The 68,751-nt window shown below is 39.7% G+C and overlaps 1 protein-coding gene across 3 annotated transcripts; it reads left to right on the plus strand.

Annotated features, from left to right (window-relative positions):
* Positions 1-37,097: 37,097 nt before the first annotated feature.
* MTDH (metadherin) lies at positions 37,098-57,125 on the plus strand. Of its 3 annotated transcripts, XM_081325840.1 has the most exons (13): positions 37,099-37,809; positions 44,846-44,947; positions 46,137-46,221; positions 46,980-47,156; positions 48,749-48,817; positions 49,907-50,143; positions 50,542-50,628; positions 51,896-51,994; positions 52,730-52,857; positions 53,348-53,467; positions 54,216-54,332; positions 54,828-54,981; positions 55,357-57,125. In XM_081325840.1, exons 1-13 carry the CDS (start codon positions 37,336-37,338, stop codon positions 55,425-55,427), a joined length of 1,920 nt encoding a protein of 639 aa, XP_081181966.1. In that variant the 5' UTR covers positions 37,099-37,335; the 3' UTR covers positions 55,428-57,125. The 3 variants fall into 3 exon arrangements, with proteins under 3 accessions (XP_081181967.1, XP_081181968.1, XP_081181966.1); XM_081325841.1 differs by lacking the exon at positions 54,828-54,981 and having other exon boundaries at positions 37,098-37,809; XM_081325842.1 differs by lacking the exon at positions 55,357-57,125 and having other exon boundaries at positions 37,098-37,809; positions 54,782-54,981.
* The last annotated feature ends 11,626 nt before the right edge of the window (positions 57,126-68,751 follow it).

The raw sequence follows: 68,751 nt of genomic DNA on the forward strand, positions 1-68,751 counted from the left end.
TCCAGGTGCCACAGCAATCCCGAATTGCAGGCGGTTCACCTTGAACGCTCCGCGGTGGGTAACTATGGTCTGGGCATCGGCTGTTTGTTGAGAGACTGGCAGTTGCAGAAATGCGTGGGCCAAGTCGAGTTTTGCAAAAATAGTTCCTGCCTGAATGGAGGAGAGCACGTCCCTGACAGCTGGGACTGGGTAGGCATGGGGATTCAAAGCACGGTTTAGGGTGGCTTTATAGTCCGCGCAGAGGCGGACTTCCCCATTTGGCTTGACAGGGGTGACAATGGGGGTCTCCCAAGTACCCCCTTCAGTGGGTTCTATGACTCCTAATCCTACTAGCCTGTCAAGCTCGGCTTCTATTTTTGACTTGAGGGCGAATGGGACCCTCCTTGCCTTGATTCTAATAGGCAGGACTTCTGGGTTCAGTTTTAAGTCTATGGGGGGGCCATTGTATTTCCCTAGAGTCCCGTCAAACACGTCCGCGTACTGGTGGCAGACGGCTTCTAATTGACGGGACTGAGCATGGTTAATGCCAATGATTTTTATTCCCAAAGGTTCGAACCAGTCGAGGCCAATGAGGCTGGCTCGTCTGCCTGTTGCAATTTGGGCTGTGAGTTCGCCTTGAAATTGCTGGTAGTTAATTGAGAGTTTGGTTTCTCCTTTTAATTTGATCGGGGCGCCCTGGAAATCGGCTAAAAGAATTTTTGAGGGGGTAAGAGAAAACCGGCGTCCGCATTGATGCGCGATTCCTTGCAGAGTGTCCCAGGATAAGATGGAGACTGAGGACCCTGAGTCCACCTCCATCTCACAAGGGATTCCCTGTATACGGATCTGAATTTTAACCTTTGGGCGGATGTAGCTGGTGGTTAAGGGCCCCTGGTCCGTGCTAGTGGTCATGACAGATGACCGGGGGGTTTCCCTGGGCAATTTGAGGGGGGAAATATTACCTTCCGGGGCGACTTCCAGATCGTGGAGGGTCTCGCGGTTCGTGCTGCGGCAGGCGGAGCGGATGTGGCCGGTTTTGCCGCAGCCGTGGCACTTGGCATTGCGGAATTTGCAAGATGCCCTGGCGTGGTTGCCCCCGCAGCTGGCGCACTTGGGGCGGGTGGCAGGGTCTTTTGAGCCTCCGGCCGGCCGGTCTGGTCTTCTGTCGCCTTCACGGCGAGCTTGGGGATTGGCAGGCTTCGGACGGATGGCGTCCACTTCGTTCCTTTGTTCGGTTGCTCCCGGGTCAGGATTTCTAGGGTAGTCTTGATGGACTGACCCGCTGAAGGGGTTCCCCGGCGGCAGCGCGTCTCCCCTACAGTATGGCTGTCCTCATAAGCCATAATTTCGATTGTCAGCTCGGCAAGGTCCATCGTCGGCTTGGTGATGAGCTTCTTCTGAAGTTTCTGATTCTGTAGACCGACGATGACCTGGTCCCTGATGCGGTCTTCGAGGTCTGGAAAACGGCAACGTCTGGCCACCTGGCGGACCGTCGCGATGAAGGATTTGGCTGACTCGCCTGGTCGTTGGAACTGGCGGGCGAAATTCAATCGCCAATACAGTTCGGACCGTCTTGGCAAGAAGTGTCGGTTGAGGCGGTCGACTAGCTCGGCATAGGGCATGGCTGCCACCAGATCCGGACTGCAGAGTCCTACGGCGACATCGTAGACCGCGGGCCCGCTGAGGCAGAGTAGCGCCGCGGCTTTGGGGCGATCCTCGACGATGTTATTGACGAGGAGGTACCCCTCAACTTGCCCGAGATGCGATTCCCAGCCCTCTGGCTGGGAAACGTCAAACTCTCTGATGTGCCCAAGATTGGCCATACTGTCCGGTACGCGGGTCTGCTTGTGGGTAGCGTAGGTGGAGGGCTTTCCCTATCCAGCAAGTGACTTCAGCAGTGTCAGCTGGCGGGACGGCTTCCCTCCTTCTCTCGTGGCTTCAGCTAGTGACTTCAGCTTAACAAGCAGACCCGAATCCCACCTTCGTCGCCAGGTGGATTATACCGAAGGACGACCAGGAGGCAGTAGGCACAGTTAACTTGTTTATTTTGGGCAGAGGTCCCGGGCGAGGCACCGCCGGGAATCCCCCCTATTTATAGGGAACAGTAACACCAACAACTTTTAACAGAACCAATAAACTGGCGGGGTTCTCCCGCCACACGACGTCGTCCAATCAGAAGAGACCGGCTGAGGCAGGCACGGCTGTCAGCGGGTTGTTGCTGGGGCCAGCTGGCGGCTTTTGACAGCTCCGGCTGGACTGCGCATGCGCGGTCCGACTGGTTTGACAGCTGTCAGTGTACTGCGCCTGCGCGTCAGTTTGACAGCTGTCAGAATCGGCCGGTTTGACAGCTGTTAGTGTACTGCGCTTGCGCGGCAGTTTGACAGCTGTCAGAATCAGCCGCTTGCCGCGTCAGTGGGGGGGAAAAGCCACGGCAGCCTTTTGACGGTTGTCAACGGCTGCCGGGATTCCCTTATGAATGTGAGGGGAATATAATTGTTAACGTTAAATACATAACATGACATATCATGGGTTTGTTTTGCTTTGTTTTCTATTCTTTTTTTTTCATGAAAGCCATACAAGCACGGCTGGGATGTGAGGAATGAGATAATGCTGGGTAATATAGAAATTACAATGAATCGTGGGTGAATCATGGGTGATTCAATCATTCAATATGATCCTTCCAAAAATTATTCATGGTTCATTTTATGCTGGATTTGAGGAGCAAAGTGGCCAACTCTGTTTGCAAGACAATGCGATGCAACTATTGATAGAAATTTTTTTTTAATGCCACTACACTAGCATTGCAAAACATAGCCATTTGGTGCAAATTATACTTGGTGTTGTATTAGACAGGTGCTGCCCATGTAGTCAGCAACAGAACATCTTGACATTGGAGCTGTTGGAAAAGATGTTTTCCCTAAATGAAACTGATTAGCATACAACACAGCTTGACGAACAAGAATTTGTACAGATTACTCTGAGACTTTTCTTGGCTTGCTAAACATACAGATGAAAAAGGGAAATATGCACTAAAGACAGAATATGAATAATAGTCATTTGTGATAACAATAACTAGTAAATTACACGATGAATGGAATTCTATGCCCTAGAACCGTCTCTCATGGCATCAGTAGCTAAATTCTAATTCAGAGCCCACAGCTTTTATGAAATAAATGAATGGCATTCCCATTAACCTCAACAGAATGCTAACATTCTTAAGGGCATGGCTTACATCGACATTTCTTAAAAATGCATGTTGTACAATATACCATATCCACAAACAAGCACTTTGTAGCTAAACATAAAAGTATTACAAAGAATTAATGTAAATATATGACTATTATATTACATAAAATACACTACCATAACAAGGGATACATCCTTAATTATTTTTTAGTATTTGCCTTAATTATGAGTTTCACTGCAATTACCATAAAGTAGCACAGTTAACTTATATAAGCCTTTGTTTTAAAATGTTTATTAGCAAATTTTTTATTGCAAATATATGCAATAAAAACAGAGTTTTCCTCTTCAGTGGCCTAATGTCTTCTTTCAAGGACAATGTATTATGCTAATAAATTTAAAACACAGAAATAAGTAAGAAAATCAATAAGAAACCTGCATTTTCAGTTAACTGTTTTTCAGTCAGAAACATTTAAAATAAGCTTTCTGTTGACCTTCTATAACTTTGGAAAAAAATTATTAGAACTAGAGGCAGGGGTTTATATGACTCTCTCAGATTGTGTAATCCTCACTGACTGCTGAATTTATCTATGATGTCAACAAGAAATCATAAAGATGAAGTGCATTTTTTAAAAGGGGGGATAATTATTAATAAATGAATAATTACCATAGAAAAGATGGCCCTACGGAAGGGATGTCAAACTCGCAACATCACGTGATGTGTTGTGACATATCACAACTTTTTTTCCTCATTGCCGACAGTGGGGTGGGCGCGGTTTCGCTATGATGCATCTGGTTCACCGGCCAGCAGTTTGACACCCCTGCCCTAGGGCCTTTAAATCATGAAATAGAAGACCCTCTGATGTGGGATAGGACAATAGGGCTGATAATACAGGTAGTTCTCGACTTACGACCACAATTGAGCCCAACATTTCTGTTGCTAAGTGAAACATTTGTTAAATGAATTTTGCCCCACTTTATGACCTTTCTTGCCATAGCAGTTAAGTGAATCATTTCAATTATTAAGTTAGTAGCAGGGCTGTTAAGTGAATCTGACTTCCCCACTGACTTTGCTTGTAAGAAGTCGTAAAAGATAATCGTGTCACTCCGGGACACAGCAATGATCGTAAATGTGAGTCAATTGCAGAGCGTCCAAATTTTGATCACATGACCATGGGGATGCTGCAATGGTTGTAAGTGTGAAAAACGATCTTAAGTCACTTTTTCAGTGCCATTGTAACTTTGAATGGTCACTAAATGAACTATTGTAAGTCAAGGACTACCTGTAGAGCCAGCATTTGAAAAAAGCATTTACTTGTCTGAAAGGACAAGAAAAAAAAAGTTCAAGCCTTGGTGGAGCAGTGGGCTAATGACTCCTTAAGTAACACCAGCTGCCTGCAATTAGTGCAGGTTCGAGTCCCACCAGGCTCAAGGTTGACTCAGCCTTCCATCCTTCCAAGGTAGGTAAAATGAGGACCCAGATTGTTGGGGGCAATAAGCTGACTTTGTAAAAATGCCGCTGGGGGGGGGAACGAAAGCCCTAATAATAAGCAGGCATATACATAGAATGAAGGCTATTGCTAAGCACATTGATTTGTGCTTCTTAGATTGTAAGCCGCCCTGAGTCTTCGGAGAAGGGTGGGATATAAACGGGATTAAAAATAAATAAAAAAATAAAAAAATAAATTCATCAATGTCTCTACATTACTTTTTTCTGGAGTCTCTGATGCCTGTAGCGATAGCTCTACGTTTGTGTGCCACAGAGGCCAATCAAGTCTATAAGCAGGGCATGAGTACAGTATCATCTTCCTACAAATGTACTCCACCAACTGATTTCTACTGCTTCCACATTAAGCCATGTTAGCATATGAAACTTGACAGCAGATTCTCCTCATGCTTGCTTGCTTAGAGAGCCATCCACATTGACAGGAATCACTGCATCTTCTGCCAGCAAGATTCCTTCTGTTTTGTCTCTCCTGAATCTCGTATAATTCAGTTTTATAGATTTACCTGACATTCCAGTGTTATGAAAGAGGGACACATTTCACTTCTCTACACTGTAAGTAATGTTATATGCCACTAAAATGTCAAAAGCAAGGAAGTGTATGGTGATGGAAAGAAGGTACATCCAATAAAAAAAGCCTCAAGGGCCAGACTGAGGAATCTTGTGGGCCACATTAGGTCTACCGGACGGACAAACTCCATTTTTGATTTAAGTCAGATTCTGAAAGGCCATCTTATTTAAGGGCTCTGCAGGTGTTACTAATAACTGTTTTATATAGCATTATTCTTTTTATGCAGCATTTGAACCCATTAAAAGAGACACAGCAGCTAAATGATTGTTACAGATGAACTTAATGTGTTTTTCCAATTTACCCTTAGTCGAGACATCAATGAATTTAGTTATTCATTCAGTCATTCTATTTATATCCTGCCACAATCAAATGACTCTCAATGGTTAAAATAATATACATATACTCCTCGACTTACAACAGTTCATTTAGTGAATGTCCAAAGATACAACAGCACTGAAAAAAGTGATGTATGACCATTTTTCACACTTATGACCATTTCAGCATCCCCATGGTCATGTGAGCATAATTTGGACCCTTGGCAACTGACTCACATTTATGATGGTTGCAGTATCCTGGGGTCATTTGATCCCCTTTTGTGATCTTCTTTTAAGCAAAGTCAATGGGGAAGCCAGCTTCACTTAACAACCGTGATACTAACAACTACAGTGATTCACTTAACAACTTTGGCAAAAAAAGGTCGTAAAATGGGGCAAAAATCACTTTACAAATATTTTGCTTACCAACAGAAATTTTGCACTCAGTTGTGATCATAAGTCGAGGACTACCTATAGTTAAAATAATATAGCAAACAGTTGAAAACATTCATAATAGAAGGAAAATCAACATAACATCAAAGCAACATAACACTAAAATAAGAACTCAAGAATAAAACCAATTCAAAAAAATTAAATTGACTAATTGAATTAGAGTGCTCTGCAGAATAGTTTTGTTTTCAGCATTTTTCGGGATTTAATCAAGGAGAAAGAAATTCTGATTTCGATAAGGGGGCAGTCCCAGAAAATCACTACTATCACAGAGAAATAGCACTCTGGCCTCGGCATCTTTTACCTCCTGAAAGTAGGGCTCAAGGGGTAGCTTCTTCCTGAGTGACCTAATAGATCAGGCTGACTTTGGAGGGAGCAAGCAGTCCCAGAGATAATGCCAAGCCACAAAGGGCTTTATGAGCCAAAATCAGCACTTCAAATTATACCCCAAAGCCTAATTTTTAGCCAGTATGGGGTCCATAGCTTGCAGTGGTAGGTGCATACGGACCACTGCATTCTGAACTTACTTCAGCTCCTAAATTGTCTTTAAAGGAAACTACACATAAAGTCTAACCAGGGCATGAATTACTATAGTGAGATGTCAAATAGTGCACCAACCAAAGCTAGGCAAAGGCCCTTCTAGCTCCAGCTTCTGCCTGCTGCCCTAGCAGGAGCTTTGGTTCTAACAGGACCCCCAACTCACAACCTTCTTCTTCAGGATAGTGTCTGCCTGTCTAGAGATAACACTGGTGATGGTTAATGGACAACCTTCATGGATAATTGGTATACACAGTATACACAAGGTGACCGAACTAGATATTACATCCCTCGTGGTCAGAAACTACAGAGGCAGCCATTAGACTACAACAGTTCTTTTAAGAACTCATTGACAAAAGATATTGGACCTCAAACCCATATTTTGCAACTAAACATACAAGGCTTAAGTAGAAATAAATGTGAGTACCAGTCTGGCCTTAGGTAATAGAATAGATGTTACAACACTACAAGAGACTCATTTGGCTGATAAGGAACAGATTATAGTGCAAGGGAAAATGCTGGAGTACAAAATTGTAACTGACATAATGTCTAATGTTCATGGTTCCATAATGTACCTCCATCATGCAGCAGTGAAAATGAATGTTTTGCCAAAATTTTTATTTTTATTTCAAATGATACCTATACTTAAAAAGGATTTAAATTTGGAGGAATGGCAAAAAGGAATTAATAAATTTGTTTGGGCAGGGAAAAAGCCACGAGTTAAATTTAAGATAATGCAAGATACGCGTGAAAGAGGCGGTCTTAAAATGCCTAATTTTAAATTATATTATGAGGCTGCTGCTCTGTCATCGATAAGTGACTGGTTTAACTTAACACAAGGGAGATTATTAAATCTTGAGGGTCATGATTTGTTATTTGGTTGGCATGCATATTTACTGTATGATAAGAAGGTGGATAATGTGTTTAAGATACATATTTTAAGGTATGCTCTGTTGCGAGTTTGGAAAAAGTATAGACATAAGTTAAATTACAAGATACCAATTTGGGCAATACCTAAACATGCAATAGAAAATATAAATGTGGGATTTAAACATGATAAGACTACATATAAGGAAATCTTAAGTTTAGAAAGGAATGTATGGCAATTAAAGCCATATAATATCTTAAAAGAAGAAAAGATTGTACAAACTTGGTTTCAGTATGGGCAATTACAGGCAAGATGGAAAGAGGATCAGAAAGTTGGTTTCTCGATGATTGATGAAAATTTGGTAAAACAAATTAGATAGAGATCAAGGTCAAGCACATCTAAAAAGGATATATAATGCATTGATAGAAATTGATTCAGAAATGGAACTTGTTAAAGATTGTATAATAAAGTGGGCCCAGAATTTTCAAGAAGTTATAACAATGGACACTTGGGAAAAGATTTGGGTTAGAAATGTAAAATTTACACAGGCCCAAAACTTAAGAGAGAATTTTTATAAAATGTTTTATAGGTGGCATTTAGATCCTAAAAAATTAGCAAGTATGTATCCAAACTGCCAGCCCAAATGTTGGAGGTGTGGCTGTGAGGATGCAATGTATTTTCATATATGGTGGACTTGCAAAAAGGTTAAAGCTTTTTGGATTAAAATTTGGTGGAATATGCAAAAGATATTTAAGAAAAGGATAAAGTTCTCTCCACAATTGTTTTTATTGGGTATTATTACAGATACTACTGTTATAGATATAAAGTTGATGTTGCATTTAATTACGGCAGCGAGACTTTTAGTAGCACAATATTGGAAGAAGGAAGAACTGCCGACTATAGAAGAGTGGACTTTGAAAGTTTCTAATTTGGCGGAAATGGCAAAGATTTCAGCATATTTGAAAGATCAATCGCAACAGAGATACATTGTGGAATGGAGAAGATGGATTGAATTTATTCAGAATAAATATGGGACTAAAAAGTATCATTTAGCATTTGAATAAGTAGCGGATTTTTTATGACGTATAATTAGTTAATAGTTATTTTATTAATATTTTGATTATGGAGAGTTAAAGTGTGATAGAATTTAATGTTTTATTATTGTTAGCATATTTTAGATTATGCTTGTTTGTATTATTATACCCTGTATTCAGCTCTGGGAAGTCGGGGAGGGGGGGAGGGGAGGGGGGTTGGGGAGGGGGGAGGCGGAGGAGGGGGTTTTTTGTATTTAAAATTGTATTGTAAAACTTTTCAATAAAAAAAATGTACCTCCATCATGACATTAAAGAATACAAGATCATTAATTGTACACAACAATACAACATTGAATAATTGAAGTATCAGGAATAATGATAATGGCGATTTACAAATCTCCCAGTATATATAGGTGATTTTAATAATCACCATACTGACTAGGGGCATAATAACAAACTGGATAGAACAGAATGAGCTTCACTTAACGCAGGGGTGTCAATCTGCCGGCCCGCGGGCTGGACGCATCACGAGGAAACCGCGCCCACCCCATTGCCGGCAATGGGAAAAAAGTTCTGATACATCATGTGACATCACATGACGTCACGAGTTTGACATGTCTGACCTAACGTATGATGCCAAAGATTTGTAAACCTTCCATTCTGCAAGATGGCAAAATGAAACAAACCCAGATCTTTTCCTAATAATCACAGACAACTTAAAAAAAACCCCTCCACTATACACGGAAAGTCCTACCAGAATTTCTGAATAAGTCAAGAACTACAATTGCCTCTCATAATATCAACTCAGATATCAAGGTGGAACTTCAGGAAAGCAAACTTGAAACAATATGTTCTGAACCAGCCCTCGTCTCGCAACCCCTAATTAAGAGAAGAGTCTGGAAAGCGTCCAAGGCTAAAAGGCTTCTGCCAAGATTTAATTACGCAGTTAACAAAAACACAAGAGCTTGTCTTCTCAAGCGGAAAAGTTGCTTTCAGCAACCAGCCCCTCCCCAAACACTTCTTTTATAGAGAGCTCAGGGCGTGGTCTCCCTGTGCCTCCTCCCGAGGAGTCCCATAGTCTTTCTTTGTTTGTCCCTGCTCGTCTGCCTCCTGCGTCGGGCGTCCTTGAACAGGGCCAGCTGTGGGTCATCATCCTCCGCACTCTCGGGCTCACACAGCTGAGAAGAGGTCCCCGGCTGAGGACTCTGCAAAGCCTCCAAATCATCATCAGCCGGTTCGTTTCCCTCCTCCCCCACATCTGAGTCCTCCGATACATCGGACCCGGGTGTCGGACCCACAGGCTGGCCCTGAGTCACAACACAATACTCTAAAGAAGTAGACTCCAATACGGTGGGTTCCTCCTTCAGTAAAAAATTATTCCCAATTCGTGGGAGTCATAATCATGGCAGCAAAACCTAAAATACCTCATGGGTACAGAAAAGAATACATTCCTTGTTGAAACCAAACCACAGAAAAATTGTATAAAGAATACCAAAAACAGGCGATCCCAATCTGGGAGAAGAAATACATTTCCATTAACAAATATCGTAAAGAAAGATGGATACAAATTACTGAAAACTTAGACGTCACCCATAGTAGCCAGAATGTGTGGTCCTACTACTGGGAAACCCAAATATCATCATCTCAGATAGCTTTACATATAAAAAAACTAGGCAGAAAATGTTCCTTTAGATCCACCCTTTGGAAAAGAGGTAAAGCAACAAACAAGTAGATTAAATGAACAAATTATAGAAAACTCACTTCTTTCTTTGCCATTCTCAGAAGATGAGTTGGAAAGAGCTATAAAAAGCCTCAAAGTAAGGAAGTCCACTGGGCCTGAATTCTCCTAGTTTATTAAACATTTAGGACCACATGCTAGAAGATGGCTATAACAATTTTATACAGATGCTTTAAACACTGGAAAGATCCCCAGTCAGTTCAAGATATCCCAAATCCTTGCCATCCTAAAACCTGGAAAACCATACAATGATCCAGCTAGCTGTTACCCTATAGCTCTGCCAAGCATTTGCTATAAACCTCTGGAACAATTACTTTATAACCAAATATATCAACATTTTGACAGGATTGTCTCGTCTTTCCAGGCTCGTTTCTGCACCAAGAGACGTTTCTGTGAGCAAGTTCTGGCTGAGGCTGATAAATGGACGAAAAAACTTATGTGACTTTTATTGATTTGACTGCAGCTTATGTCATGCTGTGGCTTGATGGTTTGATGCTCAGGCTGAAGAAAACTATTCCATGTCTAAAAGTAACAAGCTTTCTGGAGAACATATTTTAAAAAACAATAGCTCAAGGTCTCTAGAAAATCCTTGCCACAGGGATCAGTTCTAGCCCCATTCCTATTTAATCTATATAATAGTGATTTATCAGAAACCAACACTGAAAAATTTTGCTGTGCCAATGATATGGCAATAGCTATTCAAACCAAGGATTTTGAGAAAGCAAAATACATTCTTACTAAGGATCTGAGGTCACTAAACCAATATTGTGAGAAGTGGAGGCTATGCCCAAATCCAAATAAAAGCTTCTACTGAAGTTTCCATATTTTAACTTATTACCATCAAACATTGCAAGTAGAATGGACAAGGTCATACCTGTCAACATATTGGAACAGAAACAGAGATGTGATTTGCTCAGAGGTGGACCCATAAGCCCTTAATGCAAAATTATTTTTAGTCATAGCACAAAAAGTGATCTGACACAGAAGGGGAATTATGTCTCTGAGCAACTGCAAGATAGAGGCTCATACTGCAGATTCCATGATGACAAATTTGTAGGTTATATTTATATTTTTCACCTCATAATTACTGACAATTTATCTGGAAGGTGACAATTGTTCACTTGAGGAGGATTTCAAATTATGAAAGATGCTTCCTTTTTTTCAGATGCTTAATGACTAGAAATGTTTCACTATTTTTGCCTCTATTTGCAGTGACTGAAAAGCTATTCAGTGTGGGACCTACCTTCAGGGATTTATACATGCCGTTAAAAATTTCAAAATAAATCCCCCAACTAGGTCTTTTATGACTTTTATAATAGAAAGCAACTCAGTTTTCAAAAGACTTCATCGGCATGAATGTGGACACAAGTTTTTAAAGCTGCCCACATCCTGGCACTGTGGTCATTCACTGTTTAATAACAAACAAATGCTGTAGCATATTTGCTATGCCAGGAATCAAAATGTTTTCAGTGTGAAACCAGCTGAGGAATTTCTCTGAAGTCTATTAAGTCTCCTCTTAAATTATCCAATTCTTTACATTTCAGTCAATCCAAAACCACACTGGAAAGTTAAATGCAACTCATCCTTAATAAAAGTTCAGAAGAAAAAGATTGATGAAGTGAAAAAGAAAATCAGGACAAATAATATCAAACATAACTAAATTAAAATATATAAGACAGAAATAATATTTTAATAAAATAAATTTTGGCTCATAATACGTTGGGTTTTCATGATTGCTTCAGGGCATGTAGCATCCTGTATAGAAATCTTTATATATATTTTTCTCCTTTTTTATATGCAGATTCTTTTCTCAGGAATTATGACCAGATTTCTGTAGCCTTATGGCAATGAAAGCTGTTGGGCAGCAAATAGTCCTTTTTTCTGCATTTTTCTAATTGGGTAGGAGGTATAAGAATGAATGATGATTTAGATGGTTAAACAAAACTTTTGAGAAGCTAGCCACAATTGTGGGACAAGCTGCTAAGCCTGCTTTCCATTTCAAAAGGATTAGTTTTAGAAGATTAGTCACTCTCTACTATTTACTAGTGTGCCCCCCCTCTCTGGGGGTGGGTGAGTGGGTGGGTGACTGTGGGTATGTTTATGTTTGTGTTTGTGGTGCCATTTTTAGGAAGACTCCACTCACAAAGAAAAATAACTTTAAATATACGTAGACACAAACTATATTTACCACAATTCCAGAGACAATCAAAAAACTAAGAAGGAAACAAAAGGACTAGAACACATTCTCTCCAATAACCAGCATCCAGATAAGCAGGAATTAACACCAGACATAAAATCTAGCAGAAAAAAATACCCTAAATAAAGAACTATCAGCAAGAAACCATACCTCTGTGGGACGTCAGCCCCCCCTCCCCCCAGAGAAAGAAATATTTTGGGGAATCTTAAAAAAGCAGAATACATTTCCCCAAAGGAATAATAGAAAATCTTGGGCAGAAACCATTCCCCCACCCACCCTCAAGTCTCTCTGCCCCAAGCAGAAACCAGGTCTGTAGAAATGCAGATCTGATAATCCTATTCAGAAAGATTGGAGCCAGGAAGTTTGGAGCTGATGAGATTAGAAAGATAAAGACCCCTAAAATCTACATCCCCCACCCAAACTCTAAGGACATGATCTTTAGGAGATAATAGGATTAACCCACCAATATCAAAAAGTACATGCTCAAAAGAACCTCAGGTCAAAGTTCATGCCACAGGAACAGGAACTCCAAACGCAAAAAAGACGGTATAAAAACCCACCACTCCCAGCTACATGTGGTCAGCTTTCCCAGAGCCACATTTCTGTCTGGCTCTGCTCCTTAATAAACTACAACCTTCTTTCTTTTAATAATATTTTATTAGTTTTCTAATTTTACATTTAAGTATTTAAAAAGCAACGTGGTGGCTGGGTTAGTCAATAATTCAATAACATATAAAAATCTTTAGTACAAATCTCGTTGCGACATCAAATATTTCCTCTATTTTTTCCTTAATATCTACTATCTCGTATTTAAGCTAGTACAGTTCTTATTATATCAACTAAGCAAAAACATCATTATTACATTTATTGATAAATTTTTAGCTTATACATATCTTACTTTTACATTCAATCTTTATAGGCAATCAATGTCCTGTTATTGGTTTTTCCCCCAATTTTTAGTTTCACATTAATATTCAAATTTAACATTTGATATTTATAATTTCCAGGCTTTAGGTCAGGGCTTTTCAATCAGTGGTATGGATACCACCTGTGGTACACTGGCACCTGGCAGGTGGTATGTGACCATCCTAGAAAAGTGGAATGAGCTGAACCGGTGGCAGCACCGCACAAGCCTGAACGAGAGATGGCTGGAGCTGCAGGGCTGTCAGGGCTCAGCAGAAGCTCAGCACTGATCCTGGCGCTTCTGCTGAGCCCAGAAGAAGCGTGATCAGCTGGAATGTTGCAGCATCTCCAGGGTTTTGTGATTTACATTCAGATGCTTGGCAACTGATTCATATTTATGTCAGTCACAGTGTCCCAGGGTCATGTGAAGTGACCAAAACCTGCTGCAACCATTCAGCAGAGGGGGGGAATAAAAATCAAACACCCTCCCACACCCCACTCCCACTGCCAATCCTCAACAGAAATGCTCACAACAATGAAAACCTCGGACAGGAGGAAGAGCCCTGCCGGGCGGGCAGGCAGGTGTCTTGCTCGGCTGTGGCTTGGGGGGCACTTTTTTCAGCCATTGTCTAACCCACAGAACAATAGAGTTCATTTCAATATCACCTTTCCATTTCCTCAGAATCAACAGGTTGAATTGTGAAATAATCCCACAAAATACTATTCTATCTTCTTTGAGCTTACATTTTGGAGTCTAGAAATGAGCAAATCTGACCAGTTTTATTAGCAAAGTGTTACACAAATGACTCACTGACTCACCCACTGATATAGTGAAGATTATAAGTAAGCACGCTTCACAACCTTTATTACCACAATGTAGTCTTGAACATGAACTCTTCTCTATGTTCAGTTAACTTCTAGTTTCTCCACTGATTTAGATTATCAGCTCCACTGATCATCTAAAGCAGTGCTTAGGAGATACTAGTTCATCTCCTAGACTACCTGAGTAAACCAAGGGACTCCATGGGATCAGCAGACAAGAAAGAAAGAAAGTGCCTAAGGGACAAGCGGTATAGTTATTTTTTCTTTTTCAGAGTTCAACCAAACATGATTTGCCAGGCCACTGAGTTCTCCAAGCACCTACAGGAATCTGAGTGGAGCTATATGATGTGTAAAACAAGCCATCCTAATTACTCTTCCCACCATGCAGATATTCTAGTGATTCAGATTGGTAGGTGAACTGATTATGGTAAAGGATTAATTCTCAAGTGATCCACTTAGTCTGAGGTCAAGACTAGATCTAACATACGACTCCTGCATGGGCTGCATCAAATATTATTGGAACAAGCCTATTGTTACCAGGGTGGCCATGAAATCCCAAGTCTTCCCTGACCCTCTCCCATGGTACAGAGACTGAGGTCCTTTAATACCCCAATACAAACCAACAATCAATTTAGAAGCTTAGAAACATATCTTGTAATGCAGCAAGAAAATAGTACAAAAGTACACCTCATTCTCACATATAGACACTCACCTCAGAAGAGTGGATCCTGGCTGCTTACAATTTTTTTTCCAGATCTTTGCTATCCCTTCTTTTCTACTATTGGATTATTGCTCTTTCCAACAGATGTCTCTTTGGCCAGAGAATTTATGAGAATCATCCCAGCTTGATCCATTATTTCCTTTATTTCTACTGTCCCACACCTCCTTCTTCCTTCAAAATTAGTTCTTCCACAACTAGTCCCATAATTTATTTCTGTTCACTTTTCCCATCACTAATACATCTGTCCCAATATTTGAAAGCATGTCACAAGGAAGAGGGGTCAATTTATTCTCCAAAGAATCTGAAGGCAGGACCAGAAGCAATAGATGGAAATCTAGAACTAAAGAAAAATTTCCTGACAGTGAGAACAATTAATTAGCTTGCCTCCAGAATTTGTGGGTGCTCCATCACTGGAGATTTTAAAGAAGAGATTGGACAGCCATTTGCCTGAAAAGATATAAAGTCTTCTGCTTGAGCAAGGGGGGATTGTCTAGAAGACCTCCAAGGTCCCTTCCAACCCTGTTATTCTGTTATTACCATTCCAACCATGCTTTCTAAATATGCTTTTCACCTTTTCTTCTTCCTCCTTTTCACCTTTTCTTCCTCCTCCTCCTCTTTTACCCTTTTTCCAGAAGATCCAGTTATTTAATTTAATTTTAATTTTAATTAACGCCCACCATTACCATCCAATTTCTTAGTTGAGCTCTTTTAGACTGTTCAAACTGACAGGTGACTTTATGGTCCTAGTCACACTCCAACAAACTGAAGGATTAATCCATTCATTTGACATAGTTTTTACTGCTGGATGCCCGTTGCTTGTCATTATATTGTTAAAAATGTATGTGCATATCAGCAGCTACAGGTGAAACTCGAAAAATTAGAATATTGTGCAAAAGTTCATTTATTTCAGTAATGCAACTTAAAAGGGGAAACTAATATATGAGATAGACTCATTACATGCAAAGCAAGATAGTTCAAGCCGTGATTTGTCATAATTGTGATGATTATGGCATACAGCTCATGAAAACCCCAAATCCACAATCTCAGAAAATTAGAATATTGTTGTTGTTGTTAGCTGCGAAGTCGTGTCCGACCCATCGCGACCCTATGGACAACATTCCTCCAGGCCTTCCTGTCCTCTACCATCTTCTGGAGTCCATTTAAGCTCACGCCTACTGCTTCAGTGACTCCATCCAGCCACCTCATTCTCTGTCGTCCCCTTCTTCTATTGCCCTCGATCTTTCCCAGCATTAGGCTCTTCTCCAGTGAGTCCTTCCTTCTCATTAGGTGCCCAAAGTATTTGAGTTTTAGCTTCAGGATCTGGCCTTCTAAAGAGCAGTCAGGATTGATCTCCTCTAGGACTGACCGGTTTGATCGCCTTGCAGTCCAAGGGACTCGCAGGAGTCTTCTCCAGCACCATAGTTCAAAGGCCTCAATTCTTTGGCGCTCAGCCTTTCTTATGGTCCAACTTTCACTGCCATACATTGCAACTGGGAAGACCATGGTGTATTATATATGTAAACAGTTAAACGTATATCAGTTAACAAGTTATTCCGGCTATTCAACGAGGGGAAACATTCTGACAGGAGAACACGCGGGAACTTTGACAGCTGTCAAAGTTCCCCGCACGGCGCAGGCGCAACCACTGACAGCTCGCGGCTGTCAAAATACCGGACCATGCGGAAGCCTGAGCTGTCAAGAGCAGACGACGCGGATTGGTCCGAATAGACGCGGCGCCAAAATGAACGCTCCGGATTGGCCCTCTCTGACAGCTGCCGGCTATAAAAGCCGGGCAAGTTATTCTGTGTTTGTCTTGCTCTTAATAAACCTTTAGTTAAGTAGCCTGTCGTCCCGAGTGGTCCTTCGGCTACTTCACTGGCGACGAAGGTGGGATCGCTCCTGAGCTGAAGTCACAGCCGAGGAAGAGAGTTCCCGAGCTGAAGTCACGGCCGAGGAAGAGAGTTCCCGGCAAGAGCTGTCACTGGAAGTTTTAACTTCCAAGGGAGCGACCCAGGACCCGGACGACATGGCAAACTTCGGGCGTGTGAGGGAATTCGATACCCGCCATCCCGAGAGATGGCAATCACACCTGGGGCAAGTCGAGGGATTCCTCCTCGTCAGTAAAATCACTGACGACAGAGCAAAGGCCGCCGCTCTACTATACATCAGCGGACCCCCAGTGTACGACGCTGCCGTTGGGCTGTTTAGCCCGGTGCCCATCACTGAGGTCTCCTACGCGGACCTGGTAGACCAGCTGAATAAGTACTATATGCCGGCCCGCTCAGAACTGTACTGGCGGGTACAATTCGCCCAGAAGAAACAGCGACCAGACGAACCCGCCAACGAGTTCATCGCTGGGGTCAGACACGCCGCGCGGAATTGCTGCTTTCCCGACCTTGAAGACCGCATCAGAGACCAGGTGGTGATCGGGTTGAGGGACGAGAGGCTGCAGAAGAAGCTGACATCCAAACCCGACATGAGCCTGGCAGAATTGACCCGAGAAATCATGGCATACGAGTATAGCCACAAGAAGAAACCGACCACCACGACCCCTGAGAGCCCAGCAACGGTATACCAAGAGAGCGCCACGCTCAGCGACAGCGACGAGTCGGTGGACTTCACTGACGGGGAAGCCCTCCAGCGGAAAATGGAACGCAGACAACAGAGGAGAAGCGACACATCGGACCACCGCAGAACCAAGAACCCCCCTCCGCCACCGCCGCGTTACGAGCAATGGGCCGCCTGCGCCAGCTGTGGGGGCAATCATGCCCGAGGAAGCTGCCGGTTCAGAAACGCTAAGTGCCACAATTGTGGAAAGACCGGCCACATCAAACCGGTGTGCCGCAGCCGGGGCCGCGACAACATCAATGATCTGGAGACCAATTCCCCAGGTAGGCCAGCAACCCGGGCCAACAGAGGAAAAACGCCAGGGACCCTAGTAGAAACAATTGACAGGGTACACAGCCTAAGCTCAAAGGTGAGGATCAGGGTAAAAATTCAGGGGGTGCCCTGCCTCATGGAGGTAGATTCAGGGTCAGCAGTCTCCTTAATTTCATTTGGAACGTATCAGGAGATCTGCCGACAAAGCAAGGAAAAAATTCCTCTGAGGCAAACCCAGGTCCACCTAGCAGATTTCCAGAAAACCCCCATTCCTCTGGAGGGGAGGGCTAAGGTTGCCGTGGAGTACAAAAGGTTCAAGGGTCCCTTAGAAGTTCTAGTTACGCCAGGGAACCGCACCAACCTGATAGGGCTGAACTGGTTCGGCCCTCTAGGGATCGCCATAACGGGGGTAAATACAGTCCAATCACCCAGCCTAGAAGCCGTTTGCAACAAGTATGCAGACGTCTTCGATGGCACGTTAGGAAAATACACCGGTCCCCCCATCTCCTTACAATTAAACCCAGCAATCCAACCCATAAAGATAAGAGCTAGGAGAGTACCCTTTGCCCTTAAAGAAAAAATAGAAAATGAACTTGATCGCCTCGTAGGTCTCAGGGTGCTCGAACCTACAGAGGGGGGAAGCTGGGAGACCCCTATAGTCACCCCTATTAAACCTAACGGGGAAGTAAGATTATGCGCGGACTATAAGGCGACCCTTAACCTAGCCCTCAGCCCCCACGCTTACCCGGTGCCAGCTGTAAGGGACGTATTTGCTTCCATCCGCTCCGGCGCCATTTTTGCCAAACTTGATCTCACGCAGGCGTATTTGCAACTGCCTGTCACAAATGACACCGCGGAAGCCCAGACAATTGTCACCCACCACGGTGCCTTTAAAGTGAAAAGGCTCCAATTCGGCATATCGGCAGCCCCGGGTATCTTCCAGGGTATCATGGAGAAAACCCTGAAAGGAATACCCGGGGTCTGCCCCTATTTCGACGATGTTCTCATCGCCGGAGAAAATGAAGCAAACTTAGCTGACAGGCTGTCAGCTGTGCTGAGCCGGCTCAGAGAAGCAGGCCTCAAACTTAAACGGGAAAAGTGCTCCATTGGAGTCACATCCACAGAATTCCTAGGGTACAAAATAGACTGCCAAGGCATCCACCCCACCACAGAAAAACTAAGGGCTATTCAAACAGCGCCAAGCCCAAGGAATAAACAAGAGCTCCAAGCCTTTTTAGGATTATTAAACTTTTATCATGCCTTCCTTCCCCATAAAGCCACTATCGCAGAGCCTCTGCATAGGCTCCTGGACAAGGGAACTGCCTGGTCCTGGACCAAAATACATGAAAATAGCTTCCAATCATTAAAAAAGATTATTTGTAACAGCTCAACGATCACCCTTTTCAGAGAAGACACCCCAATATGCATCGCTTGAGATGCCTCTCCCTACGGAATCGGGGCAGTGTTAAGTCATTTATACCAGGACGGCACACAAAGACCCATAGCCTTTTATTCACGCACTCTGTCAAAAGCAGAAAGGAATTATGCACAAATAGACAGAGAAGCCCTAGCAATAGTCGCAGGGGTTAAAAAATTTCATGACTACCTCTATGGGAGACCCTTTACCATATTTACAGATCACAAACCCCTACTGGGAATATTCACGTGGAATAAAACTACACCACAGATTCTCTCACCGAGAATACTACGGTGGTCCACATTCTTATCTGCCTATTCCTATCAGTTAATACATAAACCGGGGAAGGAATTAGGACACGCAGACTGCCTCAGCAGACTGCCCATTCAAGGCAAGGATTCAGACCCAGCCCCAGCTGGACTGATTCTAGCAATCTCTCAACTTCCAGACTGTCCCCTGTCTGCAAACATTATAGCTAACAATTCAGCTAAGGACAAAATACTTAGCAGAATTCTCAAATGGGCCACAACAGGGTGGCCAGCACAAAACCCACACTCCCAATTCCAGCCATATTTTAGCAGGAAAAATGAAATATCTACTCATAGGGGATGCCTGCTTTGGGGAAATCGGGTCATAATACCTGAGAAGAACATAAACCAAACGTTACACATTTTACACGAAGGACATCCAGGCATTGTCAAGATGAAAGCTATGGCCAGAAGTTATGTCTGGTGGCCTGGCATAGATAAAGAGATAGAAAGATATGTGGGAGGGTGCTACACCTGTCAAGCAACCCGGAACGAGCCACCCCAAGCACCAATTCACAAATGGGAAACTACAAGAAACCCATGGTCACGCATACATTTAGATTTCGCAGGACCTATCCAGGGACAGAGTTTCCTAATTGTAGTGGACAGCTATTCTAAATGGTTAGAAGTCACTCCCCTTAGAAAAACAACGTCAGGAGCCACTATACAAGCCCTAAGGAAAATATTCGCCACACACGGCCTTCCAGACACCATAGTTTCAGACAATGGACCTCAATTCACCTCTCGTGAATTTCAGATGTTCGCTATGAAGAATTGTATTAGGCTGGTCACGTCCGCGCCGTTCCACCCATCGACGAACGGGATGGCTGAAATTATGGTGCGTTCCACAAAAGAAGCTTTGAAAAAATTTGCAAAGGGGAACTGGCAGCGGCGACTCAGCCAGTTCCTCATGTCACAACACGCAACTCCATGCACAACAACGGGCAAATCCCCGGCGGAACTAAGATGGGGGAGGAGGCTGATAACGCGGCTCGACAGACTACATCCTGACACATACCCGGAAGAAAAAGAGCACCCCCACCCAAACCGCACACTCAAACCAGGGCAAATGATATGGGCACGATCATACACCGATAAAAACAAATGGGTCCAAGGGACAGTACTAAAACAAACGGGACCCATTTCCTACCTAATATCCACACAAACTCACGGCAATCTACGCCGCCATATCGACCAACTCAGACCCAGACAACCACCACACCACCCAGAACCCCAACCAGAGGAATTCGATCTACAACCTCCCCCAGAAATACTACCGATACCAAACCAAGAGGAAGAGGAGCAAAGAAACGAACTACCAGAACCAGACATCCCCCCACTTCCTCGTCGTTCCAACAGGAACCGTAGAGCCCCCGCCTACCTAAAGGACTACCAGTGGGCAGGTTCCGACAACCAAGGGGGAGGGAACGCTCCAGGGGAGGGGTAAGGGGTGTATTATATATGTAAACAGTTAAACGTATATCAGTTAACAAGTTATTCCGGCTATTCAACGAGGGGAAACATTCTGACAGGAGAACACGCGGGAACTTTGACAGCTGTCAAAGTTCCCCGCACGGCGCAGGCGCAACCACTGACAGCTCGCGGCTGTCAAAATACCGGACCATGCGGAAGCCTGAGCTGTCAAGAGCAGACGACGCGGATTGGTCCGAATAGACGCGGCGCCAAAATGAACGCTCCGGATTGGCCCTCTCTGACAGCTGCCGGCTATAAAAGCCGGGCAAGTTATTCTGTGTTTGTCTTGCTCTTAATAAACCTTTAGTTAAGTAGCCTGTCGTCCCGAGTGGTCCTTCGGCTACTTCACATAGCCTTGACTATACGCACTTTTGTTGACAGGGTGATGTCTCTGCTTTTTACTGTGCTGTCTAGATTTGCCATGGCTTTCCTCCCCAGAAGCAAGCGTCTTTTAATTTCTTGGCTACAGTCCCCATCTGCAGTGATCTTGGAGCCCAGGAAAATAAAATCTGTCACTACTTCCATTTCTTCCCCATCTATTTGCCAGGAATTGAGAGGGCCAGATGCCATGATCTTGGTTTTCTTAATGTTAAGTTTCAACCCAAGTTTTGCACTCTCCTTCTTCACCCGCAACAAGAGGCTCTTTAGTTCTTCTTCACTTTCTGCCATTAGAGTGGTATCATCTGCGTATCTTAGGTTGTTGATATTTCTTCCGGCAATCTTAATTCCAACTTTTGATTCATCTAGCCCTGCCTTTCTCATGATGTGCTCTGCATATAAGTTAAATAGGCAGGGCGACAGTATACAGCCTTGCCGGACTCCTTTCCCAATTTTGAACCAATCAGTGGTTCCGTGTCCAGTTCTCACTGTTGCTTCTTGACCCGCATATAGGTTTCTCAAGAGACAAATAAGATGGTCTGGTACTCCCATCTCTTTAAGAACTTGCCACAGTTTGTTATGATCCACACAATCAAAGGCTTTAGCATAGTCAATGAAGCAGAAGTAGATGTTTTTCTGGAACTCCCTAGCTTTCTCCATGATCCAGCGTATGTTGGCAATTTGATCTCTAGTTCCTCTGCCTCTTCGAAATCCTGCCTGTACTTCTGGTAGTTCTCGATCCACATACTGCTGAAGTCTAGCTTGTAGGATTTTAAGCATGACTTTACTAGCATGAGAAATGAGTGCAATGGTGCGATAGTTTGAACATTCTTTGGCACTGCCTTTCTTTGGAATTGGAATGTAAACTGATCTTTTCCAATCCTGTGGCCACTGTTGAGTTTTCCAAATTTGCTGGCAAATTGAGTGTAGCACTTTTACTGCACTGTCTTTTAAGACTTTGAATAGCTCACCTGGAATACTGTCACCTCCACTAGCTTTGTTGTTGCTCAGCTTTTCTAAGGCCCACTTCACTTCACATTCTAGGATGTCTGACTCGAGGTCAGTGACCACCTCATTGTGATTATCAGGGACGTTAAGCTCATTCTTGTATAGTTCTTCTGTGTAATTTTGCCACCTCTTCTTAATCTCTTCTGCCTCTGTTAGGTCCCTGCCATTTTGGTCCTTTATCATGCCCATTTTTGCATTAAACGTTCCCTTCATCTCTCCAATTTTCTTGAAAAGATCTCTGGTCCTCCCTATTCTATTGTTTTCTTCTATTTCTTTGCACTGTTCATTTAAGAAGGCATTCTTATCTCTTCTAGCTATTCTCTGGAATTCTGCATTCAATTGGGCATATCTATGTTTTTCTCCCTTGCCTTTCGCTTCCCTCCTTTCCTCAGCTATTTGCAAAGCTTCCTCAGACAGCCATTTTGCTTTCTTGCATTTCTTTTTCTTTGGGATGGTTTCGGTTGCTACCTGTTGTACAATGTCACGAACCTCTGTCCATAGTTCTTCAGGCACTCTGTCTATCAGATCTAATTCCTTAAATCTATTTGTCACCTCTACTGTATATTCAACAGGGATATGATTTAATTCATACCTGAGTGGCCTAGTGCTTTTCTCTACTTTCTTCAGTTTAAGCCTAAACTTTGCAAGGAGAAGCTCATGGTCTGAGCCACAGTCAGCTCCTGGTCTTGTTTTTACTGACTGTATAGAGCTTCTCCATCTTTGGCTGCAGAGCATATAGTCAATCTGATTTCTGTGTTGACCGTCTGGTGATGTCCATGTGTAGAGCCGTCTCTTGGGTTGTTGGAAAAGAGTGTTTGCTATGACCATCGTATTCTCTTGACAAAATTCTATCAGCCTGTGCCCTGCTTCATTTTGTACTCCAAGGCCAAACTTGCCTGTTATTCCAGTTATCTTTTGACTTCCTACTTTAGCATTCCAATCCCCCATGATGATAAGGACATCATTTTTTGGTGTTAGTTCTATAAGGTGCTGTAGGGCTTCGTAGAACCGGTCAATTTCATCCTCTTCAGCACTGGTGGTTGGGGCATAGACTTGGACTACTGTGATATTGAATGGTTTGCCTTGGATTCGAACTGAGATCATTCTGTCATTTTGAGGATTGTATCCCAGTATTGCTTTTCCTACTCTTTTATTGACTATGAAGGCTACTCCATTTCTTCTGAGGGATTCTTGTCCGCAGTAGTATACCTGATGGTCATCTGAATTAAATTCACCCATTCCTGTCCATTTTAGTTCGCTGATACCTAAGATGTCGATGTTCAGTCTTGTCATCTCTTGTTTGACCACGTCCAGCTTGCCTTGATTCATGGATCTTACATTCCAGGTTCCTATGGAGAAAAAATCTTTACAGCATCGGACTTTCCTTTCACCACCAGACACATCCACAGCTGAGCGTCCTTTCGGCTTTGGCCCAGTCGCTTCATTCTTTCTGGCGCTACTAGTACTAGCCCTCTGCTCTTCCCCAGTAGCATATTGGACGCCTTCCAACCTGAGGGGCTCATCTTCCAGCGTCATATCGTTTTGCCTTTTGGTACTGTCCATAGGGTTTTCATGGCAAAGATACTGGAGTGGGTTGCCATTTCCTTCTCCAGTGGATCACGTTTTGTCAGAACTCTCGGCTATGACCTGTCCGTCTTGGGTGGCCCTGCACGGCATAGCTCATAGCTTCATTGAATTACGCAAGCCCCTTCGCCACGACAAGGCAGTAATCCATGAAGGGGCTTAGAATATTACATGCAATCAATAAAACAAGGAGTGTACATAGAACAATATCGGACCTCTGAAAAGTATAAGCATGCATATGTACTCAGTACTTGGTTTAGGCCCCTTTTGCAACAATTACTGCCTCAATGCGGCGTGGCATGGAAGCTATCAGCCTGTGGCACTGCTGAGGTATTATGGAAGACCAGGATGTTTCAATAGCGGCCTTCAGCTCTTCTGCATTGTTCGGTCTCATGTCTCTCATCTTTCTCTTGGCAATGGCCCATAGATTCTTTATGGGGTTCAGGTCAAGCAAGTTTGCTGGCCAATCAAGCACAGTAATCCCACAGTCATTGAACCAGGTTTTGGTGCTTTTGGCAGTGTGGGCAGGTGCCAAGTCCTGCTGGAAAATGAAGTCAGCATCCCCATAAAGCTCGTCTGTGGAAGGAAGCATGAAGTGCTCCAAATTCTCCTGGTAGACGGCTGCGTTGACCCTGGACTTAATGAAGCACAGTGGACCAACACCAGCAGATGACATGGCTCCCCAAATCAACACAGACTGTGGAAACTTCACACTGGACTTCAAGCATCTTGCAGTGTGTGCCTCTCCATTCTTCCTCCAGACTCTGGGTCCTTGGTTTCTAAATGAGATGCAAAAGTTGCTCTCATCAGAAAAGAGGACTTTGGACCACGGAGCAACAGACCAGGTCTGTTTTTCTTTAGCCCAGGTAAGATGCTTCTGACGTTGTTTGTTGTTCAGGAACGGCTTGACAAGAGGAATACGACATTTGAAGCCCATGTCCAGGATCTATCTGTGTGTGGTGGCTCTTGATGCACTGACTCCAGCCTCAGTCCACTCCTTGTGAAAGTCCCCAACACTTTTGAATGGCCTTTTCCTGACAATCCTCTCCAGGCTGCGGTCATCCCTGCTGCTTGTGCACCTTTTTCTTCCACGCTTTTCCCTTCCACATAATTTTCTATTAATGTGCTTTGATACAGCACTTTGGGAACATCCAACTTCTTTTGCAATTACCTTTTGAGGCTTTCCCTCCTTAGGGAGGGTGTCAATGATGGTTTTCTGCACAACTGTCAGGTCAGCAGTCTTCCCCATGATTGTGATTCCTACTGAACCAGACTGAGAGACCATTTAAAGGCTCAGGAACCCTTTGCAGGTGTTATGGCTTAATTAGCTGATTAGAGTGGGACACTTTGAGCCTAGAATGTTGCACCTTTTCACAATATTCTAATTTTCTGAGATTGTGGATTTGGGGTTTTCATGAGCTGTATGCCATAATCATCACAATTATGACAAATCACGGCTTGAACTATCTTGCTTTGCATGTAATGAGTCTATCTCATATATTAGTTTTCCCTTTTAAGTTGCATTACTGAAATAAATGAACTTTTGCACGATATTCTAATTTTTTGAGTTTCACCTGTATGTATGCGATTGAGATACATAAAAATATAATTATGCAGATGTTCTGAATATCTTCCAAATTGAGAAAGATTCTAAACAGGAAAAGTACTCATCGTTAATTTTGCATAATTATCCATAAAAGCCATCAGCAAATGACCTTTTAGAGATAAATGGGTCCTACATTATTCCCAAAAAGGAGAATGCAATATTACTCATAATTCCAACTAGAATATGTGAATGTGTATTTCCCTTCGCTGTTATTTCATTAGTATTTTGCAAACACTAGTAAAACTGCAAGAGAAATCTTGGAGGTTTACTGAATGAGCATTAACTGCCATCTGCTGGTGATACAAATTAAGTGTCAATTGGTTTTCCAGGTTAAACAAAGCACAAGATTTAAACAAAACAGAACAAATAATAGAAGATAGCCTCACTGGATATAAAAGTGTCTAAATTCAACAGAATTATCAGTACCTTTATTAGGCTAATTCAAAAGTTACAAATAATTTGCAGAACATTTGCATTTCCGAAATGATTCCTTCAGCAAGGTGAGTTTTAAGGCACAGGGGGAAAAAAGCAGGGGAGAATTTAGCCAATGTTTTAAAATTAAATGTGGGAGATGATTGCACAAATTCAGCTTCATGGTTTATATTGATTAATTGGACAAATTGTTATTGTTTTGAGTATATGAACCCAGACAACACACTGTTCATGAAGCATTAAAGATTGTTATTGTAAAAAATTAATAAAATATATTTTTAAACAATTCCCCAAATGAGCAACTATCAATGAATGATAGGGGTCAATGGGCAAATCACTAGCATCCACAACTCCAGAAGGCAAGCTATTCCATTGATTACCGGTAATTGTTTTCACAATCAGTAAAATTCTCCTTAATTCTAGTTGGATTTCTCTTTAACAACGTTCCCACCCATTACTTCTTGTCCTGCTCTCTGGTGCTTTAGAGAAGTCAATCACTCTTCTCTGTGACAGCCCCTCAAGTACTGGAGGACAGTTATCATGTCCCTGCCCTAATCCTTCTCTTTGACAGGCTAGACATACCTGACTTGCTCAACCATTCATCATATAATTTAACCTCCAGACCCCTTATCATCTTTGTTGCGTTTCTCTGCACACTTCTCAGGGTGTCAACACTGTTTTTCTATCATGATGACAGAACTGGATGCAGTATTCCAAGTGTGATCTCACTAGTGCAGTATTGTACTATAACTTCTAGTGATCTTGATGCTATCCCTCTGTTGATGCATAACACATTATCAGCTTGTCAAGTTTTATTAGAGGGCTAATATCAGACACTTACTCAGCCATGAAGTCAATATCTCCTTCCCCCTAAGGATTTGAAAAATGTTGCTAGAATTGGCTAGGATGAAGTAGAATAAATCATTGGAGGCAAACTGTACAAGTAATCACATCTACTAATTAGAACATTCCTCTGAATTCAAATAGAGATCATCAGAACTTATTGCCAGTAATGCAGAAAGAACCTATTCCACAACTAATTTTGATAAAGCTCTTAATATTAAAGTAATTGTTATCTACTTTAGAAGAATTTTTCAAATCCTTCTATACCATGCAAGAAAATTAATAGATTCTTATAAAGTAGATCAGATCATCAATATTTTGAGTTTGTGGCCTGGTTTCAAGTACAAATCCATCATGACAAGGAGAACCTTAGATTTCAAGATACAGTTTGGAGCAATATTTAATTACTCTTTCATTGCTGATACCTTACTTCTGTTTAATAGAGTTTTTCCCTCTTTTATTTATTTATTTTCATTTATTTATTAAATTTATTTGCTGTCCATCTTACCACAAGGCAAGGTTTTAATTCACATGCATGGGATTAAAAGGCTCAAACACCTATTTCATTAGATAACACAAAGAATGTTTTTAAAACTTTTTTTTCAGACAAGAACTTTACATGTAAAAGGAAAAAAGGAGAAATAAAAAAACAAAGTGATGAAAGGTCAAATTTTCCCCACTATGTCACAATGCTACATTTTCCTTTACATCTTGCAGAAGAAAAGCATTATTTGAATATTGTTCTTAAATGGTTTTCTGAGATATGTATGTATGTATGTATGTATGTATGTGTAAATAAGATACTTAGGAGAGTGATATACATTATACCATTCCCCTGCTGGTATACAGTAAGTCATTTAAAACCAGCCCCTCAGCTATACATAGCATATCTTGATTGAAAAGCTCTAGATCACCAGTGAACATAGCAAAGAGATATGGAAAACTCTCTTTCTAGAGTGTGTTGACACAGATAAAAACCAAACAGATGTTTGATCACACCATTGTGGCCACCATCTTGATTTTTTTTTACCACAATCTGCGTACATACCTGATCTCTATGCTGACATCTGGTTATTATCTCATCACCATCCTAGATAATAAGATCCTTAACCAACCTCCCATAATAAAAGTCTGAAAATTGGCAGTTGCAGAGTAAAAGCTCTATTGAAAACCCATCTTCCGTAGGAAGAATCAAAATAATTTTACTCAGATTTTAATTAAACAAAGAGAAATACCAGATTTGAGGCAGCTTTCATGGCAAAGTTTATCAAAAGAGGTTTGCCCTTGCCTTCTTCCTAGGGCTGAGAGAAAATGATTGGCCAAGGGTCCCCCAGTTGCCTTCGTAGCCAAGGTGGGACCAGAACTCATGGTCTCCCAGTTTCTATCCTGATACTTTAAGTGCTACACCAATTGGTTCTCTCAATGGAAACTTAGAAAAAGACATACAATATTTGCCATTCATTGTATCACAGCCCAAAGAACTCATTTCTCAAAACTATGATATAATGGATGGTTTCCATTATCTTCTTGGTTTCCCAAATCATTATATTACACGTATTATATACCAAAAAGAACCCCTCAATATAGTGGTTTTCTTAAATCTTTGCATAATAAGACACAATAAGATATCTGTAATACGAAATAAAACTTGTATTACAAGAGGGAAAACATACTTTAGGCAGCTGTCAAATGGCAGGAAACCACAAAGTGATATGTTATCAGCTAACTATTTAGTGGTAACTCCTCCTCCTTTGTGACCTTGCCTAACCTAAAAGAAAGAGTATTGATAATCTTAGTAGGGCTAAGAAAACAATTCCATGGTTTCTCTTCCTTTAAAGCAGGGTTCCTAAACTTTTTGCCATCACACGCTCTTTGGTGTAATCTTAATGTACGCACTTCCCTTAAAAATCCAAACACTAAAATAAACACAAGGAACATTGGAAGCAATACAATGAAACTTTATTTTAATAAAAATATTAACAAAATAATAAAGTTCATCACCCTCCCCTGGACTCTGTCTGAACCTCCCCAAGAGAACTGCATCTTACACTTTAGGAAACCCTGCTTTAAGGTTGCAAAAAATAACTGTTAAAACACATTTGTAAGCTCTTCAGATGTAGTTTCCAAACTATACAGCTATGGTATGTAGTATATTCTATTAACTGTCCATTAAGTGACTTGGTAGAGTCGAATCAAGTTTTGCTGAGGGGGAAAAAGTTTGTTTAAAGAAAAAGTAGAGGACAAATAAAAGGGCTGGATGGCTTAAACAGTTTCTGAAATATTATTACTTATCCATCCAAGTAGCATTCTTACTGCAGAAAGTAGAATTAGCTCAATTAAAACTTAGGTGCATAAGACTAGGAAAATGTCAGATGGCAGTTAGGTGACAGGCAAGGTATAAATGGCCTGATGAAGCAGCTGCAAATAACTACCTGACGTAAACAGTGAGAGTTGCTAATGGTTAATTATGTCCCAGACATTATGGATATCTGATCCTGAAGTCATTAAGAGATGTTATAATACTGTGTATGCCAACAACATTCATTCTCTATTAAAATGGAGTCTTGCATTCAGTTGAGTGAATTTACAGAAATGCATTATTTTTATTAAATGCACACTCATATTTTGTAAGAATATTTTTAGAACTGCCATTCAAAAATCGCCGTGGCATTTCAGTGCCTTGAACCTACTTTTAGGAGAGGTATACAGATACATAAATTTAAATGTATGTAAATGTACATAAAATGAGCCAGTTTGGTGCAGGGATAAGGCATCAGGCTAGAAATTAGGAGACCGTGAGTTTCAGTCATGCCTTAGGCACAATTCCAGATGTGTGCCCTTGGGCCAGTTACTCTCTGTCAGCCTTAGGCAGAAGGCAATGTCAAGCCACTTCCAAAAATCTTACCAAAAAGCCTGCTAGTAAGCCAGAAGTTGCCTAAACACTGAGTTGAAAGCACCAAACACAAATTCATGAAAGTATCTAAATTAAGATGAATATTACCATTTATATGCTCTGCAATATGTGCCAAGCTGAATAAAGTATTGACTGTGGGATTTTATTATTGCCATATTGTATCAGCTGACATTGAAAATATTTGAGGCCAAGACAATCACATTATCTATAAGCATTAGTTACAATAGATGTGCGGAAGATAACACATAAAATTACTCAAGTATTTGCAATTTTATTCCAAGATGATACTGAAATTGCCATACAGTAGACAAGTAATTTGAGCAGCTAAAGTACATATATCAGTGACTGGAGAGTTATAATTCTAAAACTGTGTTATGGTATGTAACCTCTGGGGATCAAGAACTGCACTCATCTTTTGGACAAAAAGGTGGGTAGTTAAAATTATGCTAAATTACTTTTTAAACACTGAAACGATTGTGTTACACATGGCATTCTTAGTAGGAATACAAAAATCACAAGCATCTTTTAAGATTAAAAGTTTTTATGAGCTTTTGCAAGACCCAGCTCCATCACATGAAAGAGATTTTTATAGTAAATGCAGAATGAGAAAGAATGTCACATCTTCTGTTCTCTGAGACATTCTCTGAAAGTCCCCTGTAGTTGGGTAGTCAATAAATTTAAGTAAATAACCAAACTTTTCCAGAATGGATAATGCATTTCCTCAAGCAATATAGAGTACAAAGCATGTACAATAATAAGTTAGAAGCTAAAAGGACACTGTAAATTTCTCGATATACTTGTCTATATTAATTAGTTCCCACACAGCAACAAGTTCATATTATAGCTGGTATGTACAGTCTAATCTCATGAACAAAGAGATAGGTTACTAATTCCAAAATCAATAAACTGGGTTCAGGAAACTGCATTTAAGAGAAATCTGTATATATAAGAAATAGTTAAAAACAGAGATGGCAATTCTTTGAAAGAGATCTGTTAAGTCATAAAGAACAATGCAGCAATAATTTATGGGGGGGAAAAACCCTTGCACATGAATATGTTTCATAGAACAGGAAACCTTGTGCATCCACTTTTTGCCTGCCTAGAAAAAAAAGGTTTTTAAAGTCCATTCAAATCGCTGAGCCTGTCTCCATGGCAAAAAGATTATATTCACAAGAATATTCTATTAGCATATAAAAAGCAATCAAATGGTCTGACTTCACAGAATCATAGAACTGGGATTCACCATAAAAGACACTTGTGTGTCTCTTTTTTTAATGCAGGACAGAACTACCTTATCTCTAAATAATAATTATTCACTTTCTGTTTATGTACTTCCAATAGAGTAAAAGATGCTGTATGTCTATTTGGCAACTCTTCTCCTAATGTTTAGTGGAAAACTGCTTACGATCAGTATTTTGACATTTAGTTCTAGTCTTGCTTCCAATCGGAGAAGCTTCCAGAGAATACCATGGACAGCCAAGAAAACAAATGGATGGATCATAGACCAAATGAATCCAGAGTTGTCACTAGGGGCATAAGTGGTCAGGCTCAAATCATCTCACTTTGGACATCATATGCAAAGATCCAGCTTTCTGGAGAAGACTTTAATGCAGGGAATGGTGGAAGTAAAGAGAAGAAGACAACAGCAGCAAGGTGGCTGGACACAGTTACAGTGATGATGATGCGTCATTGGGAGACTTAAAAGGTTAGGTTAGGAATAGGTCATCATGAAGAAAATCTATATGGTTGCTAGAAGTCAAAAAAGTATTGGTAGTACATAATCATCAATCAGTCTTGGTTCTAGAGCAATACATAACAAGCACCTTCCACCATTCAATCACAAGCCTTCCGATAATTGGATTACTATCATATTTTATCAATCATTCCTTCTGTTAGATCCATTGCCTCACCTGATGTAGTTTCAAGAGCTTTCACCATCTTTGTCATGGTATTTTAGAATACTGTATGTTACCATATGTTAATCTCATTCTTAAAAGCAGCACCAAGAACTAAATATAGTAATCCACATATGGTCCAATCAGCAAAAAATTAACTGCAGCTACTATTTCTCAAAAATGTGGCATTAACTGTTTTTACAATGCCTGGCTGCATTGCTACATACCTAAATTGAATTCATATGTTGTTGTTGTTTAGCTGCGAAGTCATGTTGGACCCATCGCAACCCCATGGACAACGTTCCTCCAGGCCTTCCTGTCCTCTACCATCTTCTGGAGTCCATTTAAGCTCACACCTACTGCTTCAGTGACTCCATCCAGCCACCTTATTCTCTGTCGTCCCCTTCTTCTATTGCCCTCAATCTTTCCCAGCATTAGGCTCTTCTCCAGTGAGTCCTTCCTTCTCATTAGGTGGCCAAAGTATTTGAGTTTCACCTTCAGGATCTGGCCTTCTAAAGAGCAGACAGGGTTGATCTCCTCTAGGACTGACCGGTTTGATCACCTTGCAGTCCAAGGGACTCGCAGGAGTCTTCTCCAGCACCATAGTTCAAAGGCCTCAATTCTTTGGTGCTCAGCCTTTCTTATAGTTCAACTTTCACTGCCATACATTGCAACTGGGAAGACCATAGCCTTGACTATACGCACTTTTGTTGACAGGGTGATGTCTCTGCTTTTTAGTGTGCTGTCTAGATTTGCCATGGCTTTCCTCCCCAGAAACAAGCGTCTTTTAATTTCTTGGCTACAGTCCCCATCTGCAGTGATCTTGGAGCCCAGGAAAATAAAATCTGTCACTACCTCCATTCCTTCCCCATCATTTTGCCAGGAATTGAGAGGACCGGATGCCATGATCTTGGTTTTCTTAATGTTAAGTTTCAACCCAACTTTTGCACTCTCCTTCTTCACCCGCAACAAGAGGCTCTTTAGTTCCTCTTCACTTTCTGCCATTAGAGTGGTATCATCTGCATATCTTAGGTTGTTGATATTTCTCCTGGAAATCTTAATTCCAACTTTTGATTCATCTAGCCCTGCCTTTCTAATGATGTGCTCTGCATATAAGTTAAATAGGCAGGGCGACAGTATACAGCCTTGCTGGACTCCTTTCCCAATTTTGAAACAATCAGTGGTTCCATGTCCAGTTCTCACTGTTGCTTCTTGACCCGCATATAGGTTTCTCAAGATACAAATAAGATGGTCTGGTACTCTCATCTCTTTAAGAACTTGCCACAGTTTGTTGTGGTCCACACAATCAAAGGCTTTAGCATAGTCAATGAAGCAGAAGTAGATGTTTTTCTGGAACTCCCTAGCTTTCTCCATGATCCAGCGTATGTTGGCAATTTGATCTCTAGTTCCTCTGCCTCTTTGAAATCCTGCCTGTACTTCTGGTAGTTCTCGATCCACATACTGCTGGAGTCTAGCTTGTAGGATTTTAAGCATAACTTTACTAGCATGTGAAATGAGTGCAATGGTGCGATAGTTTGAGCATTCTTTGGCACTGCCTTTCTTTGGAATTGGAATGTAAACTGATCTTTTCCATTCCTGTGGCCACTGTTGAGTTTTCCAAATTTGCTGGCAAATTGAGTCTAGCACTTTTATTGCATCATCTTTTAAGATTTTGAATAGCTCACCTGGAATACTGTCACCTCCACTAGCTTTGTTGTTGCTCAGCTTTTCTAAGGCCCACTTCAATTCACATTCTAGGATGTCTGGCTCGAGGTCAGTGACCATTTCATTGTGATTATCAGGGATGTTAAGCTCATTCTTGTATAGTTCTTCTGTGCAATTTTTCCACCTCTTCTTAATCTCTTCTGCCTCTGTTAGGTCCCTGACATTTTGGTCCTTTATCATGCCCATTTTTGCATGAAACGTTCCCTTCGTCTCTCCAATTTTCTTGAAGAGATCTCTGGTCCTCCCTATTCTATTGTTTTCTTCTATTTCTTTGCACTGTTCATTTAAGAAGGCATTCTTATCTCTTCTAGCTATTCTCTGGAATTCTGCATTCAATTGGGCGTATCTTTCTTCTTCTCCCTTGCCTTTCACTTCCCTCCTTTCCTCAGCTATTTGCAAAGCTTCCTCAGACAGCCATTTTGCTTTCTTGCATTTCTTTTTCTTTGGGATGGTTTTAGTTGCTACCTCTTGTACAATGTTGCGAACCTCTGTCCATAGTTCTTCAGGCACTCTGTCTATCAGATCTAATTCCTTAAATCTGTCACCTCTACTGTATATTCAACCTGGATATGATTTAATTCATACCTGAGTGGCCTAGTGCTTTTCCCTACTTTCTTCAGTTTAAGCCTAAACTTTGCAACAAGAAGCTCATGGTCTGAGCCACAGTCAGCTCCTGGTCTTGTTTTTACTGACTGTATAGAGCTTCTCCATCTTTGGCTGCAGAGCACATAGTCAATCTGATTTCTGTGTTGACCGTCTGGTGATGTCCATGTGTAGAGCCGTCTCTTGGGTTGTTGGAAAAGAGTGTTTGCTATGACCATTGTATTCTCTTGACAAAATTCTATCAACCTGTGCCCTGCTTCATTTTGTACTCCAAGGCCAAACTTGCCTGTTATTCCGGTTATCTTTTGGCTTCCTACTTTAGCATTCCAATCCCCCATGATGATAAAGACATCATTTTTTGGTGTTAGTTCTATAACGTGCTGTAGGGCTTCATAGAACCGGTCAATTTCATCCTCTTCAGCACTGGTGGTTGGGGCATAGACTTGGACTACTGTGATATTGAATGATTTGCCTTGGATTCAAACTGAGATCATTCTGTCATTTTGGGGATTGTATCCCAGTATTGCTTTTCCTACTCTTTTATTGACTATGAAGGCTACTCCATTTCTTCTGAGGGATTCTTGCCCGCAGCAGTATACCTGATGGTCATCTGAATTAAATTCACCCATTCCTGTCCATTTTAGTTCACTGATTCCTAAGATGGCGATGTTCAGTCTTGTCATCTCTTGTTTGACCACATCCAGCTTTCCTTGATTCATGGATCTCACATTCCAGGTTTCTATGGAGAAAAAATCTTTACAGCATCGGACTTTCCTTTCACCACCAGATACATCCGCAGCTGAGCGTCCTTTCGGCTTTGGCCCAGTCACTTCATTCTTTCTGGCGCTACTAGTACTAGCCCTCTGCTCTTCCCCAGTAGCATATTGGACGCCTTCCGACCTGAGGGGCTCATCTTCCAGCGTCATATCTTTTTTTCCTTTTGGTACTATTCATGGGGTTTTCATGGCAAAGATACTGGAGTGGGTTGCCATTTCCTTCTCCAGTGGATCACATTTTGTCAGAACTCTCTACTATGACCTGTCCATCTTGGGTGGCCCTGTAAGGCATAGCTCATAGCTTCATTGAATTACGCAAGCCCCTTCGCCACGACAAGGCAGTAATCCATGAAGGGGAATTCGTATGTACTGTTCCCAATTATGTTTTTTTTTTAAAAAAAATTGACCTGCCTCACTTGCACCTACTACGGTACAACCTAGTAGCACAATATTGCAATGCCCCCATGATACTGCCCTCAGTATTTTCTTAACCCCAAAACTGGGCATCCTTAAATTATTAAAGATGCATCTGTATCAAAGTAATATAGGTAAGATACACACATACAGACATCCTGGCCAACACCATCCAGTAGCAGCAGCAAAATATATAAAATCTGATGGAGTTAGCATCCATTTATTCAAAAAGTGGTAATATTAGGTGACTGGGGGCAAATGGGATCAGCTGGGTGTTTATTGACAGTTCAGGTGATGGAGGCACACTATCTTGCCTACAATCCTAGTCAGCCTCATCTGTTACCTCCTGTTCTTTCCTATCATTTTAGGCAATTTCTGACTGCCAAACTTTGAAACTGACAGCCAATTTGGTGTAGTGGTTAAGGCACCAGGTTAGAACTGGGAGACTCTCAGTTCTACTCCCACCTTAAACACTAGGCCATCTGGGTAACCTTGGGCTAATTACTCCCCCTCAGCCCTAGTAAGCAGGCAATGGCTAACCACTTCTGAAAAACCTTTTCAAGATATCTGCAAGTTAGGGTTAGTGAGCTCAAAACCTTCTTAGTGTCCCCTCTTGAGACAGTAAGTTGCCTGCCAGGCTCAACTACCCCTGAACATATTAAAACACAGAAACATTAAAAATGATTCATTTAACTAGGAATTTAAGGATATAGTATTGTATAGGGTTACCATATCTGGGCTACAAACCCTGGCCACCAAATGGAGGGAAATAAGTAAGCCTGCTCTGGACCTCTTTGTTGCCATCTAGTGGGCATCTGAAAGTGTGTCTGCATATGTGTTTTCAAATCATCCATTGTACAAGTAGTCCCTGACTTACAACAGTTAGTTTAGTAACTGTTCAAAGTTATAAGAGCACTGAAAAAAGTGGCTTATGACTGTTTTTCAAAGTTAGGACCAGTGCTTTTTTTGTAAAAGAAAAAGGTGCTGGAACTCACGCATGTCATACAACCCGCCTTGCCTACCCTACAAGGTTCCATCCAAAAAAGGTGCCGGAACTCTGTTCTGGGTGTTCTGTGACAAAAAAAGCCCTGGTTAGGACCTTCGCAGCAGCCCCATGATGTGATCAAAATGCAGATGCTTGGCAACTGGTTCACATTTATGACCATTGCTGTATCACAAGATCATGTGATCACATTTGCGACCTTCTGACAAGCAGACAATATCGAAGCCAGATTCACTTAACAAACAGGTTACTAACTTTATCATCTGCAGTGATTCTCTTAACAACTATGGCAAGAAAGGTAGTAAAATAAGGCAAAAATCACTTAACAAATATCTCACTTTACCACAGAAAATTTGTGCTCAATTGTGGTCGTAAGTTGAGGACTACCTGTATAGTAAAACTGCAATCTTATCCTCGCTCCATGTTTTCTTTTTCCTGTTAGGGAAATATACATTGGAGACTGGCTTGGGTGCCTTTGGTTTCATTTAAAAATGAATTATTGTTATCTTGTATGATTAAAGATCCAGTGTACTTATAATGAGAAAACATTGAAGATATTAAATATTAACATGGACATCAAATAAAATTATAATATCCTTCTGTATATTAATATTATATTAATTTATTTATTTTTTAGAAAAAAGATTTTTTTAAAAAAGACTTCCCCTATCAGGCACTGTGTCAATCTTATTCCTTCGAAGGCTCTGATTGGTGAGATCGAGGACAATAGCTCCTCCTCTCGTTTGCCTCCGTGAGGAAATCGCTGCCACGTCGAGATTCCTTACAACTTCGCCGCCGTCCAATCCCAGGCAAGGCATGACGTGCTCTGTCAGGCTCGCTAGGAGCATCTCTTCGGTTCCGGCCATAAAAGAAAAGCGGGGCGGGAGGAGCCGCCACCAATGAAGATGGAGGAGACAGCCGACGCATCCGCGCGCCGTCCGCGCTCCCCAACCGACAGCTCCCTAAACCCCATGTGACTGTCTTCGTCGCCCCGTGCGAGGCATTTCCAGGCGCGCGTGCGCGCTTGGACTCTGCGGCCGCCGACATTCGGCGGCGGAGGGTGACGTTGCTCTCTTAGGTCGCGGGAGGCCGAGGCGGCGCTTCTCCCCGCCGAAGCGAGGCGCCAGTCGCTGTCTTTTTCTGCCTGTCGACGGAGCGGAAGGGCGGCGGAACCGCCGAGGGCCTTCGAAATTGGTACCGAGGCGATGTGTTGGCAGTGACGTGAGCGCCTGCCTGCTCGGTGTCCGCTGGAGCCATGGCTGCACCGAACTGGTTGGAGGCCGTGGCCCAGCAGGCCGAGGAGGTGTCGGCCCGGCTACGGGACGTGTTGTCATCTGGGGTGGGTTTGCTGCGTACCGAGCTGGGCCTGCCGCTGCCTGCCAGCCTGGAGCCGCAGCATCTGCCCACCTGGCTCGTCCTGCTCTCCACGTCACTTCTGGCGCTGCTGCTGCTGCTGGGGCTCCTGAGGGCCGCGGCCTGCGCCCGTGGAGGGGATGCTCGCAGAAAGCCTTCCAGGAGGGCGACCGAGGTGGGGGAGGAGGAGGACGACGAGGAAGAGGAGGAGGAGGAGGAAGAAGAGGAGGAGGAGACGGCGGCGACCCCGGGTTTGACGGGAGGCGGCGGCGGAGGCTCGAACAAGGGGGCTCCTGGGACTGCCGCGACGCTGTTGCTGAAGGGGGAAGAGCAGAAGAAGCGCAGTAAAAAGAAGGCAGCGGAGAAAAGCGGCAGGGTGGGTACCAGGGCGACGGGTGTCAAAGTGGCTATGAAGGAGATGTGGGTGTTGCAAGGCCCAGGGTTCAAGACACTTTTATCTCGCTGAGATTTTGTAGGTTTCTATATGCCTCTTCGCTTTGAAAAGTTGTTCGCAGGTACCTTCACCTGTACCCTGTCGTGCCTTCTTCGTATTCTCAAATTAATGTCAGATAATGGGCTCCCCAGAACAACCTAATGCGTGATTTTTCATTTCATTGCAATAATCTGCAATCTTGTTGCAGTGCTCGTGATTGCTCTGGTGAGGGGTTGCTTACTGCGATATTACTAGCATTCTACAGTTGGTTTTCCTTTATAAGTATTTATTTATTTATTTATTTGTTTTTATAAACCGCCCTTCTCCCGAGGGACTCGGGGCGGTGTACAGAATAGGGTAGGCATACAGAATGAACAATAGTGAAAAACAAACAATAGCAAAATACAAACTGGGACCCCAATTAGAGCTATCAGGCCAGGCCGGACTGCTGGAACAGGTAAGTTTTTAATTCGCGCCGGAAGGTGCGGAGGTCAGGGGCCATCCGGATTTCGGTTGGCAAGCTGTTCCAGAGGGCTGGCGCACCCACTGAGAATGCCCTCCCCCTGGGGGCCACCAGCCGACATTCCTTGAGCGGTGGCACCCTGAGGAGGCCCTCTCTGTGGGAGCGCACAGGACGGTGGGGTGCTGACATTGGCAGAAGGTGCTCCCGTAGGTAATGTCATAGTAATTAACTATTTGGTCAGGTTTTTAGTAAGAGGCAGTGTGCATCTATCAGAATGCTTATGCGTATGTCACAAAATCTGAAGATCCACACCTGAGTTTCGTAACTTTGCTGCACAGAAAATCTGAAGCAATAACCCTTGGCTGGGATTACAAGGTCAGATTTTAACATTTGCTCAATTGGTGTTGACAAAATGTTTCTTAATCGACTAATACTAATTTTAGATCTACAATTCAGTGGGTTTGATTCAGTTAAACCTTTTTCAGCATAAATATTAATTGCTTGATCATTCTGAATCGAGATAAATATTTAATGAATATTCACAATAGCTATAATAGAAATATTATACTGATACACAGATTTTAATATTTCTTTGTCCTGCTGCAGTTTGCTTAAGGCTTATAAATTTTGTTCAGAATTATGTGCAAAAACAAAATATACATGTCCACATTATCAGGTGCACTGGCATATTTGAAAGGTTATAGGCCTAAAATTATATGTAAAGAACAGTAAAGTTAGATTTCCAAAGTTTATAATACTACAGATTCTGATACATGTCTTGCTTGTTTATTAATTTCAGTGCATTAATAGCAATGCAGTATGAATTTGAAATAAACTATTTTGTGGGCATGATATTGGAAGCATTAATATGGAATTGGAAAATCCATTAAAAGACATTGTGTTCAGAATTGTATGCTCTTGGTTATATTTTGATAACCTCAAGTATTTTTATAGTCTAATATAGTGAAGTAATTTCTGAATCAGTGCTTGATAACTTGATTGTCTTCAGATATTTTAGATAATGACTTTCATAATTATTTGAGATTGATAATAGTAATTGTTCATTGAAACCTAAACTTATCACAGAAGTATCAGCTTGTTTACACTTGATTTAAGCCAATGAATGGAATTATTACTGATCTTAAAAGAATTAGATTGCTTGTCCTGGAGTTCATCATGGTTGGAAAGAGAAATGCCAGTTAGTGTGTCTGTATCCGCCTTTGCATCTTAATATTCCAGACGAACCTGCCAACCTTTTACAATTGCTTTTTCTTCTGGAAACCTACTTTTTGGTAAGGCTTTGCAAAGCATTTGAAAGTGGTGTTTACAATATCCATTAGTGCAAATGAAGCACTTCCCTTGTTAAAGCAGACGTGTCTTTTGCAAAAATGATTTTAAAAGTACAGTAGTTTGCTCACATTGTGTAGCAAATCACTTCTTTCAAAACCTCTGCCAGTTGGCAGTTTCATATATTCTGATAAACTGCTTTTATGCCCTTCAGACACTGGGCACAATTTAGGTTGCTATTGTTGCTCTTAAAGCCCCAGATTGCTAGGATAAAAAGGAGGGGCAGCATTCAATTAGCAGATCTTGTAGGTCTTAATCACTGGTTCGGTAGATGCCAAGGTGCATTGCTCCAGCTATGCAAACAGTATGCCTTCTCTCTTGCTTATCTGCTTGATATGTACAGAATTGGAGGAAGCAAGACCTTTAGTCCAAGGAGATAACCATCTCCATGAAGAAACATCTGGTGAAGAAATTGCATCCTGATGCAGAGTAGTGATCATAGGAATAGGCTTTCCTTGTGCCCCACAGAGAAAGAAGAAATGGGTGCAGAATGGGTCCCAAAATGTATAAGAGAAATTTGGATACAAAAGAGATGAGGGAATGACAGAAGAGTGATAACTGCTGAGTGCTTTTCTCCATCCCATTGAATGGCAGTGATTGTACTGTACATTCTGTCCCCCATTATGTTTACAGTGGAATTTTTTGTATGCAATTACTATTCTGCTCTGTTCATTCAGGTTATAACTCTGCAAGACAAAACAGATCATATTTGGCTAGCAGTGATATTTGGACTATGCAGTGCTCTGAATTTGAAGGAAGAAGATGCTTTAGAGTACTTTTTGCACCTAGTGGCAACTCCTTAAACATATGATGTAGGTTCTCCTGCTTGATCAGGGGCTGGACTAGAAGACCTTCAAGGTCCCTTCCAGTTCTATTGTATTTTATATCTTTTCCTGGGCTTATATAACAGCTACAGAGGACAGCTACTTTATTCTAAGAAAGGACAAGGATGTTTTAAGGCAGGGGTTTCCAACCTTGGTAACTTTAAGACTTGTGGACATCAACTTCCAGAATTCCTCAGCCAGGAATTCCAGGAGTTGGATTCCATAAGTCTTAAAGTTGCCAAGGTTTGGGACCTCTGTTTTAAGGAGTTGCTGAGAGTTCTAATGTGAGTACCTATATGCATCTTTACCCACTCAAATCTACAGACCTGCACAGATTTAGTGTTAATAGTTGAAGTGGAATGCCTGGTCTTCACCAGCAGAGCTTGTCTGCATGTGGAGATGTTCCTCCTTGTGGTATGTGAAGCAGTATTCCTTCTGAGAGAGAATATTGAGCAATAGAGTAAGAGAAGATATTATGTTCACGTATGTGGGGAAGGAGAAAGATTTGTGATAGAAATTATTCTGTCAAGGTATTACTATTTTATCTATGAGTTTTCTGCCCAGCCACATTAAGTTGCAGTGTTTGGACCTGGATCCCCAAGACCTAATTAATTGTAGAGTTTCTGACTATGCATTAGTGCAGACATGTCAAACACAAGGCCCGGGGGCCGGATCCGGCCCACAAAGTGGTTTCATGTGGCCCGCGAAGCCATCCTGGAAACAGTGAGGGAACAGCCCCCACTGCCTTGCCCAGAGACCCTCCTTCTGCCAGAGACCCTCAGATCTGTCCCACTCCTACCCAGGCCCCCATAGGCACCCTTGATGCGAACGTTGTAGAGCTGGCCATGCCCACCCAGTAGGCCATACGCACTCTAGCCACGCCCACCCTGGCCATACCCACCCGGCCCCTTGAGGGCAACCGCAATGCTGATGCGGCCCTCAATGAAATTGAGTTTGACGCCCCTGCATTAATGTTAAGAAGCAAGCTATCCATTTCTTAGTTTCTATTACCAGAATTCTGTTTGTTAACCTAAATGACATATTTATAGACTCTATATATGGTATTTAAAGCATGCAGTCTCCTTATTGTATATCATCTTCTTGCTTACAGTATTTAACAGACTTCTATACATATTTTTGTTCAAAAAAGTACTGAAAACAGTTTATAGTTAACAAAATTTAAATTTCTTCCTATTCTTTGTGCTCCACATTTGATTGCATCAGTGTACATTTTGAAAACCATAGCTGGAGCATAATTATATTTAATCTGGTACCAAAACATCAACAAACAAAAATTGTTACTGAAAGCTTGACTTTAAAACAATATATTTTAAAAAATATTTCAGTGGTAGCATAAATTTACTGCATTTTAACAGCTCTCATGTTGCCTACCAGGTGACTAAAATAGGGAAAATGGTACTTCTTAGAGGACAGCTTTTTATTTTAGTTTTCCATTGTATGGATTCTCTCTTGCATTCTGTGAATCTGTTTTCCTCTTTATAGGACTTAAAAAGTTTATCTTAATGTACTGTTTATTTTTAGGATGGTTGCATAATATAAGGGTTTGGTTGGACCCTATATTAGGTTTTATACTGTTCCATGGTACAACTATTATTTGGTTAGAATAAATCATATGAGAATGCATGGTCTGTAACCTACCTGAAAGAGGTAGTGTGCTACTCTTAAGTTTTTCTCAGATCAAGGTGAGCTATCAATTTACCTGTCATTTCATACTTTATGTTCTAGAGAAGATTTACAATGTATGATATACCTCCAGCAAAACTGAATTACTACAGTCTGATTACTTGAATACATTTCCAGCTTTCTTCAAAACTTGCATTGAAATAAAAACTACCTTAGCCACTGCACTTGCACAGCAGTCTTTCTCAGTGGCATGTGTCAGCAGCATAGCTAATAGTCATGCCAATTATTTATTTATTTTATTTATTTTATTAGATTTATATACCGCCCTTTCCCGAAGGACTCAGGACGGTTTACAGGGTATTTAAAACCAAACCAGTACAAAAGTTAAAAACAATTTAAAAAGATTAAATCATCCCTAAAAATAAAAACCCCAGTTAAAAATTCTCAGCCAGGCCGGAGAGCTCAAAGAGCTAGGTCTTCAGATCCCCGCGAAATGAACGAAGGTCAGGGGCAGTCCTAAGCTCCACGGGCAGCTGGTTCCAGAGGGCAGGCGTACCCACAGAGAAGGCCCTTCCCCTGGGTGTTATCCGGCGGCAGTCTTTTACCGGCGGCACCCTAAGAAAACCCTCCCTGTGTGAGCGCACTGGACGAAGGGAACTTGATGCCGGCAGCAGGTGTTCCCTCAGATATCCCGGACCCAAGCCATTTAGGGCTTTATAGGTCATCACCAGCACCTTGAATCTCACCCGGAGGGCAACCAGAAGCCAATGCAGCTCGCGGAGTAGAGGTGTTACATGGGAGTATCGGGAAACCCCCATCACAACTTGCGCGGCCGCATTCTGCACCAGCTGAAGCCTCCGAGTGGTCCTCAAGGGCAGCCCCATGTAGAGAGCGTTGCAGTAGTCTAGATGGGAGGTCACGAGCGCATGAGTGACTGTGTGTAGGGCATCTCGGTCCAGATAGGGTTGCAACTGGCGCACCAGGTGAACCTGGGCAAAAGCCCCCCTGGTCACGGCTCCTATATGATCTTCAAAATTGAGCCGTGAATCCAGGAGGACGCCCAAGTTGCGAGCCCTATCAACGGGGGGTAACACCTCACCCCCCATCGTTAAAGGTGGAATAATCTGGTTAACCCGAGATGCCGGTATGCACAGCCACTCAGTCTTGGCAGGATTGAGATGAAGCCTGTTTCTCCCCATCCAGACCTGGACGCCTCCAGGCAACGGGACATCACGGCGAGGGCATCGCTGGGTTGGTTCGGGGTGGAGAAAAACAGTTTTCAAAGCCAAGAGAAAAAAAAATATTTTCTTCTTACTGATCCTGCTCAAATTATTGGAATCCTACGCCTTAATTCACTCTTTGGGCATGAAATTGAATATTCCAGATTATGCTGGATATCTTAAGGACTGCCCACTTAATCGATATGAAATAGAAGATCATGCATAGGTTTTCCAGAAATTTGTTTCTTTTCTATAAAAATAACATGAAGCAGAAGATGTAATATATATGGTACAAATCTACCCTGATAAATGTATACATTTTTAGAAATGTCATTTAAGCATTTATACACTGCTTATAAGTGTGCCCAAAACGCTTAAAATAGTGAAATTGAACATTAATGTTCAATTTTTTAAAAGATCAGTTTAAACTGATTAGCAATTAGCTCACATGGTGTAATAAGATGGAGGGTTTGTGTCACTGTAAGTTGTGGGTGGGGGCACGAAGGGAGGCTCAGCCAATCTCAATGGTTGTACTTGTGACAATAAAAGTTCATTCATTCACTACAACAGCCCAACAATTTGAATCAAAGACTGGGTAGGATTCTATTAAAACACATTTTAACATATTTTACAGCCTTGAAAAATGTGTAACGGGGCAAGCAAATAATGTAAATTATGTAAAACTTATTTAGGATTGTAAATTGTGAACAAAGCAGTGAAAATTCTGTCTATTGTTTTCCTGAATAGGAGAACTTCAAACTGCAACGCTTTATTACAGGGTTTTGCTTCTATTGAAGTATCATTCTTGCGAAACCAAATAGCAGATGCAATCTCAGATGGTACTTTTGTGGTCTTGGTCTATACTTAACTGAAAGCAAGCTTTAAATTTACCGTTTAAACTTAACATTAACTGGTAATGAAGTGGCACTGTTGCATCTATTTTAGCTTTCTCTGGAGAGGTTAGAGTTTAAGTTACTTCATTCTTAGAAGTTAAGAGTATAAGGGAGTAGAGAAAGGGATGTCAATTAGATCACAGTCCTTCCCCCTGTTGCTGTGACATTATATAACTTGCTTCTCCCAAAGATAAGGCTACCTCTAACTCCTGGCATTCTGGAAAGTCCTGAAGAATCATTTTTAATGAGACATTAGATTTGAGTTGATGGTGACTGGATAACCGTTTTTAATTACATTGTGCCAGTTTAAATTTTTATTTGTAAATTATTCCATGATTTTATTATTGATTGCATAGAATCAAAGGAGGCAGTATAAAAAAATTGTGAATAGCATGATACATTAGTTATAATATTATTATCCAGCATCTAAGCAATTAAAGTCACTATATCCTTGGTACATTTCATGTAAATTGATAAAATACTGATAAATATTTATGTTGTACAGTAATTAATTATTTAATATAGATAGGCCTGTTTCTATGCATAAAATTTATCATTTAATATATATCTATATATACATATATTCAGCTTAATGGTCAACCAGCTCATGATGTGTTTGAAGAAATAATACAAACAACACGAAAAGAGAACCTGAAGCAGACATTGGATATGGAAAAGAAAACAGAAAAGGTTGGTTAATGGTTAATGAATGATACTTTACTTTAATTTCTAATAATAATAATAATCCTTACTAGGAAGTGCTTCCATCCTGCGACAATATCTGTAATACCATCAAACATCCACATCTGCCTATCCCAGGTCCTTGGTAAGGACTCAATAGGTAGACAAAAATGCCAAATCCAGTCTGAACTTCTGGCTGTGTGATGATCAATAATAATAATAATTCCCTCCAAGAATGAATTTTCTATGTTGTGATCTGTGGTCTTGGGAGTCTTGTGTCAGAGTGGGTCAACTCTAAGCCTAGAGCAAGGGTAGGCAACCTTGGCTCTTTTATGACTCATGGACTTCAACTCCCAGAATTCCTGAGCCAGCTATGCTTCAACTTGAAGGAATTCTGGGAGTTGAAGTCCATGAATCATAAAAGAGCCAAGGTTGCCTACCCCTGGCCTAGAGAAACAGTCTTTTCTGTCTTCAAAAGTGCATAATACAGTCTCCCCAACTTACAACAGTCGTTCAGCAATTAAAATTATGATAGCACTGAACAAAAGGAATTGCAACCTGTGCCTTCAGTTGTGGTTGTTGAAACACTCTGCAGTCACTTGTTAAAAGATGCAGTGTAAAGTAGCCTCCCCCATAAAGGGCAAAACCCTCAAGGGCTCCTTCCTCCAAAGACAAAAAGTGCTCACCCATTGATCACAGATGCCTCCCAAGCCCTTGAGAACATACCAGGATGGGGAGCAGGGGTGCAGTTTTCCTTGTGGTCCAGAGCTCCATTTGTTCATCCACTCCTCAGTAAAGTTGAAAACAATACTGTGGGTCAGCTAAGGAAGAGGAGTGATTTCTGAGCTCCCCACCAGCTTCTCACAAGCAGCATCTTGATTTTCTTGATGCAAATAAAGTTTTTGTGCCTTATTACAAGCTTTTTCAGAAATAACACCCAATGAGTTGAAAGAGGCTTAAGTGTATCTAAAATTGTGTCTTTAAGATACTTTGTCATATAAGTGTGTATCTTCTGTAAGTAGTATGAATCAAAGTACTGTTGGTTTTGTTGTCTGCACTCTATAGTTTTTGGGGAAGAAATTAAAATATAAAAAGTTCATAAATTCATCATGTTTCCAGGGTCATTCCTGTTGCTGAGCTTCAGACATTTTGATAGCATTAATTTATTCTGAGAGAAAATATTTTCCTTCTACTTTAGTCAAAGAAAAATAGGAAAAAAACAAAAGGAGATGCTAAAACAGCTCAAGATCAGTTACGTGGTGATGGAAAGGAAGCCGATGAAGGTACTGAAAAACACATTATTTACATTTCCCTGTGACTTCAAGATGTCTCCCAGTGTCCAGTGCAAATTTTGGGAGGAAATTGCAGTGGGAGGAAGTGGATTATGAGCATTACTTCCATTTTACCAAAAGGAAAATTCCTTTAGACCCTGAGCTTTTTGCAGATGAAAGGAACCTTTATGTCCACAGAAAGCAAACCATCATTTAAAAATCCATAGTTCCTATTTGAATCTTAAAAGGACTAATGTTTCTAACCATTTAATAGACTGATATTCTTCATATTAACAGCTCAGTCTTTTACGTTGAATTTTGGAAGTTTTCCTATTTGCTTTAAGAATCATTTTTGAATTTTGAAAGTTGTCCAGTATATAGAAAGCAGAATTAAACTTGCATCATTACACATTACATATCAGTTTAGCTTAATCAGTCTTTAATCATAAAAACTTCATCTGCAGAGTTCAGGGCAGCCAGAGCTATATTTGCACTAAAAATATTCAAAAGTGAGAACTGGAAGCTACTGTGTGTATATTTTAGTATGTTGTTGTAAGCCATGTGAGCCTGCAGAGATTTGTTAGCATCCAAATTTAATATAATAATATTAAAGATTCCTGGATATGCACTTCTGATCATATGTTGGATCAGGATCTGATTTCCTCATTTAATAATTCCTGATAAGTTCCTGAGTAAGACCTTAGGTTTCCTTGTACGCATTTTGAAAAGTATGTTACTGACTCACTATTGCTTTCTTACAACTGTTTCAGGTGCATGGGAAACAAAAATCAGCAATAGAGAAAAACGGCAACAACGTAAACGTGACAAGGTACTGACTGATGCTGGGTCAGAATCAAATTTACCATCCATGGAAATCCCAGTAACAGTATCTTCTGAACAGATAACGTCTGCAATATCATTTTCAGTTGGTCCTAGAAAAAATAAAGGTAAACCATGATTTTTCTTCTATTTCTTATTTCTCATCTTTAAGGATAGGGCTGTAAGAAAAAGAAAGTACCATGGTATAAAGAAAGCTCTTCTTTGTGTATAATTAAATATGTGCTAAAACCCCTATTATTAATTAAAACATTTGAGTATAAATATCTATAGGTAATGTGTTTGTATTGTTTTGATGTATAGTCTTCCCCCGGTACCTTCCCCCTTTGTTAGTTTTGGAACTGTGTTTAGTTGATGCAAGCAAATTAGTCCTTATACAAATATTGCATGTTGTGTAATTTATTTCTGACTAAAATATGTAGTTTAAAAATAATAAATCACATAGTTATGTTCTGCAGATAAATCTTTATAACTGCTGCAGTAGCTTTTCTTTCAGAAAAGACCATGAGATTCTTATAAGATTTACTCAGACCTTTTTGAGATTTAGTTGAAGGACACATGAAGTTTGCGGACACACACATACTAAATTGTCTTTATGGATACTTGACACTTTTTGAAATATCCTGATGATTTCCTAAACATGATGAATTATGTTCAATTTTTTATTGTTACTTCAATGGTTTGGAGCACGGGTGTCAAACTTGCCGCATCACATGACATGTTGCAATTTATTACGACTTTTTTTCGCATTGCCAGAGCTGGGGTGGGCACAGCTTTCACATGATGCAACTGGCCCACGGGCTGGCAGTTTAACACCCCTGGTTTAGAGGATGATTGTTTCATTTATTTGCCTATTTATGTGCACTTTTTCCCTTATATTGCCTAGGTTCATATATTAGTCCATTCTGGATTGTGACCTGCAGTTTATAGTTTGATGCTATGGGCATATCAATCTAGCCATTTTGTAGTAAACACACATGTTAGCAAGCTGATCATTTATATTGTTTATGCCAAATAAATCAGTTTAGGCAAGAATAGTAAATAAGAGAAAAGAATTATATTTTTGTAGTAGCATTGTTTATTAAGTTTGAAAAGGAGATATAAATAAGCTCAGGCCATTAAAAATGCAGTATTTGAAATTATATATTACTTTTAAGTTTTTAAAATATGGAATAAATCTCTAGCTGTGATATTTATAGCATGACAACACAATCACTGTATGAATAAATTTTATATTCTCTATAACTGAGGTTTGTTCCACAAGAAAAAAATACTAATACTATTTTATCAGGAAAATATTAATGTATATTTTGGCTGAATTGTAGATTTATTTTCTATGGCCACTATCTCAATCAAATGGCACGTGTCAATTGCTGAATGTTGGCCAAAAAGACTAATACTGTTTGTAACTTAAATAACAGATTAAAATTCACTAGTTCTGGACAGATCATATATATCAGTGAAGGAAATAATAACTGCAGTATCTCACAGCATATTGCAGTTGTTATAAATATGATTTCTGATTTATTCTTAAGCAACAAAATAAAATTGTGTTCCAAATATTCATGGCTAGATATTTTTTGGAATAAAGTATAAAATCACTGATTTCTTGGGTTTAGGCTTTGTGTTACCTATTCATATGCAGTAAATAACAGACTGAAGATATTTGATAATTAAATTATCTCCTTTGTTTTTAAATAAGGTGATCCAGTTTTGAATGTTCAAATTAGCAATTCTAAATCTGGAAAAGGTGATGCTACACTCCAGCAAGGTATTTACTTTTTTTTTATTTTTATTATTATCATTATCATTATCTATTTCACAACGTGGTTCTTTTAAGTTCTAAGATCACTTGAATTTTGGGCATTGATTTATATCAAAGGTAAAAAGTCAGATATATTGTGATAGTGCAAGATAATTCATGCTGTATATTAATAAAGAATTTCTAAACTCTATCCTGATGAATTTTGAGGTATACCATCAGATGTAGTAGCAGGATGGGTGCAACATACATTGAGAGTGCCAAACTTCCCGGCTTTTACCCAATTATTCAGATGATTAATGTTTAATATTGATATTTAACATAAGGGCTATACAGTTCTTTTATAATTTACACTGCATATTTTTACTTTATGTATATTGTAGCCTTAATTATCTCTTGATAAGTATGAATATGAATGAAATGCATATGCATATAATTCAAACAAACTTGAAGTTTACAGGAGCTTCAGGTTTAAACGAATGGGAAGTTTATAGATTGATCTTTTATATGCTTACTCAGAAATAAATCTTACATAAGTAATTTTGTGATAATTGTTTTGAAATGTACACAATACAAAACAGTACAAACCTAAGGATGGTCAAATTTATTTGTTCTCTGGATGCTATTTGATAACTCCTCCACTCATTCTTTCCAACACAGTAACTATAGCTAGAAGGAAATCAAAGGCTGCTCTGCAGTCATGGCTTTGGATAACAATATGCCAAAAAATTGAAAAATCCTAAATGGAAGTGAGCAACAATTTTTCCCTTTTTACAGAAACCAAAAAAATCACATAAGCTGTACTTTTTCTGTTTGTCTGAACTACAAAATTACTTATTGACATTTGGTAATTCAGAGGCAACAATTGTGTTATCAACTTTGATCATCATGAAATAGCGAGCAGCCAACTGTTATTAAAAGAGAATTGTGGATCAAAAGGAATATTGAAGTATGAAGCCAGAAACGAGTTGGTTCTTAAAAACATAGTAGCAATGATATAATATTGGAAAATATTCAGATCATAATTGCAGTAACATATGTTTATTTTACTACCGTATTTAACAGCAAACAAAGTTCCCTGTTTAAAATTTCTTTCAGGAATGAGTGAAGGCCCCACAGTCAACGGAGGCAACTGGAATGAAAAACCCATTAAGATTTCTCCTCAGATTGGTGCAAGTGAAGAGAAATGGACCACAGGGTCCTCTGCAGGTAGCAAGAGGAAGAATGAGACATCAGCCTGGGGAAAAGATGCTGGAGATAATGGAAATGGGAAGGATTGGGGAGTATCTCTGGTTGGCAGAACCTGGGGTGAACGTACTTTATTCCCTGGTATAGGTAAGATTAAGTGCTTGTTTCTCCTGGTTTGTTTGGTTTTGGTTTTGTGAAAGGACTAAAATTAAAACATAGAAAACCGTGAGAATGTTTCCTTAATTTCCTGATCCTGGAATTTTGTTTATCCCTTACTTTTCAAAGCACAATAACCTCAGTCTAGAAAGGAGGGCAGGGTGTCAGTTAAAGCAGAATATCTACTAAATTATAATGGGGTTTTACACATGCATAATATATGCATATTATATTTCTTTAAATGGGAATAAGATTTTGTGCAAGTGCAAAAGTATGCTGATTTGCTTTGATATGTGGGACCCTCTCTTAGGAATATATTCCTAATTGCCAGTGGGGGAAAATCTATGATATGAGCACACACATATTATTATTTTTGTTGTTATTAACAGCTTGGTCTGGAGTGGATGGAAGAATTAATACTCCTGAACAAAGTTCTGCTTCATTTACTCCCCTGGGACTTAATCCTACAGTCTCTGGTATGCTTTTAAAAGAACTACACATGTGTCTTATTTATGGCTCTGGTAAAATCCAAAATTTGAAGTATTTTTGCTTCACCAAGTTCAGCTCAATGTATTTTCAATATATGGGAAAGGGAAGGATTGTGCTTGTTCTTTTTATGAAAATACTGTGTTGCCTAGGTCAGTGAAGCTGAATCATTAGTGTCTGTGACAACAAAGAAGCAAATCTGATGCATATATCCTATATAAGTAGTCCTTAGATGATTATGCTAATTGGGACTAGAATTCTAGTTGCTAAGCAATGCAGTTGTAAAGCACAATGTCATATGACCAAATGACTTAGCGACAATATCCCTGTTGCCATTGTTAGCCGAATATCTCACTATTTGTGAGGCGAGGTCCCACTCTAATCCAAACTACTCTTGATATGATCCATTCCAATCCCAAGCCTCAGTACGATAAAGAGACTGTCTTCTTTTCAGTTCCACCCCCCCGTCTTCCCCCCTATCTCTGCCCTTTTGGCCATCTTGCATTCTGCCAGCCTTGTTGCCCTGTACTTCACTGGCTGTGCTGGGCAGGCCTGCCACACCACCTTGCACTCTCTTCGCCCTGCCAGCCTTGCTGCCCTTTGCCGCAGTTTGGAGAATGGCAAGTGTAGCCTTCTTGCGAAGTTTTAGAAATCCTCAGAAATCTTCCAAAGTAGCACAAGAATGGCTGCTTCACATAAGGCTAGGCTGGGCAAACCACCTCAACCGTGGGAAGAAGATAAAGGTCAGCTGGGAGTGGCAAGGCCAGTGAGTGCAGAATGCAAGGGTAGCAAGATGGCAGAGCAAAGATTATTTAAGGCAGCTAGGGCTTTGTTCCGTAGGCTGTGACATGGGGCTTGAGGTGATACTCTATGGGGCTGAAGTAGAGGCATAGTGGTAATCGGCTGAGACTGCTGAAGGCCCCAGGTCTCTACTTCAGCCACTGCTGAGGAGTGCCACTGTGCAGGGCAGCCAAAGGGGAATTAGGAGATAGGCATGGAAGGAGGGTCAAAGTGCTGATTTTAAATCCAGATGGACTGCCAATTGCCCAAATTTTGATCATATGCTTATGGGGTGTTGCAGTGGCTAATTTCAAGGGCTAGTTGTAGCTACAATTCATTCATTCTGTAACTTTGAAGGGTGAATGAATGAATGGTTGTAATTTGAGGACAGTCTCTATCTGATAAAAGTTAATTGGAATAATGGGCCTACATATTATTCTCATGGAGTGACTGGGTATATATTCTGTCCCTTTTTAGGATCCAATAGCGAATCTGTTTCTCAACCTAGTACTACAGATTTTCAGTGGGATTTAAATCGTAATCAGGCACCTGTTGATGACGAATGGTCTGGATTAAGTATGTTCCTTTTTAAAATCTTACCTGGTTTTGCTTAATTTGCATTTACTTTTTTGCATTCCTATTCCTCTTCACAACTGTTCTGGTAAACAACATCAAATATTTATCCATATGTTTTTAAAATAGTTTTGCAAAAAACAAGCATAGATTCTTTAATCAACAATTAATGCTTGAAATGTTCATCCAAGCAAATTCAATCTAAAAGATAAACCAAAATTTTTAAACCAAAAAATGTATTTTTTTCTTTATCAGTGCAACATCTACTTGGCTTTTTCTAAATTGTTTATTCAGCCATGTTCTACTTTTAAATTTTATTTCAATATTGTATCAATAATGAAAGATTTGAAAGGCAAATTTCAAAAATAATTTGATCAGTATTAGACTGCAATGTTCCTTCTAAATTTCTACTTTTTCTTTTATAGAGGACTAAAATTGATTCCTCTAAAGTACTGATCCACTATCCTTTATTTTTGTCATTCTATTTTGAATTTAAGGCTTTTCTGTTTGTATCTGTGTAGAAGGTTGCCTTTAGCATCAGAGCAAGATCAGAAAACTGAGTTGTTTTATCATTGTGCTTATCTTTAACGATTTTAAATTTATTTTGGGAAGGAATATTTCAAATTCCTATCCCCAAGCTTTTGTTACTAAAATATATGGCATGAAATTACACATATATTGTGTAATTCTTGCCTTATTGTCTTGTTCATCCACTCGAAACTTCTTTATTTCTCACAGATGGGCTTTCTTCTGCTGATCCAACTTCTGACTGGAATGCCCCAGCAGAAGAATGGGGGAACTGGGTTGAAGAAGAAAACCCTCCTTCCGTTCCACAACTTGAAGAAGTATTATCTGAAACTCAAAAGGTATCAGATTAACAGTTGCTGCAATAACTGTTAGTAAGATGTGTACTCTTTGAGCTTGATGGTTCTTATTTTGTAGAAAGAACTAGAACACCCAAAGTGCCCATAGGATTGGCTTAGAGGGACAAGTGGCCCTATAAGCTAGGTCAGGGGTCGGCAACCTCGGCTCTTTTATGACTCATGGACTTCAACTCCCAGAATTCCTGAGCCAGCATAGCTGGCTCAGGAATTCTGGGAGTTGAAGTCCACGAGTCATAAAAGAGCTGAGGTTGCCGACCCCTGAGCTAGGTCATCAAAAATATGTGTGTGTGTGTGTGTGTGTGTGTGTGTAATTATGTAAGAGGGTTTTGCATCATGACTACCATAGCATGTTGTAATTTATTGTTAAATTATAATTGGAGAAAGGTTGAAACTAAAACTTATATTAATGATATATTTGATTAGGGTTAAGGTACAAATGTGATATTGATGGATCTCTCTGGTTTTGTATTAGGTATCAGATGAGGAGAAAGAAAAGCCTGAAGCAGCTCAACAAAGTACTGCAAGTGGCAAATCAAAAAAGAAAAAGAAGAAAAAGAAAAAGCAGGGAGAAGAGGCTAACTCTCCTATACAGGCAAGAAACAATAAATATTAGCCTTTTGAAGGCAATTTAAGATGAGCCCTGGGTGGATTAAACCTTAACTGGATTGCATCTGTTTTTCTTATGGTTCATATTAAGCCATGATTTGCTTGATATCTATGCATAACTTATATGGGTTTTTTTCCTTTAAATGGATTTACTACAAACTGAGTTTCCATATTCATGCTTTGAATAATTGGTGTGGGCAACCGACAGCTCTCAAAACTTGATCTTAATCTGACATTCTTTAACTATGATTTCTTTCTGTTCTAAGACAGGAAATATGTGAAAATTATACTGTCAGCTTAAGTCAAACCTAAATTATGAAAGAGAGTCCTTTGACAAAATAGCAAATACTGATTCTGTCCACTCATTGTCATGTCCTCTGAAGCCCTCTTCCCTCCTTAAACAGAAAAGTACGTTGCCTGCTTATGAAGTATACCCAGAAATATGAGACTACTTTGAACCCATTAAGTCTATTCAAAGCATGATTAAATCTGGACAAAATACAGTTTTTCTCCTTTGCTTCGTATTTCCATGATTTATCTTTGAAGCTAATTGAAGTAAAAATATGTGAATGTGACTATACCATTTGAAAAAAGTTTGTTTTAATATTGCATGAAAATGTTGTATCATTGATAGCTTCTTACTAGATTCCACATTCATTCATTAATTCATGTTATTTTAGTAATCCCTCCAAACCTCATTCTTTTTAATGAGGTCATCTTTCTCCCCTATCTAGGATTCTGATGATCTGGAGAAACATGCTGGAGAAGAATTTCCAGAAGATACCTCAAAAGTTCAACAAGTGGAGATAACTTTCTCTTTAAAGACCGTCAGCACTAGTGAACAAGCTGAGGTATATATTTAAAGGGCATGCTAATGTCTGTTTATTTGTAAATCTTTCCTTCTTTAAGATAAGGTGCAAGCTTAGTGAATCAGCCTGCTGCATTAATAGCTTGAAATAGGCACGTTGTTAGATATGCTTAAATTGATGTTTTCAGCATTTGGATAGGAATAATAGATTTTAGTTAGATTCACGGGAATTTCCATCTAATAAGACCAGAAATGGTTCTGATCACAACAGCATCTGAAAAGCAGATTAATTCTATAAATATTTCTGGTGTAAATCTCAGAAGCCGTTACTTAGAGAGTTATAACTTGGTCCGTATGTTTTATATGATTCTAGTTTGATGCATGTGGGGCTTTTGCTTGATGAGAATGTTAATTATGGGTCTTGGAGTTCTTTATGGTTAAGCAAGGATTTCTAAAGGTAACCTATCCACATATTTTTGGATTGGATATTAGAAGATGTCAAAAGCTCAATATTCTGATCTACAATGATCTATTGTAGCCGAAGGAGATGCCCTCATTTGCTGTTTCTACTGAACTGTCTGTACCTGTATCAGAGAGTGACTCTGAAAAGATAATTTCCCAAGTGCCACAGAAGCTGCAGGAGGCAGAAGTTATTTCTAATGTTAAGCAAAACAGTGTGCCTCCACCTCAAAGTAAGTGATTGTTTATATCAAATGCATATAAGGTTTATTAAAAGATATTTGCATAATTATTAAAACTGTATTTAAAATCGAATAGATCTTACTTCAGGTGCAAATCTGGTGTTCCGCTTACAGATGTTCAGTATTTCCTCTTCTAGTATTTTATAGTGTGTTGGTAACCTAAATGGAAATCATATCCATGTAAAATTATATTATTAAGTAATACAATATTGAAAACACAAGGAAGTTTTATAGCCAAAGAGAAATACAAAATAATGCTGACTTCTGATAATATGCTCTACTAGATTAAGTGAGTAGAATGCAATGTATGAATGAATGTAATAAATACAATTTAAAAGCACTCCTTGATTTCTCTTACATTTTTAGCTAAGTCTGAAGAGAGCTGGGAATCCCCCAAGCAAATCAAAAAGAAGAAAAAAGCCAGAAGGGAAACGTGAATTTTCTGAAATGGACGTGTGTTGCAGAAACACTTGTCGTGGAGATTATGCTGTTTATGCAATAATTTGTGAACCTGTACAGAATTTTATATAACTTTCAACAGATTTTTTTTTAAAAAAAACTGCTTTGAACACAACCATCTTTAAGAATAGGAACTGAATGAAAAAGTTGGTGACCTAATTTCACAGGAAATAATGGCATTACTGGAAGACTCATTGAAGAATGTATTTTCAAGCTATGGAAAAAGTAATTTTTAAAATCTTGGCTTTAAAACAGTGCCCTGTTTACAACATATTTCTATTTCCTGTTCACTGGAGAAAGAGGATTTGTCTTAAATATCTAATCATCTTTAAAACTGATACATGTCACTGAATGGTGGTGTCTATCCTGAATCTGTTTAATGCCTAAATCAAAGAACTCTATTCAAATTTGCCATATGTTTCTAATATTTAATAGAATCTGCTAACCATGAAATTAATTATAATTACAGAGAAGCTGGTATCACTGAAGACTTTATTCTTGAATAACCTCTCAACCTGAATAATAGTTGACTTCAGAGTAAATGTGCACTCAAATTGTGTTAGAACTAATCAATAAAAACATTTTACCAGCAAAAAAGTGGATTAAATTAAACTTCCAAAACTTCTGTATCAAGAAACTAAAAAACTTTTATCAGAACTACAACATGGTTCCTAAAGATGCTTCTAATAGTTTCTTACTTAAATTCTCAGATAATTTTAAGTTGTTGAGGCAGTATATTCAAGCAAGCCTCATGGTTTTTTATCTAAAGTAGGAGTTTAGTTGGTGCCCTATAATCTTGGTTCTCAGACATTTTGAAAGCCATGATTCATTTCTCTGCCACTATTGCTTTTCTTTTTTTTAATTGGATTTTTTAAAATTCTTCAGAGATGTGGTAGAAAATAAAAAGAGTAATGATGGCTTCAAAACAGATTAAATTGATGTTGAGACCACCTGTATCAGGAAGTGCTTTTTTACTGCCTTAACCTATGTAGAATCTGTATCTAGAGTTCTTAAATGGGGTTAGCATTTTGTTTTTTGTTTTGTATTTTTTTAAAAAAAATCATGCAACAACAGCAATTGTAAAACACCATCTTTCCACTTGTAATTATGGATTAAAATGGGAGACAAACCATCTTTCCACTTGTAATTATTGATTAAAATGAGAGTTGAATTGCATCATTTTCAAGCACTATAATGACATCATGTTAAACGGGCAGGTATCTATGAATAGTGCATGCTCAGCCATGTACAACTGTATATAGCCTTTATGAAATGTTTGTATGTGTTTAAAGGACCATAATTAACATTACTTGGTGAACAACTATTAAAGAAAAGCCATGATTATTTGATGTGATTGGCTTAGTTTTTTTTCATGTGGCAGAAAACTTGTAACAGCTGTAACCAATGGTACTATTAACTCTCCCATAATGTCTAATTGTGTACATTTGAAAATTTTCGTAAAATTAACTTGCAATGCAAGAATAATTAAAGCAACAAACTGGATTTAGTTGTTTTGAAGACAAGCCTTATTAATTGATAGTGTTCCTAATGAATTCTAATGTGCACAGGTATTAACTCCTGTTTCAGGAACATGGCAGATGTTTACATGTTCAGATGTTTGTTTAATTCAGTGACATTTCTACATCAATTTTGTTAAAATAAATTGAGCAAATTGATAGTATTGTGTTATTTATGGGAAGGGAATTCCTGGAAAATATTTTATCACAATAAAATGGTATTGGAAAATTCTTGGTAGCCAATTAGACTGTACAACGACTAATTTTAAAAGGGTATTGAATATTCTAGTTGTGTCTGCTCTTCATTGTGATTTTTAAAATTCTTCATATGTATCTTAACTATCAATTTCCCAGTTAAGACACTCTTCATTTGACCAGATAAACGACTGCATGTTGTCCCATTTTAAGAACAGCTTTTGACACTGAAAAGAAATGTTTATGCTTGTCCTAAATCATACTATGATTCTTTCAAAATGATATTCATAACAATAGCAAGTTTAGCCATTTGGCTAAAAACAGATCTGTTTTGGGAAAGTTTGATGGTATTTTTATGAATATATCTCTCTTACTCAGTTCATATTCAACCAACTTTGAATAGTTTATACTGTTTTAGAAATGGTTGTGAAGTGTTGGATAGTTGCTCACTAAAAAGTGGGAGTTTGCAAAATTCATTTGTTCTTAAGTCATTGTGGAATCTTTTTTGCAAAATGGTCTTCAGTGCTTATAGCATTGTTTTGCCGTGAATACCATTCTTAATACCTAAATGCATAATTCCTAATGAAACTAAAAATTATAAATGATCTATCTCTGCAGTCCCTCTGAACTGGAGAATGTCATTTTTCTGATTATGTCTACCACCATCCTAAATTATCTGATCCAGCTTTTAATTTAAATGTTCATTTATGTGGATGTTTATATCTAATCTGACCCCCATTAGGATTTATATCTGTAGATGACAGATTTTTCCTGAAACTTTAGAATTTGCAATCAGTTAAGGTGAAAATGACCTTTTTGTCACCTAAGAATGGGATATTCACAAAATGTGAAGATGTTAAGTAGTGAAAATGGCAATGCCATAAATGATTTCATTCATGTACTTAAGCTACCAAGTTGCACAGTAACAACAGTTTCCCAGAATAGAGTTGTATCAGTATAGAAGGCAAACAATAAAAGTGTGCATCCACTTTTGCATTGTTAACAATAGCCTTTATAACCAGATATACCTGATATCTTTTTATGATACAAACAGAACAAACCAGCTAAACGTAATGAAGTCCATGAAATGTTTTCCAAGGAGTAATTTTATTTGCATATACAACTTTACACAAATTATATATTATAGGATAATCAATGCATATTTTTCTTTCTTTTAGGCTATGCAGTACTAATAGTATATTGGAGTGAGAAATTTGTGAAGTTGGATGAAAACATACTATTTTTTTAATATGAAAAATTACAATATATATAAACAGTACGTGAAGATTTCACATCTATACAGAAATGTCTTTTTAGTTTTGCTCTTTAATCTTTTTTAAAGTTATATGCCTTTTCAGTTCCTTGTATGAGATCTAAGTTTCAGGTCAGTCTTCAGCTGTTCCAGATTTAAATCAGACCAAACTTCCTGATATCAGTGCCAATAGGCTGCAGGTATGAATTTATAAGGAAGTTTATTTTTTCTTAGTGTTGCTCTTAGATTGGGAAGTCAGAGCCAACATTATCTACAAGGCACCTGCCCCAAACCTTCTGTTAACATGACATAACAGGTTGGTTTGACATGTTTGTCTTGACTTTACGTCTTAAGATTGTTTTTTTAAGCAACAGTGACAAAATGGCAGCTGTCACTCTAAATGCAATCATCCTGTGTTAGATCTGAACCTAATTCTGTAGTATACTTTGCTAAGCACTTTGGAACTTGGTATAAGTGGCACATACAATTCATTTTTATAACAAAAGTATTTTAGTTGTGTAGATAATGTGTGTTTTTTTTTAAAAAAAAAGAATGTAGATAGGGATGTAAATGCAGACATCTTTGTCAGCACTGTCGTAACTTGCATTCAATTGAAAATGCCATTGAAAATGGATCATAAGTACAGTCTGTTGTAATTTCCCCCAGTTGCTTAGTGACCAGTCATAAGTAAAAGTTTTTACCTTTGATCAATCAGCCACTTTTTGCCTTCCTCCAGCAATGCTCTAGACATCTCTTGTGCTATTTCTTCTCTGGTAGCTTGTCAGTGAACCATGGTGCTTTATGAGATGTGCATGCATAGAGTCCACACAAGTGCAATTCAGTCCAAGACCCATCCCATGAGCTTGCCAAGCCGAGACAATGGCATCTGGACTGTGTGCCAGAAATTCCCATATTTCTAAGAATATTCTAAAACTTTGACATTAATGCAACTGAAGACATTTCCATAATCCATGAAGCACATATTAAGTTCTTTTGCATATTCTTTGACTTTTTCAGCAATAATCGTAATATCCTTAGACAGCCCAAATCTGGCCTAGAGGTTATTACTCTCTGAAGCAACATGTATGAAGGGGGAAACTGGATTTTCCTGTAGAGTGTATTATTCTGAAGTAAGAACACAATCCAATGTGACTATAGCATAGTGGTTTCACTCACTACCAATTTAGACTGCACAGAACCAAATGTTCAAACACTGCAAACGACCTCACAACCAGTTAGGAAATAGGCAATGCTTTTCTTTTGGCTTCAGTAAGCCATTTTCAATTTAATTATAATTTGATTTATATTTTAAAGAGTATTATACTAGTCCTTAATAATTTGAACTAAACTATGTGGCCAGCACTTAGGATTTACAGTAAATAGTGTTCTCGCTGCATAAGGAGAAGATAAAAATACAGATCTAAAGTGCCATAAAGATATATGATTATGCAAAGTGCAGGGTGTGATATAAAACAAAATAGAAGAAATACCAATAACAAGTAAAATTATTTAGTTGTGCAGTATATGTCATTGCATATTTCTTTTTAAATAATGCTGTTCTTTTTACCATTTTGGAGATTTCTAGTCTTAGATCAGGATCTCTACAGGGCACAAAGAACCTCATCCCAATTGTTTTTATTGAAAAGTTTTAAAATACATTTTATCTTTAACAATCCCCCCTCCCCCTCCCCAACCTATCCCTCCCTACCCCTCACCCCCCCCCTTTCCCCCCTCCCCCCCCAACTTCCCAGAGCTAAGTACAGGGTATAAAAACAAAGAACAATCATAAACATCCATATGCTACCAACAATAAATTCTTAAATCTATCACTCTCTAGCTCATATAAAATAACTACAAGCAATATTAATAGTACATATAAAAAGAAAGAAAAAAGAAAAAGAAAGGAAGACTTATTCAAATGCTAAGTGAAACTTTTTAGTCCCATATTTCTTCTGAATATATTCAATCCATTTTTCCCACTCCATAATATAACGTTCTTGCGAATGATCTTTCAAATAAGCCGAAATCTTTGCCATTTCTGCCAGGTCAGAAACCTTTAAAGTCCATTCTTCTATAGTCGGCAGCTCCTCCTTCTTCCAATACTGACCTATTAAAAGTCTTGCTGCTGTAACTAAATTTAACATCAACTTAGTGTCCACAACAGTAGCACCTGTAATTATACCCAACAAAAAAAATTGCGGACAAAACTTTATCTTTTGCTTGAAGATCTTCTGCATATTCCACCAAATTTTTATCCAAAAAGCCTTGACCTTTTTACAAGTCCACCATATGTGAAAATATGTTGCATCTTCACCACCACACCTCCAGCATTTTGGCTGATAATTCGGATACATACTTGCAAGCTTTTTAGGATCTAAATGCCATCTATAAAACATTTTATAAAAGTTCTCTCTTAAGTTTTGAGCTTGTGTAAATTTTACGTTCCTCACCCAGATCTTTTCCCACGTATCCATTGTAATAACTTCTTGGATGTTCTGGGCCCATTTTATCATACAGTCTTTAACCAGTTCTGTTTCTGAATCAATTTCTATCAATACAAGATATATCCGTTTGATATGTGCTGGACCCTGATTTCTAATTTGCTTTATCAAATTTTCATCAGTCATTGCGAAACCAGTTTTCTGATCTTCTTTCCACCTGGCCCGTAATTGAGTATATTGAAACCAGGTTTGAACAATCTTCTCATCTCGCAAGAAATTATACGATTTTAAACACCATACACTTCTTTCCAAGCTTAAAATCTCCTTATACGTAGTCACGTCATGTTTAAAACCAACATTTATGTTTTCTATTGCGTGTTTTGGAATAGCCCACAATGGTATCTTGCAGTCTAACTTGTATCTATACTTTTTCCAAACTCTCAACAATGCCTGCCTTAAAATATGCACTTTAAACACATTATCTACCTTCTTATCATACAACAAATACGCATGCCAGCCAAATAACAAGTCGTGGCCCTCAAGATTTAATAATCTCTCTTGTGTCAAATTAATCCAATCACTTATCCCTGCTAACGCAGCAGCTTCATAATATAATTTAAGATTGGGCATTTTAAGACCACCTCTTTCACGAGTATCCTGCATAATCTTAAGTTTAACTCGTGGCCTTTTCCCTGCCCAAACAAATTTATTGATAATTCTTCCAAATTAGAATCTTTCTTAAGAACCGGTATCATTTGAAATAAGAATAAAAATTTAGGCAGGACATTCATTTTCACTGCTGCGATTCTTCCCAACAAAGACAATTGCAATTTTTCCCAACTCTCCATTTCTTTTTGAATTTTACCCCATAGTTTTTCATAGTTATTTTTATATAACTTTGTATTAGAGGGTGACAAAAACACCCCCAAATATTTGACCCTTTTAGCAATCTCAAATCCAGTTAATCCTTCTAAAAGAGCCTTTTGCGAAACTGTCATATTTTTGGCCAGAATTTTAGTTTTTTGTGCATTAACTTTAAATCCAGAAACCCTCCCATATTGCCTTATTATCTCCATCAGGTCCACAACAGAATTTTCTGGCTGGGTCACTGTAACAACCAGATCGTCTGCGAACGCCCTCAATCTATAATCCTGATCTCTAATTTGAATACCCTTAATTTTTCCGGAGTTCCGAATTTTTATCAATAATATCTCCAATGTTAAAACAAATAATAAAGGTGATAACGGACACCCTTGTCTTGTGCCCTTCTCAATATTACATGCTTCAGTCAAACTATTGTTAACTATTATTCGGGCCATTTGTTTTTGATATAATGCCCTAATTGGTTGCAAAAATTTATCCCCAAAATTCATTTTATCTAAAACTTTCATCAAAAATTGCCAATTCAATTGATCAAAAGCTTTTTCAGCATCTAAGAAAATTAGCGCCGCAGGGATCTGGTTGTTCCTTTCCAAAAACTCTAACACATCAACTATATGCCTCACATTATTTTTCATTTGCCTACCACTAATAAACCCAGTTTGATCCCCATGAATCACCTGTTGCAGAACCCTCATCAATCTGTTAGCCAACACCTTAGCAAATATTTTATAATCTGTATTTAGAAGTGATATCGGTCTATAATTTTTAACTTGAGTAGCATCTTGATCTTCCTTCGGAATCAAAGAGATAAAAGCAGTTCTCCAAGACGGAGGCACCTTTCCCCCTCTCTGAATTGACTGAAACAGTTCCTTTAATGGCTTTATCAACTCCATTTGTAAATTTTTATAGTAAACCGCAGTCAAACCATCCGTACCTGGCGCTTTATCCAACTTCAATTCCTTAATTGCTATAAGAATTTCTTCTTCTGTTATCAACTGGTTAATCTCCTCTTTTTGTACTTGCGTAAGAACCGGGATGCTAGCATTCTCCAAATATACATCAATGTCTTTTTCATTAATCTTTTCCTTCGCATATAATTTAGAATAAAAATCCACAAAGGCTTCCTTAATAAGATCCTGTTGAAACACAACCTTTCCCTTATGTTCAATTTTATCTATATTAGAAGCCCTTTGCTTTTTCCTTAGTCTATAAGCTAGCCATCTACCTGGCTTATTAGCATTGCAAAAAGTATTATGCCTAGCAAACCGCAAGTTGGTTGCCACTTGATCAGCCATCAATTTATCGAATTGTCCTCTTAATAGCTTAATAACTTCCTTAGTCTTTACATCTGATGGATTCAAAATTAAGACCTTTTCTTTTTCCCTAATTTCATTCTCCAGTTCTTTCCTTCTGGCTTCCAAAGTACATCTGTATTTATTATTCATATATATCAACACCCCTCTCATGTAGGCCTTGCTAGCATCCCAAACCATGTCCATAGAAGTATCCTTATTCATATTAATTTCAAAAAAATCCTTCATCCGCTGCTTACATTCTTCCACATTTCTCTGATTTCTAAACAAATTCTCATTTACGCGCCACGAGCGCCTATCCCTAGTCCTTATTGATCTCTAACCAAACTGGACTGTGATCCGAAATAGTCCTTGCACAAATCTTTACCTTCTTAATCCTAGAAAAAAAATCATTAGTCAACAAAATAAAATCAATCCTAGAAAAAGATTGATGTCTGTCAGAAAAAAAAGTATAATCCTTTTCACGTAGGTGTATGTCACGCCAGATATCTCTCAATTCCAAGTCGTCCTTCATTTCAAAAAAAGATTTAGGCAATCTGGCATGACTCAGAGCACGCTTAAAAGAACCCACCTTGTCCATCTGTACATCCAATACACCATTCCAGTCCCCCATAAAAATAAACGATTTATAATCCAATTGAGTGAGCTTTGTATGAAGTGAACTAAAAAAATCCGCTTGTTGTTGATTAGGAGCATACAGTCCAACTAAAAGCGTTTTTTTACCTTCTAACAACAAATCTATCATAACATATCTTCCTTGCGTATCTGCTTCAATTAATTCCGCTGTTAGAGTACTTTTAACGTAGACAACCACTCCATTTTTCTTATTCATCGCAGAAGCAACAAATTGCGTGCCCAACCTTGAGTTCGATAAATACTTTTGGTCCATAACCCTAATATGCGTTTCTTGCAAACATATAACATCAATCTTAAATTGTTTTAAATATTGAAAAACTTTCTTTCTCTTCTGTGGTGAATTTAATCCATTGACATTCCAGGTTAGGAATTTAGTCGCCATGCGTGGCATCCCGAAGCTTTTGAAGCACATCTTTAATAGCCCCTATATTTTCTTTGGGCCGCGCTCCTCCCACAGCTTCACTATAAGTACGCTTTGAGAATTCCATAAACTTCTGCTGGTCTTGCTCTTGTACTTGTCTTGCTCGTTTTACAGCGCCGCGCGTCAACCTCTGCTCTCCAGCAGCCACCAATGAAGCTGTAGTTTGATCCCCTCCAGCACCATTCTCCTCTGTCTGTCCATCGTCAGCCTCTTGAGGTTTTCCCTCTCCAGATCCCTTTGCTGCTTCCAGGAGTGATAGTGGGGTTGCTTTTAAAACATTGTTATAAAAATCACGCGCCTGAGTCACAGTAACCAGACGATATCTTTTACCTTCGTACATCACCACCAGTCCAACTGGAATCTCCCATCTAAACTTAATATCACGTTGCTTAAGTTCCTGTACGAGGAATGCAAAATCCTTCCTTCTCCTTAGAATCTTTGGAGGAATTTCTTTTAGAACCAAGACTTCTTGCTCAGCAACCACAACTTTAGTATCATAAGCAGCTTGAATAACTTCATCTCTAGTTGCTCTCTTTGTAAAATAGACCACCACATCTCTAGGTAGCTTCCTCTGCCTTGCAATCCATGAGTTTACACGAAAAGCTTTATCCATACATCCCTCTATTTCAGATGCTGGCTGGCCCAATACTGCTTCCAAAGCCTCAGAAATCAGCTGCTTTAGGTCTTCTTTAGGATTCTCTTTTAAGCCCCTGATTCTTATAGCATACTGCATCTGATGATACTGAACAAGACTCAATTCTCCGTCCATTTTGTCCCTTAAATTTTCATTCTCCAGTACCTTTACTTCTAATATAGTGTTCTTTTGACTAAGATCCTCCATTTTTTCTTCCAAACATTGCACACATTCAGCCACGCGTTCCACTGTAGACAAGATGTCTACCCTCATTGCACTAAACTTCTCGTTAAGCTTCTCTTCCATCCTCTCCTCCAATTTCTCCATTCTCTCCTCCAACTTTGCCACCTTATCATCCAGCATTTCTGAAATTACCTGGGATTGCCTTGCAAAGGCATCTTGTAAATCCTTAAGCGTCAATGCCACAGGAGGTGCAGGAGGAAGCAGAGCTTGCAACGATGTCTGTTGCACCGGGGAAGTTCCCGCACTCCGAAGAACTTTAGAGGAAGATTTAGCCACCATCTTTCTTCACTTTCACTTGTTGCGCACTTTCACTTTAAGTTTATAAAGTCCATCAAGCTAAAGAGTAAGAATAAAAGTCCTCTTCACCTGAGCCTCCTGTACCGCTCTGCCTGCTCCTTTTACTCCATAGTCTTTCCTTCTGGCAGGGGTGGTCGCAAACGCCTGGCTCCGCTCCAAAAATCCCGGAGCAGAGACGCTAAACAGCTGGGAGCAACCCAGGCTACGGGGGAGTTCAATCCTTCAGCCGCCCAAGCTTTCAGCTCAGGCGGCCCCGGAGAACTCAACCCCTACCTGGGGCCTCACCCACTCCTCTTCTCCCGAGGAGGGGGCTTCAAATCCACCTAAACAGCTGATCGGCGCTGTTTTAGGTGGAAAAACTCAGCTGTGAAGCGGACAGCCCGAAACGGCTATCTTCGGCGCCGCGCCGCCACCGGAAGTCCCCTCATCCCAATTGTTGAAAATCTTATTGAGGTTTTTGATCAACAGTGTAGAAAAACAGATGAAAACAGATTCTCAAGATGCCAAATTCTGCACCCAATTTCTTATTTCAGCTTGTTTGTAAAGCTGATTCTGTTGAGGACAAAGCTTTGTGGTAATTTCAGAAGACATCATTCAGCAGCCTCAAGAAATTTGAGTTTTAATGTAGAAGGAATTATTTCACTAGTAATGGCACATAAAGTAAATTGAATACTGTTCAGTTTAATATGATTCAAAAAAGTATCCTTTTTTTGCATCCACTTGAATCTGGCAGATAAAATGTCAGAATTCTATTTCTGAAATGAGCAATGTAAACTAAGATCATATTTGACTAGGCTGATTAAGCAGTGTTTACATGTTCATGAATGAATATAACCAAGCCCATGTTCAGACTTAGATTGTGGCAATAAAAGCAATGAAGCATGTGTATTCGCTCTTATTGCATTTGTTAGTTTCGATCCAGGTACCTTGTTCAGAATTATTTGGGTCCTGTTAGGGGAGGAAAGGTGTAATAATATATCTTCAGACAGTTGTGACACGTTTGTATGAATATTTACAAATAATGTCATTCCTATTGGCCTAAGATTCCATGCCAGTTGCACAGGGTTAATATAGTAGAGGCTGTGTCTTGCTATATGAGTTGGATTTTTGCAATCTTGTGAAGCCTGAGGGATATGGTTTTCTAGGAATAAATCCTGATATCATTAGGCTGGACCCATGCCCAGCTAGGGCCTTCTGATTTTCTCAGGAAGGGGGTGGGAGGATAATTCAAGTGGACTGGGGAGGTAAAAAGAGCTCTTTGATGGAAGGTGAGGTGCTAACAACTTGAAAGAGGTCATGGCACAGATAGTGCCCATCTTAAGGTCACAATTGGGACTGAAACTTCCATTGGTAGGTAATATGGTCTTTTAAATGAGTCATGCCAGATTTTTTTTTACCTTTTTATTAAGCAAATCACTATGGTTGTTAATTGAATCACATAGTCATTAAGCAACAGCTTTCCCATTGATTTTGCTTGTCAAAAGCCAGCTGGGAAGGTCACAAATGGTGATCATCTGAACCCAGGACACTGCAACCATCATAAATACTGTACATGCCAATTTCTAAATGCTCCAATTTTGATCACAGAATTGCAGGAACACTGCAGTGGTTTACTCATGAAGACTGGATGTAAATCACTTTTATTCAGCACCTTGTAACTTCAAACAATTGCAAAATGAATCGTTAAGAGTTTAGGAGTACCTTAAGTACTTTGTCTCTTAAAGAAGCCATCTCTTCATCTACTTGATCTACTTCCAAGTCTTTGACCTCCCCTTTTGCAAAAAGATTCTGGAGAGGTTGGTGGGATGTCAGGTAAAGAAAACTCCAGATAAAGCAGAGTATCTAGATCCATTCCAGTCAAACCTGGACAGCATTAGTGACTTTTCTAGAAAAATTTCTTGGGTGAGTGGCAGGTTGCATTAACCTCAAAACTGGGAGCATGGAACAAATTTTATGAGTGGGCAGCTCTAACTGTTACCCTCTCGGGTGGAGCAGTCAAACCTTTGGTTGTCCTAATGTAGAATACCACAAAGCTCACACATCTCCCCTATATTGTTTTAATGTCTAAATAAAACCACTAGGGGATCTTATCTTTTGGTTTGTGATCAGTTGTCATCAGAATGTCAATGATTCTTAGTTTAACATTGCTATCTCAAACCAGGCCAAAAATGATGTGGAAATCTTCCTCTGCTCCAGTGTTTTCTCTGCCCTGGTACCTTCAAAACGTGTGGACTTCAGCTCCGCTTGAATTGAAGGAGAGAAATCTGGAATTGAACTCCACACATCTTCAAGCTGCCAAGGTTGAGAAACACTGCTCTGGTCTACGGAAGTTACAAGAGACTGAATGAGACAAAACAATCTAAAATGTAATTCTAGCAAGACATTGTTTTTCAGAAACTTCTGTGTTCTAATTCAATTCCATTGACACTTTTGGATGGGACAGCACTCCTCTGAAAGAGCAGGAATTTGAGGTTCTCCTTGACTCTTTGCTCCTTCTAGGCAGCTAGAGGAACAGGAAGAGATCATAGCAAAAAGAGCTTTTTCCCATCTTCAGCTTTACATCAATTACAAATCTTCCTGGACAGTTAAATCCTGGCAACAGTGACTCATGCCTTCATTATCTTACAATTACAGTACTGCAACACACACTACCTGGGGCTGTTTATGAAGATGACTCAGATGCCACAATTTATACAAACTGCAGAGATGAGACCTATTATCCTATTGCACAGTATAATTCTTCAGTAATTGCATTAGTTATCTATATGTTTCTGAGCCCAGTTCAAAATGCTGGTTATTACCTATAAATATGGCATAACATCAAGTTGTTTTAGGGTCTCTCACCTTCAAAATGATTCTTCCACTCTCACAGTTAGACTTCTGCATCATAGCCCTGAAACTTAGGATTATTTTGTTCCCAGAAGTACTGCTGCCCCCCCCCTCCTTTGTTAGATTCCCACAAGGCTGTCAAAATTATTTCAAGTAGACTTTGCAGGATAGTAGTGATCTGAGTTGTTTGGGGTTAAAATTCACTATTGGCAGTTATCTTGTATATTTATATATTTATATTTATTTATACCATAAACCATCCAGAGCCATGAGACTGTCAATAAACAACTGCAATAAATAAATAAATTTTTGGAGACACATTAAAGAAAAAAACAACCCCAATATGGCTTTTCTTTAGATGCTAAAAGCATAGAGACTTAAAATTATGCTAAAGTGGAATTCAAACAAAGGATCTTTGACACACATAATCAATCTGATTAGAGCAGGATATAAGAAGAATCATATCTTATTATATGCTGATTTGCCACTAGCTTATCAAATACTTAGGAGCCAAGGGCTTGGCATTAGAAGGAAACAACAGCCAACCACCAGCTATCAATACACCAATCAGCCAGTAGGAAGGCATCACATAAACACAACTCACAGAACAGTCCAAAGGGTGTATTCCAGTAGACAGAAGTT

Source organism: Vipera berus (assembly GCF_964194415.1).
Source record: "Vipera berus genome assembly, chromosome: 3".
Classification (NCBI taxonomy): Eukaryota; Metazoa; Chordata; class Lepidosauria; order Squamata; family Viperidae; genus Vipera; species Vipera berus.

Bases quoted from the DNA above. Each gene is read 5' to 3' on its own strand.
- MTDH (XM_081325840.1), top strand. From the start codon at position 37,336: ATGGCTGCACCGAACTGGTTGGAGGCCGTGGCCCAGCAGGCCGAGGAG. The intron at 50,144-50,541 runs GTAAGATTAAGT...TGTTATTAACAG, and splicing joins TACTTTATTCCCTGGTATAG to CTTGGTCTGGAGTGGATGGA. The intron at 53,468-54,215 runs GCAAGAAACAAT...TCCCCTATCTAG, and splicing joins AGGCTAACTCTCCTATACAG to GATTCTGATGATCTGGAGAA.